Consider the following 72,089-nt stretch of genomic DNA (forward strand, 5'->3'; position numbering starts at 1 on the left):
CATACTGCTTAATTTAAAATTAATCCTTCCATCTTTTTTTATTCTACATTTGCCTGCCCAGACCTTTTATTATAGTGATAAAAGATAAAATGAATCTCCAACTCCCTACACTGGTACATAATATACCCAGGGTAAGTAATAGTTGTTAGTCATTTCATTACTGAGGAAGGTCACTGAATTTGCCTGATTCTTCTTTTATTGTGAATGTGTAATTTGTATTTGATCCTGAAGTGATGTCTTTGGTTCTCTGGTTCATAATCCCAATTGTAGCTATTCATTAGCAGTGGGTAATAAGATGCACTAACAAGATGAACATGAGTGCACAATGTCATTTCTTAGTTATTAAAAACTGCAATACTGGGATTCATGATGAGAAGAAGAATGTGTTGATACCATGAGATAAATCTCCTATTGTACTCAGCATCTCAGCATGGTTAAAACCTTTCATGGGTACCACATTTAGTTTTGGCTCTGCAACTTAAAAGGGAACTTTCAGAGGATTAAAAGAGAGTCCCATAAATGATTAAAGGATTAAAAATAGGACCTCTGAAAGAAGGTTAAAGGGACTGTAATTGTTTAGCCTGGAGAACAGAAAGGCAAGAGATAAGTTAGAATTATAGGCTAAGAATATAACAGACGGCAGACAATTATAAAGAGAATGCTATATTATATTCTCTAAGTCTTTTGACTATGCCTGAAACAACTGAACATAAATTGCAACATAAGGGAGTTTGGTTATACTTCAATGAAATTTCAGAAAATTAGGGTTTTTTTTAAAGATATTTAAAATTATTACCTATAGATGTTATAGCAATTCCATAGGTGCAATAAAAATGTATCTAATTGAATTGACCTACTTGAAATGATACTAGAGATGGAGTGAGTCCTCGCTCATAGAATCCCCTTAGCAAAGAATTGCTCTAAATGAAGTCAATCATATTAAAAACAACAGCAATCAAGGCATTTACATAAATCATAAAAGCAGACGTGCTTTCGTGTAACAGTGGAAAGAATGCTTCCTGGCACTAAATGATGGTACAGAGAGTCAATCTTAAGTAAAATGACGCTCTCCACCTGCCGAGTTTGCTATCTTTCCTCACCTCCTATATGGCGTATTTTCCCTCTTTGTATTTTAGGGGTTCAATGCATTCCTATTCTTCCTGCCTATTCTTCTATCCTCATTAAATCTTTCATTTGTGTATTTATTCTACATATGTTTACTAAGTTTCAAATATGCTACAGGAACGATGTTGGCTGATCATAATACAGTGGAGAATAAATAAAAAGGGACAAATGTTGTCACTATACAGTTACCAGTTTAGTAGAGATACAGAGAAGTAAGCATGCATTGAAGTACAGGATGCTAACTTTGGTAGCGTGGCAATAATGATAGCATAACATTCCGGTAATCAAAGAAATGTAGAACCCACTTTGTGGGATGGCAGAGGAACTTAATTTTGCCTACTAACATTATCTAGCAGTTGCTTCTAATTCGGTAGTTTCTGTTCAGATTACACTAGCGATTTTAAGGTAGCTACTCAGTCTTTCTTAATATTAATCTTTTCATCTTTTCCTTTCTCAGGTGAAAAGCGTTCATTACGTCTTCCTGACAAATGGAATGGAGTCCTGAATAGTCACAGTGAGTTTGTGCTACTCCGTGGGCCCCCGAGTGACTCTCAGGTGAAGGTTTGCGTTGGCTATCTGTGGCTCATGGATCTCTGCCCTTGAAACCCGCAGCTGGCGAACACACAGACTATACTGTTCTATCTTGATCTGAGCCTGCCGTCCTCCTGGATGACTCAATCCCATTTCATTTTTCATGTATTCCCCTGATATCTGCCTGTGATTCCCATTTGATTTCTCATCCGACTGAGGTCACACTAGACGGCACTCATAGTCCCATTTAGTCCATTCCAAGACAAACTTCTCAAACACTGACAAGCCAGCATCATCGGCTACATTTTTATCTTGCCAAGGGTTATTCACAATCTTAACAGCTGGCTCCTAACGCTGGTAAATCAACAGCCAAACAAGTGGATTGTTGTATTTGCTGGTTCCAATGATTTTGATGACCAGGGGAAAATCAGATTGCTACTCCACAGTGGGGGTGAGAAGGAGTATCTCTGAAGTGCAAATGATCCCCTGGGGCATCTCTTACTACTGTTCCTGCCCTATAATTAAAAAGGAAAAATTACAACTCAACAAAGGCAAATCTGCTAGTGACCCACACACTTTAGGAATAAAGCTTTGAATGAACTTACCCCATGAATAAACTAAACAATCCAGGATACCCACTGAAAATAATATAAACTTGAAGAAAGTAGTTATAAATACTAGTTGCAACCATGTGACCACTTGATATACATGGTTCTTCCTGGTTTTGATATAAATACATATGTAACATTTTTTCTTTTTCTTTTAAGTTTCTTTATATTATATTATATATACATAGACATATATATGTGTATATATGTGTATGTATACATACATATGCACACATAAACATGTGTGTGTGTGTGTGTGTGTGTGTATGTATTAATCAGGGTTTTCCAGCGGGACAGAACTAACGGGATATATGTATATATGAAAGGGAGTTTATGAAGGAGAATTGGCTCACATGATCACAATGTAAAGGCCCAGATAGGCCATCTGCAAGCTGAGGAGCAAGGAAGGCAGTAGTGGGTGAGTCGAAGTCCCAAAGCCTCAAAAGTAGAGCAACCAACAGTGCAGCCTCCAGTCTGTGGCCGAAGGCCCAAGAGCCCCTCACAAACCACTCGTGTAAGTCCAAGAGTCTAAAGGCCGCAAAACTTGCCGTCTGATGTTCAAGGGCAGGAAGCATCCAACACAGGAGAAAGATGAAGGCTGGAAAACTGAGCAAGCCAGCTTCGTCCACCTCGTTCACCTGCTTTTTCTAGCTACTCTGGCAGCGTATTGGATGGAGCCCACCCACACTGAGAGTGGTCTTCCTCTCCCAGTCCACTGATCCAAATTTTAATCTCCTTTGGCAACACCCTCACAGACAGACCCAGAAACAATACTTTGCATCCTTCAATTCAAATTAACACTTAATATTAACCATCACAATATAGCATTAAAATTATACTGTATTTAGATGATAATGTAATTTCTTATATATCATAGTTTATATATATAATAAAAGCTTTGTTATAGAAATTTGAACTTATCCAATTATAGGAGCTAATTAAGCAGTCTACATCAGGCTGCTATTGTTCTGCTTGCTGATGATCAAATCCTGACTGATAGGAATATTAATGTGATAATAATAAGTAACGTGTGGATAATAAGAGCAACAAATAGGATAGTTGTTAAAATTACATATGTTAATACCTTACTCATAGAATTAATGTAGCAACTAGCTAATTATGTTAAACAGTCCTTAGAACATTCCTGACCTAGTAAACAGTTTGTAGTATTGATATTATTATTAACAGTCGTATCCCAATTTTAATCAGCATTCTTATTCTTTCTTAAAAGTCTAACTGTATTTGCCCGGGCACGGTGGCTCACGCCTGTAATCTCAGCACTTTGGGAGGCTGAGGTGGGTGGATCACAAGGTCAGGAGATCAAGACCATCCTGGCTAACATGGTGAAACCTCGTCTCTATTAAAAATACAAAATATTAGCCAGGCGCAGTGTCGAGTGCCTGTAGTCCCAGCTACTGGGGAGGCTGAGGCAGGAGAATGGCGTGAACCCGGGAGGTGGAGCTTGCAGTGAGGCGAGATGGCACCACTCACTCCAGCCTGCTCGAGAGTGTGAGACTCTGTTTCAAAAAAAAAAATAGAAGTCTAACCATTTTTGTATTTATCTCTCAATTGTACATTGTTTTAGTTTATCTGCTTTTGAAATTACATAAATTGAATTGTACTATATGTATTTGTTTCTGATTTGCTTACTTTCTGCAATAACATGTGGTCACTGCTACTCTGTCCTCCCTTTCTTAAACACATATTTATTTATGTGAAAAATATTACAATTAGTATGATAAATTAATATATAATATAGTTAATTATATAAACATATTATAACTTTTATGCTTCATAAAAATTATCTAAAATTTAAAAATCTTTATATGTGTATATAAAATCCAAAAGAAATATGTATAGTAGGTGGTCACATGGTTACAACTAATGTTTATAACTACTTCCTTTTACTTGTTCTAGACTATTTTTATGCTCGGCAACCATCTTGGCTTGATTGATGCCTTCTAGGGTGAGCTGACCCAAATTTCACCCCTGAAGTGTGTGGGCAACTCTCAGATCTGCTCATGTTAGCTTGCTGTTATTTTACTTTGTTAATCACAGGGCAGGAGGGCACTAAGAACTGCCCCAGGGTATGTTTGGCATTCTAAAGAAACTCCTCACTCCCATTGTTTAATAACAATCCAACTTTGTCTTGATCATCAATTTTCTACTGAAAATATCAGTTTATTTTTAGTTTTTCTATATTATGGAAAACTTTTAAAAATATTAGTTATCTATTACAGAGTAACAAATTATCCCATAACTTTGTAGTTAAAACAATAATCAATTATTTACTCATGATTCTTTAGGTTAGAAGTTTAGGCTGGTTTTAGCCAGAGCAATTAACCTTTTCTTTGTATAATGTTTGCTAGGAGCAAACAAATGTCTGGGGGCACAGCTAGGATGACCAGGATGGCTGGGCCTTTTCCTCCCTAACGTCTTGCAAGGTGGAAGTTCAGGCTTGTTCATGTGAGGGCAAGAGCAAGAGCTGTAAGGCTTCCCAAGACTGAGCCTTGAAACAGAGAGAATAATGTCCACTGCATTGTTTTAGTCAAGCGAGCACATCCAGCTTAGATTTAAATGCTAGGAAAATAGACTCCACATTTTGATGGGAGGACTTATAAATAATTTTAAATCACAAGGTATTTTCAGTGCTTCTTACATTAAAATAGCCCTACTGTCATGTCAAGATTACCAAAAGTCTCCTCCAGTTATATTTGGTTTAAAATCTATTCTGTCTTCATCTTCGTTTGGTCTAGATGTGGGTAAGACACCTGGGATGCAGTTTCTCCTCTTCAAAAGACCTGCGACTTAAAAAAATAAAGTATTCTCCCTCAGACATAATACACAGTCAGGACACCATGAAAGGCAACAACAATACATCTTGCCAATCAAAAAAGGAAACAATAAAATATATCTAGAAGTCACGAATTCATAGCAATTTTTATATCTCTTTAAGCACAATTGACAACTCCTCCCTGATTCTAGAGGCTTAAAGGAGTTTTTGCCTAGCACCTCTTTCTGCAATCTAAGAGTGCTTTTCTAATAATTTTTTCCTCTACTTGCGAGACCCGTCATCTGGGTTCTTGGATCTAGCTCTGAGGTATCTTATCTTTTACACAAGAAATGGTTTATGTTTTCATCAATGTAGCATTTTTATCTCACTGTTTTTATCTTACTTCTTTTCTACAAAAAGTCAGTGTTCCAGAGGCTGGTTTTTGTGTTTTTACAGTTTTTGTGTTTTTTTAGTTTCTATTCCGTTTTGTGGTTTTACAGCTTCTATTCCCTTTAGGATAGGTGGTACTTTTGTTGGTATAACTCCCTTAAAGTTAGTATGGGTTTCCCCTGCATCTTTAGTCTACAACTTTTTATAAAAATGAAATCAACACTTTAAAAAAAAAACAAACAAGTTTTATTCTGTTTAGATCCATGTGTCAGACTATTCTGGAATGGTGTCCTTAGGATTCTTAGAAGCATTTTCTTGTATCTTTTTTAATAGAATGATTACTTGGGCAAGTGATTCAAAAATTCCAAATATGTATATTTTCTATTAAACATTTTCTAAAAAATTAATTTGATTATCTGTTACAGGTTTAAGGACTGTGTGCTCTATTATTATTGGGTGTAGCATTCTATATTCATTTATTAGGTGATGCATATTAATCATATTATTCAAATATTCTGTATTATCAAGAGGTAAAATTCTGACGATATATTTTGCTATGATTCTCAGCTTCTTTCATTCCTTCATTAGTTCTGTAAATAACGTTTTATATTCTTAGGCTATTTTAAATATTACCTAAATTAAAACTGCTTATTTAGTTATTGGACTCCCTTTGACCTGTGTTTTTCTTAAGTAGATGTGAAACTCCTCTACTAATATTTTTTTAAGCACATAGTCATCCTGCCAAAGACACCTTCAGTCTAGAATGTTAAATCCTGTGACCACACTAGTCTTCAAATAAACCTTGGTTCTCAGTATTCTGTAAACAAGAGGTGGGCTGAGAATGTCATGTGGTTTCCAGGAAAGAAATAATATTACCTAATAATGCGTTTAGCTACAACAAAGGAAAATGAAACTCTTTCCAAGCAGAGGTAAGCAAACTTCTTTTATAAAGAGGCCAGTAGTATTTTAGACATTATGAGCCATACAATCTCCATTGCAGCTACTCATTTCTCACACAAAACAGCTGTAAACAATATTTAAATCAATATTTCTGGATATGCTCCAATAAATTTACAAACACATTTGGCTAAAGTCCAGATTTGACCCTAATACTCTGGTTTGTAACTTCTGCTCTAGAAGTTGAACCAAGCGTCATTGAAAAAAAAAAATGTACTAGGGTTACTTCCTAAACTATATATGTAGAATTTACTAAGAATTCAAGATAGCAGGTTGACATATAATTTAAAAATATGTTCTCTTAGCCTGTTGATAAAGTAATTTCACTGGAATTTTACTTTAATAATTGTTATTGAGAGCATTTTTTGTGAATCTACGATTTTTATCTTGTAAGGTGACTTTTTTATTTCGTGATTCTTTTGAGACCTATAACACGTTTTTTGTTTTCTGTGATATGCCTGTGTGCTGATGTATGTTTATTTATTATTTATTAATTAATTATTATTATTTTTTGGAGACGGAGTCTCATTCTGTCATCCAGGCTGGAGTGCAGTGGCATGATTCTGGCTCACTGCAACCTCTGCCTTCCAGGTTCAAGCGATTCTCCTGCCTTAGCCTCCGAAGTAGCTGGGATTACAGGCATGTGCCAACACAGCCAACTAACTTTGTATTTTTAGTAGAGACGGGGTTTCACCATGTTAGCCAGGCTGATCTCGAACTCCTGGCCTCAGGTGATCCACCTGCCTTGGCCTCCCGAACTGCTGGGATTACAGGCATGAGTCACTGTGCCCGGCTGATGTCTGTTTAATTTAATCTGATTGAGATTTGTTGCTTTTCTTGAATTTCTAGGTTGTCATCCTTTGTAATTCCATAGAATTGTCACAACAATATTTTCCTCTGAACAATTCTCTCATTCCTTTCTTACAATAATCATGAAGACACTGAAGATTTTCTCATACATTACTTCATATCACTTAAACTATCTTTCAGACATAAGTCTTTTTTTTTGCCTCCCTAGGCCATACCCTGGAAAATTACTTCCAATATTTATTAATCTTTAACCTTATCCATATATTTTTAATTTAAATTACTATGAACTCAATGATTACAATATCAATTACCATTTATAAAATATCTAACTGGTCATTTTAAACAAATTCTTTGTAATATAAAAATAGACTATATTTAGAGCAGTTTTAGGTTCACACCAAAATTGAGAAGAGAAGTACAGAGATTTCACATATACCACCAATCCAATCCACAAGCATAACCTCTCCCACTATCAACATTCCCCAACAGAGTGATCCATTTGTTATAATTGATGAACTTATATTGACATGTCTTTGTCACTAAAAGTCCATAATTTACATTAAAGTTCATTCTCAGTGTTGTACATTGTACAGATTTAGACAAATATATGATATATATGTATATATATATACACACACACCTTTAGAGTATTATACAGATTAGTGTAAATGCCTTAAACTTCCTCAACACTCCACCTATTTGTTCTTCCCTCCCTCCTCCCCTGAACAGCCACTTACCTTGTTACTATCTTCACAGTTTTGCCTCTTTCAGAATGTCATATAGTTGAAGCCAAACAGCACATAGCATTTTTAGACTGCCTTTATTCATTTACTAATATGCAATTAAGTTTCATCTATGTTATTTTTTCATGGATTTATAGCTAATTTGTTTCAGTCCTAAATAATTTTTCATTATCTAGTTATATCACAGATTATCAATTTACCTACTATTGCTTCCCACCTTTGATAATTAAGTGTAAAACTGCTATCATCATCTTTGTGTAGAGTTTTTTGTGACCATACGTTTTCATCTTTTAGGGGTAAATACCAAGGAGCACAGTTGCTAGATGAAATAATAATATCATGTTTTGTTTTGGGAAAAAAAAAAAAAAAAACCTGCCCAACTATCTTGCAAAGTGACTGTACCTTTCTATATTCTCATCAATAATGAATGAGAATTTCTGTTACTCCACATCCTCACTAGCATTTGGTGTTATCAATGTTATGGATTGTGGCCATTCTAATATGTGTGTAGTGGTGCCTTGTTTTAATTTGCATTTCCCTGATTATATATGATGTGGCGCATCATCTCATATGCTATTTGACATCTGTATATCTTCTTTGGTGAAGTGTTTCCTAAATTGTTTGGCCCATTTTTAATTGGGGTGTTTGTTTTCTTATTGTTGAATTTTAAGAATTCATTGTATATTTTGGATAACACTTGTTTATAAGATGTCTTTTGCCAATACTTTCTTCCAGTACAAGGCTTGTCTTTGCATTCTCCTGACATTGTCTTTCACACAGCAGACATTTTTAATTTTAATTAAGACAGTTTATTAATTTGTTCTTTTTAAAATTTTGCCTTTGCGATTGTATCTAAAATGTCAGTATCAAACCAAAAATCATGTATATTTTTGATGTAATCTTCTAGGTGTTTTATAGTTTTGCATTTTACATTTAGGTCTGGGATCCATTTTGAATAAGATTTTGCAAAGGATATATATCATCTCTATCTAGATTCTTCTTTTTGATGGCTAATGGATGTCTAGGTGTTCTAGCATAATTTGTTGAAAAGACTGTATTTGTTTCATTGAATTGTCATTGCTCCTTTATCAAGATCAATTGACTGTATTTACGTGCATCTATTTCTGGACTGTGTTTTCTGCTCCATTTATCTATTTGTCTAGTCTTTCACCAATAACATACTTTCCTGAAATTACTCCAGCTTTACACTAGTTCGTGAAGTTGAGTAGTATGAATCCTCCAACTTAGTTATTCTTTAATATTGTGTTGGTTATTTGGGTTTTTTATCTTTCCATATAAATATTAGAATCAGTTTGTTAAAATCATGGTATAACTTTCTGAGAATTTCACTGGGATTGCACTGAATTTATAGATCATGTTGGAAAGAACTCACATCTTGACAATATTGACTCTCCCTATCCATGACCATAGAATATCTCTTTCTTTACATACTACTTCTTCAATTTGTTTAATCAGTTTTGCAGTTTTCTTTATATAAATTTTATACATCTTTTATTTTGTTTACCCAAGTATTTCATTTTTGAAGATGCTAATGTAAAATGGAATTGTGTTTTTAATTTCAAACTCCTCTTAATCATTGCTAGTGTATATGGACATGACTGGCTTTTGTATATTAACCCTTTATTCTGCAACTTTGCTATAACTGGTTATTAGTTCTGGGATTTTTTGTTTATTTATTTTCAAATTATCTACATAAATCATTGTCAGATTCAACTAAAGACAGGTTCACTTCTCCTTTCCCATACTATATGCATTGTGTTTTCTTTTCTTGTCTTATTGCTTTAGTTAGTAGGAATCTGAAAAGCAGTGGTGAAAGGGGACACCTTTGCTTTGTTCCTGATGTTAGTAAAAAAAGCCCACGGTTTCTAAATGGTAAGTTTGTTGTTAGCTGTGGTTTTTTTATGCAGACACCTTTTATCAGTTTAAGAAAGTTCTCATCTATTTCTAGTTTACTGACTTTTAAAATCATGAATGGGTTAACACCCATTGCATCAAGTGGTTTTTCTGCATCTGTTAATATGATCATGTGATTTCTCTTCTCTGTTGATGTGATTGACTACATTAATTGATTTTCTCATGTCAAACCAACCTTGCTTATCTGGGATAAATCTCACAAGCCATGGTGGATAATTGTTTTTATACATTGGTCAACTCAATTTGACAACATTTTCTTGAAAATATTTGCATCTATTAAATGTTGGTAGCTAGTTTTATTTTCTTGTAACGTTTTTGTCAGGTTTTGGTATTAGGGCAATGCTGGCTTCTTAGAATGGGTAAGGAAGTGTTTCTCTGCTTCTATCTTCTGAAAAAGATTATGGAAAATTGATATAATTTCTTTCGTTCTTTCTTTTTTTTTTTTTTTTGAGATGGAGCCTGACTCTGTTGCCCAGGCTGGAGTGCAGTGGCCAGATCTCAGCTCACTGCAAGCTCCATCTCCCGGGTTCCCGCCATTCTCCTGCTTCAGCCTCCCGAGTAGCTGGGACCACAGGTGCCGCCACCTCGCCCGGCTAGTTTTTTGTATTTTTTTTTAGTAGAGACGGGGTTTCACCGTGTTAGCCAGGATGGTCTCGATCTCCTGACCTCATGATCCACCCGTCTCGGCCTCCCAAAGTGCTGGGATTACAGGCGTGAGCCACCGCGCCCAGCCTACAATTTCTTTCTTAAATGTTTGGTAGAATTCACTAGGAATCCATCTGTGTCTGGTGCTTTTAGTTCTTAAAGATTATTACGTATTTATTCAATATATTTAACAAATACAGGTGTATTTAAATAATCTATTTTTTCATGTGTGAGTTTTGGCAGATTGTGTCTTTCAAGAAATTGGACCATTTTACATAGGTTATCAAATTTGTGAGCACAGAGTTGTTCACAGTATCCTTTTATTGCCCTTTTTAAAGTCCGTAAGATCGGTAGTGATGTATCCATTTTATGTAATAAATGGTACTGAGATAACTGACTAGCCATATGCAGAGAATGGAACTGGACCCCTGTCTGTCACCATACACAAGGATTCAAAGAGCTAAAAATAAAACTATCATTTGATCCGGCAATCTTGCTATTCGGTATCTACCCAAAGGAAAATAAATCATTGTATCCAAAAGGCACCTGTGCTCATATGTTTATCACAGCAGCATTCACAAGAGCAGTCATGGAATCAATTCAAGTATGATATCATGTATTCTTTATCCCATCTTTATCCAAGGGTGTATTAAAAACTTTAATATCATACCTCAAACTACAAAAATCCTAGAAGGAAAACCTAGGAAATACCTTCTCAATAACAGTTTTGAGAAACAATTTATGGCTCTGTCCCCCAAAGCAATCACAACCAACACAAAATTGACAAATGGGACTGAATTAAACCAAAGAGCTTCCACAAATCAAATGAAATTACCAACAGAATAAACAGCCTAATAACTTCTTTCTCTGAAGACTCCTCTATTTGAAATTAATGTAAGTACTCTTGCTTTCTTTTGATTAGTATAAGCATGCTATATCTTTCTCCATCAGTTTAGTTGTTAAAAATATTTTACAGATTTATGTGATACAAATACAGTTGTATTACATAGATATATTGCATAGTGGTGAATTCTGGGCCCTCAGTGTAGCCATCACCCAAATAGTGTACATTGTAAACAAAAGGTACTACTGTATTCTTCACCTCCTCTCACCCCTCTATCTTTTGTAATCTCCAATATCTATTATTCTACTTTTTATCAGTATGTATTCATTTCTTAGCTCCCACTTATAATTGAGGACATGTAGTTTATAACTTTCTGTTTCCGAGTCGTTTCACTTAGAATAATGGTTTCCAGATCCATCATGTTGCTGCAAAATACATGATTTTATTTTCTTTTGTGCTTGAGTAATATTCTGTGCGTGTGTGTATATATATATATATGTGTGTGTGTGTGTATATATGTATATATACATGTATATGCATATGCAAATATCTATCAGTGGAAGGGGGATAAGGAAAATATGATATCATATTTGGATTGATTCCATGACTTTGCTCTTGTGAATGCTGCTGTGATAAACATGTGAGTGCAGGTATCTTTTGGATACAGTGATTTCTTTTTCTTTGGGTAGATACCAAATAGTGAGATTCCTGGATCAAATGGTAGTTCTATTTTTAGTTCTTTGAGAAATCTTCATACTGTTTTTACATAGAGGTTATGCTAATTTACATTCCCACCAACAGTGAATGCATAAATGTTCCCTTTTCTCTTCATGTTAGTCAACATCTATTATTGTTTGACTTTTTCGTAACAGTCATTCTGACTGGTGTAAGATGTATCTAATTATGTTTTAATGTGCACTCATCTGATGATTAGCGATGTTGAGCATTTTTTTTCATGTGTTCTTTGTCTGCTTATATGTATTCTTTTGAGACAGGTCTGTTCATGTTTTTTGTCTCCCTTCTAATGTTTTTTTCTTGTTGAGTTCTTTGAGTTTCTTGTGGATTCGGAATATTAGCCCCTTGTTACATGCATAATTTGTGAACATTTTCTCCCATACTGTAGGTTCTCATTTTATTCTATTAATTATTTATTTTGTTGAGAAGAAGTTTTTTAGTTTAATTAAGTTCAATTTGTCTATTTTTGTTTCTGCTGTGTTTACTTGTTAGGACATAGTTTTTTTGTTTTTTTGTTTTTTGTTTTTTTTTTTTTTGCCTAGAACAATGTCCAGAACAGTTTTTCCTAAGTTTTGTTTTATAATTTTATAGTTTTGGGTCTTACATTTCAGTACTGTATTCCTCTCGTGTTAGTTTTTGTATATCATGAGAAAGATGAGTACAGGTTTATTTTTCTGCATATGGCTATCCAATTTTTCCAGCGCCATTTATTGAATAGGGTATCCTCTCCCTGGGGTGTGTGTGTGTGTGTGTTTGTATGTGTATATATATGTGTGTGTGTATATATATACATATATATACATATATACATTTGATTTTTTTTTTTTTTTTGAGATGGAGTCTTTCTCTGTTGCCCAGGCTGGAGTGCAGTGGTGTGATCTCAGCTCACTGCAACCTCTACCTCCCAGGTACATGAGATTCTCCTGACTCAGCCTCCCAAGGAGCTGAGATTTCAGGCGCCCTCCACCATGCCTGGCTAATTTTTTGTATTTTTAGTAGGGATGGGGTTTCCCTGTGTTAGCCAGGATGGTCTCAAACTCCTGGCCTTGTGATCCGCCAGCCTTGGTCTCCCAAAGTGCTGGGATTACAGGTGTAAGCCACGGCTCCCAGCCTCCCTGGTGTATATTTTTGTCAGCTTGGTCAAAGTTTGGTTGCTTTTAGGTGTGTGGATTTATTTTGGGGTTCTCTATTCTATTCCATTGATCTATGTATGCTTTTATATCAGTACCATGCTGTGTGATTATTAGAGCCTTGTTGTATGATTTGTTGTCAGGTAATGTGGTACCTCCAGCTTTATTCTTGTTGCTTAGTATTGCTTTGGCTATTTGGGATCTTTTTTGGTTCCATATGAGTTTAGGGTTGCTTTTTTCTAATTTTGTAAAAATGACCTTGGTACTTTATAGGGATTTCATTCGGGTAGTATGGTCATTTGAATGATACTATTCTTTTGATCCATGAGCATGGGATGTTTTATCTCTGTGTTTGTGTCTTTTACCTTTGCTTTTCTCAGTGTTTTGTAGAGACATTTTATCTCCTTGGTTAAAATATATTCTTAGGTATGTTATGTTTGTTTTTGTAGCTATTGAAATGAGATTGAGTTCTTTATTTGGTTCTCACTTTTATGGTTACTGATGTATAAAAATTCTGCCAATTTTTGTAGCTGGATTTTGTATTCTGAAACTTTACTGAGGTCATTTATCAAACCTAGGAATCTTTCAGAGGAGTCTTTAGAGTTTTCTGGTATAAAATTATATCATTAGTGAACAGATAATGGGATTTTCTCTTTTGCAATTTAGATAGTTTTTATAATCTACATGTGACTTTATATTTGAAGTAGGTTTCTTGTTGACAACATACAGTTGGGTCTTGTTTTTTGATCCACTCTGATATTGTCTTTTAATAGCTGCGTTTAAACTATTGATGTTCATCTTTCACACCTGAAATCTTAGCTAGGTGTGTTGGCATGCACCTGAGTCCTAGCTACTCAGGACACTGAGGCAGACGGCTCACTTAAGCTCAGGAGTTCAAGGCTGCAGTGAGCTATGAGTGTGCCACTGCATTTCAGCCTGGGAAACAGAGTGATATGTTTTTCTTAAAAATAAGAAATAAAAAAATAACCATTGATGTTCAAAGTGAGTACTCATATAGTCAGACTAATATTTACCATAGTCGCTCATATTTTCTATTTATTTCTTTAGGTTTTGTTTCTATTTTTGTTTAATACACTTTTCTTCCTTTTGTGTTATTAACTGAGCATTTTATATGATTTTCTTTTCTTTTTTAGTATATGAGTTTTATATTTTTTTCTTTTTTCAACTTTTTTTTTTTTTTTAGCTCCCACTGATTCATTTTTGCAATTGTGTTTCTATAGTTTGAAAAGGATAAATGCCTAGATATTTGTCTTACTTGAAGTTCTCTGACCTTCCTGGTCCTTTAGTTTTGTACCTGACATTAACTTGTAAAAATTCTTAATTATTGAATTATTGTTTCAAATATTTCTTCAATTTCTTTCTTTCTTTTTTTTTTTTTTTGTTTGTTTGAGAAGGAGTCTCGCTCTGTGGCCCAGGCTGGAGTGCAGTGATGCAATCTCGGCTCACTGCAAGCTCCGCCTCCCGGGTTCCCGCCATTCTCCTGCCTCAGCCTCTTGAGCAGCTGAGACTACAGGTGCCACCACCTCGCCCGGCTAGTTTTTTGTATTTTTCAGTAGAGACGAGGTTTCACCATGTTAGCCAGGATAGTCTCGATCTTCTGACCTCGTGATCCTCCCATCTCGGCCTCCCAAAGTGCTGGGATTACAGGCTTGAGCCAGCGCGCCCGGCCTATTTCTTCAATTTCTTTCTCTTTGTAGTGTTCTCATTACACATACATAATTTAACCTTTTGTAGTTGCCTCAAAGTCCTTGAATATTCTTATTCTATTTTCCTCTTTTTAGTATTTTTTTGTTTGCTTTTTAGTTTTAGAGGTTTCTATTTGATATCCACAAGCTCACAGATTTTTTCCTCTGCTGTGCCATGTCTACTAATAAACCCATTGAAAATATTCCTGTTACAGTGCTTCTGATCCCTAGCATTTATTTTTGGTTCTTAGAATTTTTCTTTCTCTGCTTACATTGCCCATATGTTCTTGAATGCTGTCTATTTTATCTGACAGAATCATTAGCATATTAATCACAATTGTTTTGAATTCCCAATAGAAGTTGAACATCCCTGCCATGTCTGATCCTATTGCTTGGTCTGTGTCTTCAAATTGTGTTTTTATGCCTTTTAGTATGTCTTGTAATTTTTTCTTCAGTTACCAAAAAACAAAACAAAACAAAAACTGGACATGATGTTCCAGGAATAAAAAACTGCTGTCAATAGACCTTGAACAATGTGGCACTTCTAGTCCCACTCCTCGCTCAGGTAGGACAGAATAGCTGACCTGGGCTGGAGTTGGGTATTATCTTTTCCCCATGTCAGTTAGGCTCTGGTACAACTCCAGGAGCTTGGATTCTGGTTAAATAGTTTCTCCTGAAGGAATGCTTAAGAAAGATACATTTCTCTGCTATATTTCAAAATGGTTCTTTTATGCTCCTCCTGCTAGAAGCATTAACATTTTTCTCTGATATTCACTGTGAGAATCAAGTAAAATTCCAGGAGGTAAAACTCAGGAAAGTATGACCCCTAACATGACTGGGTCCTTCTGCAGAGTTTATTTCTCATTCTTGTCCACAGGGAGCCTCCAGCAATTCACCAATTACAGTTCAGATTTCCCTACCCAAACACGGGTTCCCGCAGAAGTTTTAACTCGTGTGCTGTTCCACTGTTCCAGTAGTTGTGACTGTTAGTATTCTTCTGTTCATCTCTCTAATTTGGGGAGCAGTGGTATGTTCCGTTATCCCATTTTTCTTATAGATCTAATACTGGCTATTTTTATTTATTTATTTATTTTTTAGTTTGTTCAGGTTTTCACCTGCTATTAGGATACTTTTGATTCCTAAGCTTCTTAAATGCCAGATCCAAAACTGACTTCTTAGTAATTTTTCATACTTTTATGTTCCCTGCAAATATATTCAAACTTTTCTTTTTTATTTGAATTTATTAAACATATTTGTTTTCTAAAATTATGTCTCATAGTTCCAATATTTAAAATAATTTTTGACGTTTTCCACTGTCTATTATTTACATTGCTTCTCACTTAATAGTGGCTAATTTATTTGTGTCATTTTTGCCCGTGGGCTATTTGATTTTAATATAAATTTATCTGTGGTCAATTTTTTTGGTATTTCTTGATTTAAGTTTCCCCAGACAGGATTTGCATTTGCTTCTATTTCCTGCCTGGAGCCACTAATAGCCAGGATGACTTTAAATTTAATTCCTGCTTTGATGTTTGATGTTTTTCAGAGAGCACAGGTAGCATGTTGGGATAAAAAGAAAAAAAAAAAAAAGCAATGTTAGAGCCTCTTTAGGATTTTAAAGTTGCAAAAGAGATTTTTATTTACTTTGCCAGAGTTGAGGTAGTTGAGATTCATTTCTCTGTCCACCTCAATGCCTCTTATTTCTTGTTGAGTCTTACCCTGAAGGTGTAAGATTCTGTTTGGATTACTAAGTCTCACCAAGGGGTTCTTTAGGTTTTCCACCCTGTCCGGGATGTTCAACTGCCGATTCAGAAGCTTATGATCCCAGAGTACAGAAAATAAATTTGGTAAAGCCATCTTTAAAACTTACTTTTTAAAAAAAAAAAAAAAACAAGATCTAGATTCTTATTCTCAACTAACTTCGGGGTTTCTTTCAATGCACTTCATCAGAGTGTTTAGCAAGTATCTAGGTATGTTTGTGCCTAGCATTTTAGTTGTTTTATTTGAGAGAACTGGTGAGAATTATAATCTGCTATACTGTAAGAAATATGTTTATTTCAACCATTTTCCCAATTTGTAAAGTGTTTTAGCTCTTCGCTTTGTGTTTGCTTCATGCGTGATACATGAGAAAAGGAAGCGTGTCTCTCTCACCAGTACATCTCAGCAGCTAGCAAAGAACCTACCACATAGCAGCTACATGGTAATTACTTATAGAATGGAGGAAGAAACTTCTTTCAGTTTCACCAGATTCTTCCAGACCCAAAAGGCAGCTGTCCCTGCACAAGTCTCTATGCCTATGTCTTCACTTCCCCCACTACTGCTCTCTTGCCATAAAAGTCATAGGCTTTCTTTACAGACTTAATAAATGTGATAACATGTGTGCTACAAATAGAACAGTGCATGGTACATAATTGAATGTATGTTATTCATAATCTCCTCTATCCTAAGCCACATTCCACGCTGTCCCAGTTCTGTCTCACAATATAAGATACACATTTACCTTTTCTTGTGTTTTTTGATTTATTTTTGACTTGTTTTTAATGATTCATTTGCATTATCAACCACAAAACACCTCTCATATATCAGGCAGTAAAATTGTACCTAGGATACGTTATTTTCACCTGTGCTATGTAATTCCTAAAGAAAGATAGATGTAATTGAAAATCATTCCCTAATAAATGTTATTATGATTTATCAATATCTTTTTCAGATCTTTGGTATTATAGGAGTCACTCAAGAACATATGAAGGATGTTAAAATAATATATTATGTTTACCATATATTAACTTTTTAATAAAATATTTTAAAAGCGAGTTTCTATTTTGTTAAACACTAATTTCTATGATCCCTATGTTATTGAAATATGTTTAGTTCTTATTTTGGAAAATGTGCCAATAATTGAGATTTGTAAACTTTTCTGTTCAAAGATTTTCACTTAATAAGCAGTGTTGTGGTAATGTTGACCTTTAGTTCTACTTGTTCTCATTTTAAATACTTTTCGTAATCTCTGTTATCTGGGAACTTTTCAGTCAGTTTCACTGAGCTCGTATATCATTTGCCCTTTTTGGAATATGTCTTCCATTGATTATAAATAAATCAATATCAAGTATAGTTGTTAATTTGCTTGAAAGAATTAATCCACTGGAAAATTAAATTGTATTAATAAATAAAGTTGTAGATGCACTGATGTTACACTGAACCAACAAATGCAATTTCAGATTTTACTTGTTTCTATGATGCTGTTTCCTTGACTTCAAATGTATTCAGAAAAGAAAATATATGTCAAAAGAAAATGACAGAAAAAAGGGTGAGCCACTTCTTCTTAACAGAATATATCACAAAATGTGTAATCCTAGGCCAGTGCATATATGGGGTAAGATCTTAAAGCAATGAATGGAGTTTCTATTCAATGTACCTAGAACTCAGTGTGTGTAGTGGATTAAGTAAGCTTTGTTGGGAGAATAGGATAAAATAAAATCTTTAGAAAACTGGGTTGTAAGAAATCTGTTATAAATAAAAAGCAGGTATAAGCCATACTGCCTTGCAAATGTACACATTGGCCTAGTTCACACCAATTGGATCTGAGCAAGTGGGAAATGCAGAGATGAAGAATAATGCCATTCTGTTGTGCTTTCAAGAATAATGACTGTTTTTTAAAAAGATAGTCTGAGAGAGATATGAAGTTCGGGAGTTATTTTAAAATAAGAGCAAAAATAATATGTAATTAAATGCTGAAAAATATTGACAGGAAGACATTGGATTAAAAATAGCTAATCAAGCATTGGCTCTTTTATTTTAGATACATAGTATCTGTCTGTCTTCTAGGCCAGAGTGCAGTGACAGGATCTGGGTTCACTGCAACCTCCGCTTCCCAGGTTTAGGCGATTCTCCTGGCTCAGCCTCCGGAGTAGCTGGGACTATAGGTATGCACCACCATGCCTGGCTGATTTTTGTATTTTTAGTCGAGATGGGGTTTTGACATGTTGGCCAGGTTAGTCTCAAACTCCTGGGTTAAAGTGATCCTCCGCCTTAGCCTTCCACAGTGCTGAAATGAAAGGAATGAGCCACTGTACTCAGCCCAGCATTAACATTTCTAAGAAAGTGGGAAGTTTGAGATCCAAAGCTCCAAAGCCTAGATGGAAATATTGACCTTTGATAAGAGGCATTTCCTCTATTAAAATAGAAGTGAGAGGAAAATGAATGAATAAAGTTTGGTCCTGTTCAATGGTTTATATTTAACGTGTGATTTAGGTGGTAAACTCATTTACTAAAAACTGGAAATGCAGTGGTATTGAATTAGCTGTGAATGAGAGTTTTTTTTCTAATTGTTGCTAGCAATTTTTCTTTCAAGTTGTAAGAACTTTGTAGAGGAAAACTGTGCATTGCATTGAAAAAGAGTCCAGCAGGATAGACACAGTATATCAAAAGAGCAGATGAAGGATGCTTAATGAAGAGGCTATTTTCATATGTATGGCCACGTGAAAGACAAGCCAATAAGGGATGGTGGCACACCATAGGAATACCCTTAAACCTGAAGAAGCAAATGTAGCTAATATCGTTTGGTTCTGTGTCCCCATCCAAATCTTATGTTGAATTCTAATCTTCAGTGTTAGAGGAAGAGCCCGGAAAGAGGTTATTGAATCCTGGTGGCACACTTCCCCCTTGCTGCTCTGGTGATAGAGTTCTCATGAGATGTGGTTGTTTCAAAGTGTGCAGCCCTTCCCCCTCACTCTCTTCCTCCTGCTTCCGCCACGTGAGACGTGTTCGCTTCCTCTTTGCATTCCACCGTGATTATAAGTTTCCTGAGGCCACCCCAGCTATGCCTTCTGCACAGCCAGACTGTGGAACTGTGAGTTCATTAAAAAGAAATGATCTGAAACTATAACTTATACTTACAAAGAAAGAAGAGCATAAAAGTTTGGAAAATTTGCAGACTGGCCATGTGGTAGAAAAGAAAAACCCATTTTCAGGGGGAGAAATTCAAGTGTACTGCAGAAATCTGCCTAAGTAAAGAGGAGCCAAATGTTAATAGCCAAAACAATTGGGAAAGTACCTCCAAGGCATTTCAGAGACCTTCATAGCAGCCCCTCCCATCACAGGCCCGGAGGCCTGAGAAGTAAGAATGGTTTCCAAGACCAGATCCAGGACTCCACTGCTCTGTGCAGCCTCAGGACACGGTGCTCTGCATCCCAGACATTCCAGCTCCAACCATGGCTAAAAGGGCCCTAAATACATCTCAGGGCACTGCTCCAGAGAGTGCAAGCCCGGAGCCACCAAGACTTCCACATAGTGTTAAGCCTGTGAGTCTGCAGAGGGAGAGAGCTGAGGCTTGGGAGCCTCCATCTAGATTTCAGAAGTTGTATGGAAATACCTAAATGTCTAGGCAGAAGTCTGCTTCAGGGGCAGAGGCCTCATGGAGTTCCTCTACTCAGGCAGTGGAGAGGGGAAATGTGGGGCTGGAACACCCACACAGAGTCCTTACTGGTCTGCAGTCCTCCAGACCCCAGAATGCTAGATTCACAAACAACTTGCACCGTATACCTGGAAAAATACATGGGCACTCAACACCAGCCCACCAAAGCAGCTGTGGGGGCTGTACCCTGTAAAACCACAGGCATGGAACTGCCCAAGGCCTTGGGAGCCTACGCCTTGCATCAGTGTGACCTGGATGTGAGTCATGAAGTCAAAGGAGATTATTTCAGAACTTTAAGATTTAATGACTGCCCTGCTGGGTTTTGGATTTGCATGGGGCCTGTGGCCCCTTTATTTTGACCAACTTCTCCCATTTGGAATGGGAATATTAACTCCATGTCTGTATTCCCACTGTATGTTGGAGGTAACTTGTTTTTCATTTTATGAGTTCACAGATGGCAGGAACTTGCCCTGTTTCAGATGAGACTTTGGACCTGGTATTTTGAGTTAATGCTGGAATAAGTTAAGACTTTGGGGACTGTTGGGAAGGCATGATTGACTTTGAAATGTGAGAAGAAAGTGAGATCTGGGAGGGGCCGGGGTGGAATTATATGGTTTGGCTTTGCATCCTCACCCAAATCTCATGTCAAATTGTAATCTTCAGTGTTAGAGGAGGGAGCTAGTGGGAGCTGATTGAATTATGAGAACAGGCTTCTCCCTTGCTGTTATGTAAGAGTTCTCCTGAGATCTGTTTGTTTCAAAATGTGTAGCACTTCTCCCTTCACTCTGTCTGCACCTGCTCCCGCCATGTAAGATGTGTTTTCTCCCCCTTCACTTTCCACTATAATTGCTTTCTGAGGCCACTGCAGCCATGCCTCCTGTACAGCCTGTGGAACTGTGAGTTAATTAAACTTCTTTTCCTTGTAACTTACCCAGTCTCATAGATGCCTTTATATCAGTGTGAGAACGGACTAATGCAGTAGCTCTCCCTGAGAATGTTTTTTAACGTATTGAGTTTAAGATGCTCATTGTCTCATTCATCCAGATGGAGGTGAAGAAAAATTAGACTGCATCTAAGAAGCCTGCATTATTTCCCCCAAAAACACTTGAGTGAAGAGGTGAAGAACAGTTTTGTGTAGTCTCACCTATTGTTTTGTAACTGTACTAACAACTTTGATTTTCCGACTTGATAAAAATATTCCATTCATTAAGTCTAAAAGCTCAACCTGAAATACTTATGGTCTCTGAACTAGTAAAGTAAAAGATAATTCTTACTCTTTTTTTCATCCATGAGAATTACTAATCTATATCTGAAAGTACAATGCAAATGTTATAGCGTTCTCAGCAGTGAGTTTCACCACTTTTATTTGAGAGAGGCTGATAAAGGGAAGAAATGAGAGAGAGTCAGAGTTTGACACAGTGTGCTGTTTGTCATCGCCTAAACTCATCAAGAATATGAGCTTATGAGAGAGACCTGCTGTAAGAATAAAGATTTTACTGGAACACTTCAGATTTATATTAATGTGAAATTTATATTGATACTTAAGTTGAAAATTAATGCTTACTCTTTAAGCTGCTCTTCAATGAGGAAATGTACTGCGTTGAGACACATTATTTCCAGCCAGAGCAAGTTATGTGAGGTATAAAATGGAATAGGGCAAATATAAGAGGAGGAGCTGGCAAAAGATAGACAAGTGATCTTTTAAGGGAATATAGATAAAAAAGAAGGGAAAAAATAATAGAGAACAGGAAGGAAGCCCCATAACAAAAAGTTTGGAGATAAGAACAATAAACAGAAATCAAAATGGTCCTAATTTTATAGTTTTCAAAGCGCAGAAATAAGAGCTGAAGGAATCATAATAAAATAGATAGTAACATGAAAATTTTCTCATTATTTTCTTCATTTTTATTATTTGTAATTCAAAATGTGTTCTTTGAGAAATAGCATGTGGTATTTACTGTGAAGTTATACTGACTTATTTCTTAACTCCATTTCTCAAAATTTAATAATTTAATTATGCTACTTTCAAACTAAATGTCAGCTTAATTAAACCTTTATTAAGGTTGCTACGAAAGAGGCTATGCAGCATGGGAGATAAAAGCTTGGGCTTTGCCTGGTTTCAAAGTTCTTGGGCTAAATAAGTCACTCTCTATGTGCCTCAGTTATTTCATATGTAAAATGTGGATGGTACAATAGTACCGATTTCATACTGTGACCATGAGTGTTACATAAATTAATTCGTGAAATTAATTGATAATTGCTAAATAGTATGTGCCCAACCATGATAGCATTATTATTACCTTTTACAGGGTACTGATCTGTGCCTGTGCATCAACAGTTCTAATAACTCTTATTAGCTTACACCATTTCAACTTTTTATTCGAAATTAATTTAAGGCATGAAAAAAGTTGCCAAAATTATGAAATGAATTTTCTTATCTCTTTATTATTTTTTTCCTATGTTAGCATTTTATATGTAACCACAACCAGGGTTACATAAAACCAGAAATTAAGATTGATAAGATACTATTAACTATTTTGCAATTCTAGTTTCTAGTAAAATTCCATCAGCTTATCCACACATGTCCTTTTTCCGTTCAGAATTCCATCCAGGCTCCACATTATGTATAGCTGCTATTTATCCTGAGTATCCTCCAGTCTCTAACATTTCCTCAGCCTTTTCTTGTCTTTCATCACCTTGACACTTGTAAATCATTGATCAATTATTCTGTAGAATGCTCCTCAATCTGGGTTTGTCCGATGATGTCTGCTTATAGCAATGGTATAATATATTGTTTAAAAGAATACCATGGAGACAATGTTGTATCCTATTAGGTGTTTCATATCAAGTGGTTCATAATGTAAACATATCTTACTTTAGGTGTTGTTAACCTTGATAACTTAGCTCAGGTAGCTTTTTCCAGGATTTTCCATTCTAAATTTATTATCTTTCTCTTTGTAGTTGATAAATAACTTGGGGGAGATATTTGGAGTTTATAAAACCTCATTCTTAAAGTTTGCCATATAATTTTAACTTCCATCAATGAACATGTCTTAAAGATTTATTATTGCTGTGTTTGCCTAACAGTACTTTTTTCTTACCTTGTACATTTATCAATTAGAATTATACTGTAAAGAAGAATAGACTGTCATCTACATATGTTTATTTAATAAACAATTTTGTTAATATAGACATGAATATTTATATTTTTATGGATTAAAGTCCAGTACTATCATTATTTATCTTGCTATTCAATTTTCTTTTTTCAGCTTTGGCCACTTGCAGATTCTTCAAATTGTTGGCATTTGTATTCTTTCAACAAGATCTTATCTTTTCCCTCTTTTTTGAGTCCTTTTTTATTTTCTGACATTGTAAGATGTTCCAGCTTCCATTATATTTCTTCTGCCCTGAAATAACTCCAATCTATAAAATTTTGTTTTATTGGAAAATGATGTTTAGAAAACAAAATGGTATGCTCATTGTTACTGGCATATTATTGCTTCTAGCATACATACATAGATTTGCACATCAATATGACCATATGTATCTATCTCCTTGTGTGTAAATATACATACATACATATACATGCATGTATATACACATTAAAAATCATATGCTTATATTAAAAATTAAACTCATATTACAAAATCATGAGTTTATACTGCTGTTTTATAGCACCTATCTCAGTATAAATTTAACATTCTGACTAAATTTGGAATATATAGCCACATATATACCCACTGGACACTTGACCATTGTCGCAGTTGGGGAAAACTCTTGGCCACGCACAGGTTGCATAAACACATATGTGATAAGATATTAGCACTCCTGGCGAATTCCTAAATACAATTAACTGCAAATGATCACACCCGGCATAGTGGAATTGTGTTAATGTGTGAAAATAATGAGTCCAACTCACAGGTCCGATGACATAACCCTACAAAGAGTACAGATAACGGAATGATAGATCCTCAAAGTTGTCTGAATCCCAATCCTCGAAACCTGTAAATATGTTAACCAAACTTGCCACAGGAAATTTACATATATGTTATTGTTATCAACCTTGAAATGAGTTTATCTCTGATTATCCAGATGGGCCTTACCTAATTATGCAAGATCTTAAAACTCAGGATGGTTTCTACCTGCCATTGCTGTCTTTGAAGAGGATGAAGATGGTTACAAATCAAGAAATGAGGGGGCTTCTAAAAGCTAGGATTGGCCCATAGATTATAGGTGACCAGAAGATGGAGGCTTTGTTTCTGTAATTACAAATAACAGCAACTGAATCTAGAAGCCCCGGAAAGGAGCCACATGCTTCCAAACTCATGATCTTAGCCTAGCAAGACCCGTATCAGGCTTCTGACCTACAGAACTGTAGCTTCTTGATAACTGTCGGTCAGTAGATAACGGATTTATGTTGTTTTAAGCCGCCAAGCTGGTGGGATTTTGTTACAGCAATAGTAAGGAATTAATACAGTGGAGTTTTCCTGAATTCTCCACACATTCAGAAGCCTGAGAGAATTCAGCTAATTGAAATGATTGAATTGAAAAAAGAGTTATACCAAAATGGTAGAAAGAAAATGAATCTTTGTTGAGCACTGATTATGTATCAAATGTGTTAAGCATCTTAAACATTATCAAATATAATCACCTCAATAACCCATTGAAATAAGTTTCATTTTGATCATTCTACATATGTAAAAACTGACGCTCAGTGAAGAGGGTGAATAATATTATGGATAATATATAGTTATGAAAGAGGGAGATTGCCATTTTTAGCTAATGCAGTTCAGAGTTCAAAACCTGTTTCCAATAAGAGGCCATGCTTTCTAAAACATCTGATCTGTGCCAATCCCTGTTATATGTACTTTACCTGCATTATCTCACTACTAATAACAAACAATTTTGTTGAGACTGACTATAAGCAAGAATTTTAAAGAAGGGAAATAATCATTAGAATGTTATTTTTTAAGGTAAAGTGAAACAAAAACTGAGCCTTGAAGGATGGGAGATGAGTGGCATTTAGGTTGCTGGAGAATAGCGTGAAAAACAGCAAGGATAAAATGTGCATTCATATCTAGTGCATTTTGTTTTTGTACTATCAAAAACACCACACACTAATAATTATGTGTGTATAATATAAATTGTATATATGTGACTATGTATGGTTTTCTATTTGGGGGATAGTTTTTTGATGTTATTTATGTAGGCTATTTTGTCCCTTATGACCAAACTGATAAAATGTAATTGTTCATTAAATGGACAAAAGATGGAATTCAGTTTATTGTTAAGGACAATGTAAGAAAGCTTTTCGGACATGTAGCTAAGGGAGATTTTGGCTCACATTTATAGTCTATAGCAAAATATATTCAAGAAGTACAACCTAGAAGTAACTTTCAAGATACAGTTACAAGAACAAAAGCAACCTTTTGTATTTTAGAGCAAATAACTCACTATGAAATTTACATCTTAGCTAAATTTTGACTGCCACACCTTGAAGCAGTGAGACAATTTTGCTCAATTTTCTCTCATATATTTTTCTGGTTTTGTCACCAGAATGAAGTATTGGCATTTGCATGCTTCATTTATTCTGTGAAGTATAGTAATATACTCTACTATTTTGACCTTTTTGAAAGTCTGAAATTTAATTAGTTGACTATTTTCCACTTGTCATCATCTCAACTTCATTGAGTTGTGAGAAAGGATAGGCTAGCCATAAAATGTGTGAAAAATGATTAAAGATTTAACATTTCATATGTCTTTAATCCTTGTGATCCTCTCAGTTCTCTTTCAGGAATCTCAGATGCCTAAGCAGCATTTGATCATATTGAAGTCATGATAACACAGCATGGTGTTCATTACAACACCCGTATCATGAGGCTTAAAAAATTTAACTCTTGGCCGGGCGCGGTGGCTCAAGCCTGTAATCCCAGCACTTTGGGAGGCCGAGACGGGCGGATCACGAGGTCGGGAGATCGAGACCATCCTGGCTAACAGGGTGAAACCCCGTCTCTACTAAAAATACAAAAAACTAGCCGGGCGAGGTGGCGGCGCCTGTGGTCCCAGCTACTCGGGAGGCTGAGGCAGGAGAATGGCGGGAACCCGGGGGGCGGAGCTTGCAGTGAGCTGAGATCGCGCCACTCACTCCAGCCTGGGCCACAGAGCGAGACTCCATCTCAAAAAAAAAAAAAAAAAAAAAAATTTAACCCTCACATTTCTAGGAAATAATGCCCTTTTAGTGAGTGTATAGTGTATTAGAGTGAGAGAAAGATATTCTGAGTGAAAGAAATTTATCATTTTGATATCTAGGGGTTTTGCTCTCTATTGCTACTGAAATGAAGGGCAGTTACATGGATGAAGAAATGCCAGAAATCACATGAAAGAAATAGTTATCTGCTCTGTGCCTTTATTTTTAAAACAATCTGTCATTAGTATTAAATAAATATGTTTCTCCCACTTTATGTTAATTAATGTAGATGTCTCGGCTCCCACAAAATGATGACTCAAACACTTAAGCACTGGTTTGGATCTTGAGTGAGTGCATGGATAATAGAAATTGGATATTCAGTACTTGAGTTAAATACTACATTTCTAGCTAACAAGTCTCCTATTCTGAAATAACTTTTATACATATGTGATATTAATCCTAGTGACATATATTTTATATTCAAGAGTATATTTTTGTGTAATGCTAAACTATAGACATCATTACAGCATGCCATTTCTTAAGGTTAATGAGATAATCCAGCCTTTTAATTCTTATATGAGAAAGATCTTTAGAAGAGAGGATAGTTTGTCACTTTCGAGTGATCATATATTTCTTTCTTATATACTGTACACAAATTTAGTTAAAAATAAGAGTGATACTTTTACCAAAGATACATTACTGTAACTATGAGCATTTAAAATGACCTGTAATGGCATATCAAACTTACTAAGAGTTTAAAATATAGTATACTATTTTAAACCTGATGTTTACATGTTGCTTGTAGAACTCAGGAAGCAGAGGGATCTCCACTTACTATCACCATGACTTTCTCATAGAAACAAACAAAGCAAATACTAGAGAATGTGGCATTATTCTCTCCACAGTGACTTGGGGAGACGGGCTTAAAGTCAGAAAGTATTTTCTTTTTAAAATCTTAGTTTCACTTTCCCCAATATTCTCATTGGTCTCAGAGCTGTGCTGCCTGTGGCTAAATTGATTTCTCCATGCCACTGAATCAAATAGTAATCGGACTCTTTCCCCTAAAATGACAGATTTAAAAATAATTCTATTTCATTTGTGCACTTTGTAAGGATAGGAATACTTTAATTAAGCCAAGTGTGCAGGCCATGAATTGTTGCAAAGTAATTCACGCCAAGAGAGTAGTTATAAACAGCACAATCATTCAAGTTCATGAGTATATTTTTATTATTACAAAGTGATATTTTAAAAACACTCATTTGTTTGAGAAATCACATGAGGGCACATTACACTTTATAATATCAGTTTCCTAAAATGAAAATGATTCTGTGAAATACAGAAGCTAAGGCCAATGGAGGAATCTCTAGAAGCAAAATTTGTTAATTTTGCCTTAGAGTCAACATGTAGCATAATGATTCTGTTAGCTTCTCTCTTACGATGGCAGAAACTGGGAGAGAAAACTAAAATCTTATTTAAATACATATATTTTGATTTTTTTCTTAAGTACAAAATAACTATGTATTAATTGTAACACATTTGAAAAATTATCTTCCATCTTCACATAATATTTGATTTCATTCGTAATAATGTTAGCAAAGATCTGTCTTCTATAATCTAGACTGTAGACTGTGATATTCATGAGTGGTTGTGGAACATGGAAGGTATTGTACTATTTTTTTGCTTTTTTTTTTTTTTTTGAGACGGAGTCTTGCTCTGTCACCAGGCTGGAGTGCAGTGGCACAATCTCGGCTCACTGCAACCTCCGCCTCCTGAGTTCACACCATTCTCCTGGCTCACTGCAACCTCCGCCTCCTGAGTTCACACCATTCTCCTGCCTCAGCCTCCCGAGTAGCTGGGACTATAGGCGCTCGCCAGTACGCCTGGCTAATATTTTGTATTTTTTAGTAGAGACGGGATTTCACTGTGTTAGCCAGTATGGTCTTGATCTCCTGACCTCGTGATCCACCCGCCTCAGCCTCCCAAAGTGCTGGGATTACAGAGCACTTATTGGGTAACTGATTTTTCTAACATAGAGCATTCAGTAGATAGTTACTTTTTCTTAACATCTTTTTTTTTTTTTTTTTAGGTCTACATTCACATTTGTAGGTAATACTCATTTGTAGGCTATACTCATTGTAGGCAGTACTCATTTATAGGTCATACTCAATTTGTAAGTAGTACTCATGTTATTCTCTTCCACTGAGATTCTACCTAAGAAGTCTGGAATGAAGTGCCAGCAATAGGTAATACATCCTCCATAGCAAATTCTAGGTGTCAACTTTCTGTAACTATCCATTATTAGAGTCTCATTTGTTGTTTGTGGGAGGAATTGGAAACAGCTTTAAGTAAACTTATCTTTTTTTCATTTATATCTAACACCATATCAAAGTGCTACAAATATGCTAGACCCTAAAATAATAATTATCTGATTAGTAAATTTAGAATAGTGTCTCCTGCTACTCACCAATATTTCTGGTTCTTTTTTCTTTTGTTGCATTTTCTCATCTTTTTGAAATTATAGGAGGCATAGTGCATTGCTTTGTAATCGGAACTTATGTTTTACTTTTAAGTGGAAGCATTTAGTGATAGAAACCAGTTTTAGATTCTCCATGCTTGTCGTCCCCAGGTCACAGTAACACTTATAGATATGCAGATGACGCAGAATTAGAGTATTTGGGATTGAAACCATCACCTCACCTGCCTGGACTCACAATGAACAATACTCTGGAATCTTTTGATATTTGTGGATTACTTGTTACTGAAAGCCGATTTACCTAATTCTGAATAATGCCAATGCTTATTTCGAGGGGAGACATTTAACAATTTTATAGATAGAAGGTCTGTGTGTGAGTGTTTATATGTGCATGTGTTCACGTATAAACAAATTGGTTTAAGAACTATGGATGAGAAAATTGATTGATACCATCATGTAAATAGGAAGAGGTAATATAAACAGAGATTACAGATGAACATTTTCATTGAAGATTTCTACACAAAGCCAAAACTACTGATGTGAGAATTTCTCTCGCACGACAAACCTTTCCATGAGCTTCAGGGCTGTTAAATGTAGCTTATTGAAATTACCAGTGGTCTTTACATGCCCTGTGTTTCAAAATCCTAACTCATCACTTCTCTCCCAAAAGATTCTATATTTTGAAATCTTACTTGGTGGTCCATACCTTTCTCAGTCACTTAGTCTACAAACCCAGAAGTATGGAAATTGATTTCTTTTTCTCCTCTTACCTTTTCATCCTGACACAAATCTTACAGATTTCAATTCCTTAACATATTTCACCTGTTCCTCTCTAATTTTACTGCTCCTGTGGTACTTCATTATCTCTTGCCTGGTCTAGCCGATTAACTGGCCTTCCTTCATCCATTTATTTTAACCTTTAACCAAGCCTCCACAAAAATCCCCAGGGAGATATTTCTAACTTGCAAATCCGTTCTTGTTATTTCCACATAGGAGCTCTTCAGTGTTTCCCACTCTTTCAGGATAATTTTTAGTGGAATCTTAGTCCTGTGAGATATTCCTTGTAAAAAATTACCTTGAACAAATGAGTTTAGGGATTATGTTTGGTAATTTACAAAGCACACAGATATATTAAAAACTCAAAGAATGTCTGCTTAATCTTGTTTAATTTGTATTTCTCAAATTGACCTAACAATGAACTCTTTTTATTTCTTTACAAGGTCTATTAACACCCGCAGATCTGCTTTCCCAGACTGGCCCCAGGATAATGTCAAGTCTCTTAACATGTGGTTCTAGCCCCTGTTTGCTTCTCTAGAACCATCAGAGTCTTTAATTTTATGCTCTGGGAATTATAAAATGCCTCTAAGCCTCTGGACCTAGTAAGTTATTTTTCATCTTCCTGTATTTGTTTTTAAATTCTATTTGGAATGTTGTCCTCACCAAAATAAGATCTAGTGCTTTGCCCATAAATCTTTACATTTCAAATCAGATGTAAATGACTCTTGGAAGCCTTTCTGATACTTAACTATCCCTAATATTGTGATTTCTATAGCAAATATTAATTACCTATTCACGTGTCTTTTTTTCTTGAGAATGTCAACCTTTGACAACAAGGACCATCTCTTCATTCCTTGCGTTTTAGTGCCTTGGAGATATTGTGTGCACAATAACTATTTATATAATGAATGAATGAACAAATAAATATACAAAAGAAAACATAATGAATGTACTCAATGGTAATTTTCTAAATGACTGTATATCATATACAAATGTGAGTAGTCATTAAGTGTTTACATGGCAGTTAGTTGAATTTATTTCAAGCCTCCTTTCTTGATTTTGATGTGCTTTTATAAGGACCCAAATTAGGACTATGAAGTTTCCACAGTATATTAAAAGTAGATAAATTTATTCTGGCCAGATAAAACTATCAGCCTCAGCTATTGGCAAAATTGTGGTATATTTTTTTTTCTATGCTTGCTTTTAATTCTTTTCGTAATGTGTATGCTTTTTTCTTGATGAATTTATGTTGAGTATAAAAGTTGCTGTTGCCCTAAATATGCCACAATCTAGAAATTATTGGATTGTGATTTAAAAATAGGTGATAAGAATTTCTCAGCCTGAGGTAGTCTTACTCATAATTATGGACCACTTTGATTTTCTGGTTTTGCCTCTATTTTTCTGGATGGCAAAATGCAGTCATTTATTCTGTGGACCCCGTAAATTGTAGATATTGCTTTGATGCTGCGTTTTCATTTCCAGATTCCTTGCATTCCTTTCCACCATATTTAACCTGCAAGTAATGACACATCTATGTAGAAGTCTTCACAATCTGTATTTCCTGTAGAAACAGTCCTGAGATAATGACCCTCAATTTTAGCAGATCCCACAAGAACCACATACTTGAGAACGGATTTTCTCTGCTTGATTGCATCAACTGTCTACTTTCTTGTTTTACTGTTTGTTTACTGAGTATTTCTTTCAAGGAAATACTATCCAAACAATCACCTAGATGTGAAAACTGACTTTTTGGCTGCTTTTTCTACCTAGAAACTCAATTTTTTGTGGTTTTTATCTTTACATTATAAACAGAATCTTTGCCACCCAATATTTTTAGATTTCTAACTAACTTTTTAATGGGCCATAACAACAGAACCCACACATTTTTCCTTCTACATCTTTTTATTTTGCTTTCCAGCAGCTTGCATGACAGCTTGGCTATATTAAATCTCAAGTAATAATTTTCAGCAGGAGTCCTGTGATATTTATCTGACTCATAATTATAATCTTATATAAAACAACAAAAATAAAAGCAATGGAAAACAACTCTTTCTGTTATCTAGGCATATATTTTTCCCAGAGTAATCTTGAAAGGCTTACTGGAATTTATGTTTCTCACAATTAAACAATGTATGGGTTCTCCTTCAAGTGGAGCATGTGGTTATTATGGCTATAATTTAAATGTTTGGATCTTGATCAAACATATGTCTTTATGCTGAAATAAAAACATACATTCTTAAAATATCTTCTAAAATTATGAATTTTTATTTACCTATTGATCTATTGATGAATATATACATTTTCTTTGTAAGTATTATGGTTTAGTGGAACTCCTAATTCTTAATCTGTATCAGTAAAGTTTAATTTATTTCAGTGCAATACTTATAAAAACCCCATTGTAAGAAAATATATATTTATTGATAATTATTTGGGGGTTATGTGGTCTATTCATTCTTTTTCTGAATCTATTTCTGAATTAAGTACATCCATAGATCCAAAAAATATACCCAGATTATACTATTTTGATTCCCCAAGACTGCCAAACCCCTGCTTCATGGTGCACTGCATCACAGTTGTGCTGCAATGTGGATTCGTCGTTGCTTGAGAGGGCCATGCAGGGCCTGGGTGGCTGGATTTCTTAGGCTGTTCGCTTCTGTTTGTAAGCAGTATCTTCCTTTTAATATGGGACCATACAAAGATACAAAGTTATCATCCTGTCTTTGTAACTCAGTTTGAAACTGGCTGGGAAACATTCCTATTACATTATTTAAATCAAGGGTTTTTTTGGTCATATGCCGTTTATCTACATGGTGGTATTTTATATAAAAGATGGCACTATAATAATACCAAATGTCTTAAACATTTTAGTTTACTACTGTATCAGTCAGAGTTCAACCAGAGAAACAGAATTAAGAGAAGATTTTATAGAGAGAGAGACTTATTACAAGGAATTGGGTTATGCGATTGTGGTGAATACGGTGAGTCTGAAATCAGTAGGGCCATCAAGAAGGGCAGGATGAAACTTTCAGGCATGAATTTAAGCTGCTGTCCATAGGTGAAATTTCTTCTTCGGGGAAGCCTGTTTTGTCCTTAAAGCCTCTGAATGAATTGAATCAGGCTTACTCTGGGACAATCGATCATACTTCAAGCGAACTGATTATAAACGCTAATCACATATACAAATGATTTTCACAGAAATACCTAGATTAGTGTTTGATTAAATAATTGGGAACTATAGCCTCGCCAAGTTGATGCATAATACTGACCGACATAATCACAATAGTTTATATAATGCTGATGAAGCTTTAGAGTAGACTGTTTCACCAATCTTTGGGACCAGGAATGTATGATATGTTTCTGGGGAAGATAGTTTTGTTTGTTTGCTTGAAATGATTCGGTTTATTTTCTCTTATTGGTCCCATGAATAACTGACCATAAGTTCTGTGATAGAATCACCTTCAGGTGACCTCAGTGAGTCCCAGCTGTGTAGTGATTCCCCTCCCCTTGAGTCTTAACGGAATCTGTGACTTGCTTCTAACAAATATAACAAGGCAATCGTGATGGACTATCACTCCCATAATTATAGTACATTATAGAAGACTCTGACTGGTGCAGGAGATTTTCCTTCCAGTCTTGCAGGAGCAAAGAACCATGTGTAAACTTCTTACAGAGTGGGCCAAGAAGCAGGAAGCGCTCATGGCCTCTAAGAACTAATGGTAGTTTCTTGTCAATAGCCACTAAAAAATGGGGACCTATAGTCATATGGCTGGAAGAAAATAAATTCTGCCAACAATATTACTAAGCTAGGAATCAAATTCTTTTCTAGTTAGGCCTCTAGATGAATATGCAGCATGGCGGCTACCTGAGAGCCCTGAGCAGAGAAGCCAGTTAAGAGATGCTTGGTTCCTGACCCACAAAAACTGGGAGATAATGAATGTCTATTGGTTAAGCCTTTCAGTTTCCAGTAATTTGTTATGCAGAAATAGAAAATGATATAATTCGCTTTCTTTATTTCTGCTCAAGGAGACCTAACTTTTGGCTGGTTTTCTAACAAGACTCTTTAACAGTTTCATTAAGCTCCATTCTTTACTCTAGTTTGTATCAACAAGAAAAGTGATAATTTGACTTTTGGGTATTTTGCTACTTGTCTGGGTGTCGGGTTTGTTCATAATTTACAATAAGTAGAGAGACAGTTTTAATAAGGCTATCTAAGAGACTGTACCATCTGGTGCATAATATGGGGAAACTGGGAAGTAAAGGAGGGAATAGAATATTCGGGCCTAAATGATTGATGAAGAGGCTTTTGGTTTAGCTTCTGGGCTCCAAAACCTTTGAACAAAATTATTTGATTTTAGTTAATTTTAAGGCCGAGTTTAAAGGAAATTCTCTTTATAACCTTTACAGGCATTGGTAAATTTAACAATTTTACTCACTCTATTGATTTATCTGTGTGGTCTTGTTCATTAGAAAATTTCAGCCTTGGAACTACAAACATTGACCTGCTTTCCTCTGACTAATTTGAGAAACACTGTTCTTAAAAATAAAAGGCAACAGACCACCTACCATATTGGAGATACAATCAATACTAAAAAAGAGATAGAGAAAGACAAATAACAATGTTAAGGCCAATGTATCTTCATAGAGGACAGTACTTCTTCTGAGATGATTTGATAATTAGTCACCGTGCAAAGGAAGTAGAACAAAAGACAAATAAATTATAGGATACCTGAAATGAATAGAGGATAGTGGCTCAAGAAATAGTGTCAGTACTAGATGGGAACAGGCAGAAAAATAAAAGAGTAATAAAAGAGCAGAGGGGCATACTTCAAATGAGACCTGAAGCTTCAGAAGATAAATCTATTAGATTTATAATCTAATGTAAATTGGTAAAGCAGGGATATATCTAAGATATTTATATATCAAATCTGTTTTTCAAGGTAAGGTTGCAAAAAGGAAGGTTTAACTATTTACCTGGTAAAAAGACATGACTGGAAACCATACAACTCCGATTAAAAAAAAGAGAGAATTGATTTAGTAAGATTGAAATGACTACCTTAGGGAGAGACAGGATCCATCAAGTGATAAGTCACAATTATTAACCATTGTTTTGATATCTGAAATAGGCTAAAATATAAAATACATTTAATAACTTGATCTGAAAGCAAAACATGATCTTTCCCAAATTATTTTGGGAGAAAAGTTCACTTAAACTTATTTATAGTGTTTATGAATCTCATTTTATGTGAATATTCATATATTTGCTACAGTAATGTTAAAATGCTTTATTATAGAGTACTCCCCCAGGTCCCATGAATCTTGATATATATATATATGTGTGTGTGTGTGTGTGTGTGTGTGTGTGTATACATATATGGTAAGTATATATAAATATATACAAAGAGTATACATAATAATAAAGAGTATATATAAATATATATTTATATATACAGATAATATAATATTTCTACAATCTCAAAATGTTGAATTCTAAAATATATTTGACTCCATATGTACAGAATAAGGATTGTGGACTCTTTCAAGAAGCACTCTTTCTAATATTAAAATAGAGAAGCCACTACCAAAAAAAAAAAAAAAAAAAAAAAAACTCAGATAAACACCTGTTAATGTTTGTGAAAGAATATAGAAAACATGGACAGATTATACAGATTATAAGTGGTAGCATGTATATTGTTTGTCTCCTGAGAGAACAAGTTAAGATAGTTTATGGAGGTAGTACTCTAAAGGGAGAACTCTAAAGGATAGAAACCTGATCCATGTTTAAGATGAGAGAAACTGAACAATTGATTATTATGCGTTGTATGCCTATATCAAAATAGCTCATGTACCCTATAAATATATACACTGATGTACTCATGAAAATTAAAATTTATAATAAATTTAAAAAGAATCAATAAGACCTACTATTTCACAGCACAACAGGGTGACTACAGCCAATAATAATTGTGCATTTAAAACTAACTAAAAGAGTGTAATTGGGTTATTTGTAACACAAAGGATAAATGCTTGAGAAGATAAATACCCCATTCTCTATGATGTCATTATTATAGATTGCATATCTGTATCAAAACATCTCATATGTCATATATATATACACACACACAATTACCCACAAAAATTAAAAACAAAAACATTAATAATTAAAAATGTAATTGAATTTAGGCTTAACCAAATATTGGTTCCTTAGGAAAGTAACACTTGAATGGGATTAAACAAGATGAGAATAGTCTCCAAAGAAACAACAAAAGCTACAAGAAATCTTATAGCAAAGGTCTAAAAATTACTGATTCATATTTGGCAAACTTATTTTATACTGGCTTAATCTGATTTATCTCTCCTATATCCATTTATACATAGGGGTGTGTGTGTGTGTATGCATGTATATACACACAAATATATGTATATATACACATATATATGCATATATATACACATATGTGTATATACATATATGTATATATACGTTTATATATAACGTTATATATACTTTTATATATATGTGCTATATATGTGTATATACGTATATATGTTTATACATGCTTATATATGAACATATATGCATGTTTATACATACATATGTGTATATATACGTATATATGCATATATACATGTGTATATATACTATATATGCATATATACACATATACATATATATTTATATATGTATCTATACACAAATATATGTATATATACACACATATGTATAGATATACACACATATATGTATTATATGTATAGTGTATAGATATACACAATTTATATATATGCATATCTTTATCTTGTATGTATTTTACCAAGTCCTATAAAAAGAAAATGTTATGTAAACAAAGAGAAAAAAATCTGTCAATATCATGGCAGACAAAGTACTGTTGCTAAAGAGTGGTGAATACCATCACTTTTCTACCAAGAAACACTTTATTTTATACCCATTGTTCATTCAACATAAAGAGGCTCTACATTTCAACTTTCATATTCCACTACTTTCCATACCCACTCTAAAATTGAATAAATCTTAAGTACTACTTTTAAAAACACATTGTATCATTCTGATAACTTGAATAATGAGCTTTAATTAATTTATTTATTTATTTTAATTGCCAATTGGTGTTGTAAGAAATTACCCTAAAACTCAGTGCTGTGAGCCAACAGATTATTATTCTTAAGATTATGTGAGTGAGGATTTGGGACAGGGCTTCTCCAGGTGTTTAGTCTTTTCCTGTGACATCAGCTGGAAAATTTATTTGGCTGCATTCAGCTGGCAACTGAGTGAGGCTGAAAAGTCCACAAGACTCTATTCACCTGTTTGGCATTCCAGTGTTCCTCCACATGGCCACCTTCTGTAGTTGCAGCGTCTTACTCTCCAGGGCTTCCTCTTGTTTTCTCTCACTCTAGCCTGCTGGATAGTTTGTATCTTCTTACAGCGTTGCTGGTTTTACAAAATAGGATAAATTAAAGGTGCCATATTTTGAAGGCCTGGGTTTGGAAGCTGTAGAATATCGCTTTTGCTGCATCCCATTGCTTCATGCAAGCTCAAATGTGTGTACAGGGAAAGGAGAAATTGTTAGTGGCCTTATTTAGAGACAAGTTTTATTCAAAACTATTTGTTTACAACCTTAATATATTAGACAATGAAATAAACACTGGAGATATTGTCACTTTTATTCAAAATTAATTATTTACATGTATTGACAGACAGACATAATCTTTATTGTACTAAGTGTCTAATAATAAAACATATTAATCAAATAATCTTTAAAAGCATAATTACAGACAAAAAGGGAAGGGGCAAGAGTTAAAAGAAAACTGCCTACTAGGTGCTGTGCTTACTAACTGGATGACAGATTCATTCCATACTCCATACCTCAGCATCATGCAATATACTTTTGTGACAAACCTCCATGGGAAATCCCTGATTTCAAAATAAACTTGAAAAAAAAATCATAAATTGTTTTATAAATAATAAAGAAAAACTCCAGAGAGATATTTGAGGCATGATTTGATTTTGGGGAGTCAGTGAGTAATTTCTGGGCTCATATTTGAGGAATGAATACAAGTAATGACACTCTATGATTTGATATGAAGTACAGATATGAAGTAGCAGAACAGATGTGTTTTGTTTCTCACATTAACTTTAACAAACAAATAATATATTACTAAATATAATGTGATCATATGTCTCAGTTTGGCAGGGATTCTCCTGGTTTACACTTGTCTCTACACACTTATATCTAACCATTGCATTATTCTAAACATCACCCCTGTTTGGATGATAAAAGTATACGGGCACCTTACTTAAACATTGTGAATTTATTTTACATGCTACCATTTGTGTATTTTCCAAAGCCCTTCCTAAAGCTACACATTTTCTTGGATTATGTATTGCAGTGAGAAATTCAAATTCTTTGTTCAGTTTTGTGTAGTGTACTCATTTGTTTTTATTAATTTACAACCTTAAATCTTTTATGTTTGCCTCTTAAATTATTATATTTTAAAATTGTGCCTTACTTCATTTCTGTTTTTCTTGTTTCTATCCCCATCATCGGAGAAACACTAGGTTCAATTGCCTTTATATATCCTTTCACTGTTTACTTTTATCTCTTTGGACCTTCTCCAGTACTCATTCTTAAATGTGATGACCAGAAGTGCTTGCAGTATTCAAGGTACAGGTGCACTAAGATTTTCTACAAGAATAGGATAATACGGGCTCTCTTGGGTTTGCCTTTGCTTTTATGTTTGCTGGCTTCCAAAAGCTCTCTGATGAGGGTGTTAAGTATTCTGTTGTTTCCTTTGTCTCCTGCAGCACATTGGCCTGATCTCCCTAGGGATGAATCTCCAGCTTCTCACATTAATACATATCATATTGTCTTAAGGGTGCCATGAATGTGCTGAGCAGCTGTTAAAAACAGGCAAGGCAAATATCCCTTTTCCCACCACTTGAACTAAGCCCAAGCTGATACCGGGACTGTGAAAGAATGAAGATGGCATGCTTCCTCTGAAAGTCATTATGTTTGCCTAGGACACAAGTATTTCAGAAATTGACATTTTCTACCCTCAGCAATTACAGTCTTCAGAAGAAATGTTAATTTTTAAAAAGGAAGGGAAATATGATTCTGAAAACATTTAGTAACTTACTAGGATTTCATCTATGTAAATCAAATAAAACCCTCAATTATTTTCTACAACAATGTTTTATGTTTTATTCATAGTTGAGATATATTTTGCAAAACATTATGAAGTTAAGACAAAGAGATTATTTAAAAACTGTTTTCAGAAGTGATATTCATTGTTTTACTTCTTAGGCAAAAATTGTTACAGTTTGAAAGAGAATTATCTCTATGAGTTTCTTTTTTTTTGTCTTAATAATGGGAGATTTTGAAATTCTGTTTGAGGAGATTTCATGTCAGTACTTTACAAGCTGAAATTGCTAAGGAGAAAAACAATCTTGAGTCATTTTCTCTTAAAAATAGGGACAAAAATTCCATTCTCTGTGTCTTTAGTTTCTAACTCAGTTTTGCATCCAACTTTAGGGATGTGATTTGTAAAAGTAACTGAGAATAAAGACACTAGCCTTTATCACTCTTTTATAAAATTCTTCATAAGCTAAGCAAATCTCTAAGAATGGCTGCTTTTCATTTTAAGGTTACAGAAGCCATGGAAGCTACTTCTTCTTAGAAAAAATCAGAAAAGAAACATGAATAAATAAATACAGTGTATCCATATTACAGAGGGTACTGTCGGCACATAGAAATATAAAATTATAAATAGAAAAACATTTTAGTAGTGACATTTTTTTTATCTTCCTGAAAAAGATATTGTCCCCCTACCTTTGCATCGTGCATGTGAAGCAAGGTTACAAGGCTTTAAGTAAAAATTCTCAGGACAGCAGAAAGATGGGTCAGCTATACCGATTAGAGCCTTTCAGATGGGACAAATTTTAGGGACGGTATCGCTGGGTTAATGTTATAAATGACTGCAGGTGGTTTGTTTGCATAAGATGCCTTCCTTTGACCTGCACTTAAACATTAGTGATTAAGAATCACTTCGGGAGTTGGTTAAAAATTAAACTGAGCAGGGCCGGGCGTGGTATCTCACACCTGTAATCCCAGCACTTTGGGAGGCCGAGGTGGGTGGATCACGAGGTCAGGAGATCGAGACCATCCTGACTAACATGGTGAAACCCCATTTCTACTAAAAACACAAAAAAATTAGCCAGATGTGGTGGCGGGGCCCTGTAGTTCAAGCTACTCAGGAGGCTGAGGCAGGAGAATCGCTTGAAGCTGGGAGGCAACGGTTGCAGTGAGCTGAGATTGTGCCACTGGACTCCAGCCAGGGCAGCAGAGCGAGACTCCATCTCAAAAGCGAAACAAAAAATTAAACTGAGCCATAAATGAGAAAAAAGATTTGATTAAGTATGTTTAAGTTATAACCCAGAAATCTATTTTTAGTATACTTCTCTCAGTAATTTTTATGCTCACCAGATGCCAAAAACCACCATTCTAGAAAGTAAATGATGCAAACTATTATTGCAGTGGAGGGAAGAAATATTTAATGTCAATACTGTCTAAGTTTGTGCAATGTCCCATGAAAATACTAGTACTCTATAAGTAGTAGTTCATTTAAAACAGCAGTCCCCAACCGTTCTGGATCCAGAGACCAGAGTTCAGTTAAAACAGTGGTCCCCAACCTTTCTGGCATCAGGCACCAGTTTTGTGAAAGACAGTTTTTCCATGGACCACAGTGTGGGGAGGGGGACAATGAAGATGGGTTTTTGGATGAAACTGTTTCAGCTCAGATCATAAGACATTAGATTATCATAAGGGATGTGCAGCTTAGGTCCCTCGCATATGCAATTCACAAGAGGGTTCCTGCTTCTATGACAATCTAATGCCATTGCTGACCTGACAGGAGGCAGGGCTCAGGCAATAATGCTTGCTCACGGAGTTCACCTCTTTCTCTGTGGCCAGGTTTCTAACATGCCACACACTGGTACCTGTCTGTGGCTGGGGATTGGAGACCATTGATTTAAAGCACACACTGTTTTAAGATCGGAACCGATATTATCTTTATTTTATTTTTGAAAAAAACTATGCACGAACTGTTTAAAATGACTTCTCCATGGTCACAACATTTTTAATTGAAATAGTTATTATCAAACCCCAACCATATGATTGCACAGCTGTTTGTATTATTGTTTGCAGAAGCTACCTACACATATTTAAGATAGAAATGTGGGAAGAGGAGCTGGAAATACATTGTGACAATGTCATGGGGAAGGGTTCACTTGGGCAGGAGTCTGAGATAATAAGAAATCTTCACACTTGCCTCATTGCCATCCATAAGTCTTTTGACATGTGTAGCAGAAATGAACACAGCCTAAAATTAAGGCATATTATTGGTATAAATGAATCACAAAATAGCATTTTTGGAGCAAAAACAATACAAGAAACCACAATATTTTTAGAAGTCTGATTTGTTTGAATTACATTTTTGTTTTTACTACTATAAAAATAAGAGAGAGGATATGTGACCTCAAAAACATAAATTGTCTGTTTTATGTTGTCAATTTCGGGTTAGAAAACAGAATATTATTCATTTGTATTTCATACATTTAAAATATTTAGAAATTTATATTTTAGAGCTATTCGTTTCTTTTAAGTTAATGAATATAGTACGTGTGAAAATTTTATTTTTTTCTTGATGCAACATGATGCTGATATTATAAAAGAGTGGAGGGTAATTCTTAGAAAAACGAATTCACTAGTTTGCTATTTTTGGGGGATTCCTTGAAGATATGTGTTTGTGTATGTATATTAATGTGTGTATGTATGTATATATATTCAGCCATCTTTCAAGCAGACATGCCAATGCTGATTCATCTAAACTTCAAAAAAGTTTCATCCATGAACCTTTTAGAGAATATACCATAATAGATATTATAGGAAATAACAGATAAACTTTTTTTATATTAGTTTAAAATTAAAACTGTGTTATTTGATCAGCAACTGGAAAAGAAAACACATGATATGACCCACCACGCAGATGAGCACTTAATGTTGCTGCACATTCCCTGTCAGTAAACTGTGCTTAAGATAGAAATGTGGGAAGAGGAGCTGGAAATACATTGTGACAATGTCATGGGGAAGGGTTCACTTGGGCAGGAGTCTGAGATAATAAGAAATCTTCACACTTGCCTCATTGCCATCCATAAGTCTTTTGACATGTGTAGCAGAAATGAACACAGCCTAAAATTAAAGTAAACTGTGCTTATTGACTGGTCACCTTCGATCAGTGCCAGGGGCTGGGAGCACGTGCAAAGCATTCCTGTGGCTGACCTTTCTGAGGTTCTCCCCACTGCTTCCCACATAAGATCCAGTATTTCATAGGGTCCAGGAGCTCCACTGTGGCCCGGATTGCCAGGCTCCCAGTGGGCACGTGTATCACAGAAACACTTTCTCCTTTTTTCGCATGCACTGGGGGCTCACAATTTTCCACCCTTTGCCCATCAAATTCTTCAATGTATCCAAAGTTTCTTTTGCTTTGAGGTTAAGCTCCTGTGTTCCTGTTTGGATAAAAGTTTACAACGTGAATAATCTGTACATACAATATCTTCTTATTTCCAAGTAGGTAGGGTGCACTAACAAAGCCTCTAATCCACCATCGGAGGGAAAAGATGTAAACCCTTCATTTACATGCCATTTGTTCTGAAGTACAGTTAACCTTTTGTATCTTGGGTTTCATATTTGTGGATTAAGCTAACAATCCTGGAGGTTAGGGAGTTCAGACCAAGGAAACTAGCAGGTTCTGTGTCTGGTGGAGGCCATGCCTTTGCTTCCACGACAGCAGATTTACGCTGCCGCCTCTGGAGGGTCCTCAGGAGGTGGAAGACAGCAAGGGCAAAACCAGAACGACTCATTATTTTTAAGAAAGTGATGTTTGCTGAACTTTGTCATAGCTTTTTACTCCTCTTATTTTCCTATTGGTTTCATAGTTTAATTATATAAACCATTTATACTAATCTTTAGGACAAATGACAATAATTTTTATAGTTGATTTTATATTTAAAATATGCTAGAATTCATTACATATTAAAAATTCTGAAATCACTCATTTTATAATTTTAAAGTCTATTTTAACACACATATTTGTCATTTCTAAATAAAAATAGGTTATCTATTTTCTTCTTATGCAAATATCTATTATTAATTTTGGTACTCTTTGTTCTTTTGTCCCTGACATTTAAACAGAATATTTGTACAAGAAGTATCTCTATTAAGGATAATCATTGCTACAGATTTTTAAAAGTTTTATCTGTGTTAAATAAGGAATTCATCTTTGATTTTTACTTTGCTGAGGCTTTTATAAACCATATTTGAGGCTTAACACCATCAAATATTAATCCTTCTATTGATATAATTCAAATGATTTTCTTTCTCATTAGCCTATTAATTTAAACATAAAGCATTCATTTAATACACCATTGGACTCAGTTAGCTAATATTTTATTGAGGATGTTCACATCTACTTATAACTGAAATGGGCTCTTTAACTGCTGGTCTAGTGGTATAATGAAGATTTGATTTTATTTTAAAATGAAATAGAGAGTTTTCTTATTTATATTTTCTGTAACATTGTGTAAGAGAAGAATAATCTCTTACATAAAAGTTCAAAATACCTCATTTATAAAAATATCTGGGACTTTCTCTTTTCTCCTTTTCTTGTGGAAAGGGAGGTAATTTCTATTTCTTTAATATTAATTAAAATAATAAAATTTTCTATTTTGTAATGGTCCAGTTTCAATAAAGTATACTGTGATTAGAAATTTCAGTTGTCAACTTGGTTGGATTAGGAAATATTTAAAAAGCTGAGAAAGCATAATTGTTGGGTGTGTCTGTACAGGTGTCTGTGTGAGTGTTTCCCAAGGAGGCTGGGGAGCGGGCCTGGGTGGACTAGGTGGGGAGGATCCGCCCTCAGTGTAGACAGGAAACACACAATCTGCTGGACACCCAGAAAAAGCAAAAACAGAAAAAAAGCAAATGTGCCAACCTGTCTGCTAGAGCTGGGTTACACTTTTTCTCTACTGTGATATTTTTGTTTGTTTGTGTTTTTGTGTGTGTGTGTGTGTGTGTTTTTTTTTTTAGATGGAGTTTCTCTTTTGTCGCCCAGGCTGGAGTGCAGTGGCGTGATCTCGGCTCACCGCAACCTCCACCTCCCGGGCTCAAGCGATTCTCCTGCCTCAGCATCCCGAGTACCTGGGATTACAGGCGCACGCCACCACGCCTGGCTAATTTTTTGTGTGTTTTTAGTAGAAATGGGGTTTCACCATGTTGGGCAGGCTGGGCTCAGACTCCTGACCTCAGGTGAGCCGCCGGCCTCGGCCTCCCGGAGTGCTGGGATTACAGGCGTGAGCCCCTTTCCCGGCCTTTCTGCTGTTTGTGAACAGATACATTCTGGGCTCCCTGACCTTTGAACTCCAAAACGTACACCAGTAAGCCCTTGGGTTCTCAACCATGAACTGAAAGTTACACCATCGGCTTTCCTGCTTCTGAAACCATCAAGCTTGCTCTGAGCCGGCCACTGGCCTGTAAGGGTCTCCGGCTTGCAGACAGCCTATTGTGCAACTTCTCAGCCTCACAACTGATGAGCCCGTTCCCTTAATAAATACCCTCACATTTATCTGTCTATCTATCTATCTATCTATCTATCTATATATCTATCTATCTATTCATCTATCTATCTACCATTTTGGTTCTGTCTCTTTAGAGAACCTTGACTAATAGATGCACTTTTATAAGAATTTTGTACTTTACAGCAGCTTTTAATCTTTTATTATTTTAAATATATTTGGTATCAAAAGTAATTTCATTTTTTTACTCAACATTTTGTTAAATTTTATCTCCACTGCTGTATCCACTTATCAATATCTGAGAATAATATTAATAATATTTCAAATAACCCAAAATTTAAGAGTATATTTGCTACTTATTATTGCTTTTCTTTATATCATTAATCTGTCATTACTTTATTTATTTATTTATTGGAGTGTGCCACCTTGCTCTTTAGCTTTGTAGCCTCTGTCTTCAAGTTTAGTATCTAGTCTGTACTTTATTTCTTTCTGTTCTCTAATAGATATACTGGAATTCTCCACATTTTGATAAACACATCACAGTTTTTATTGAATTTGCCTATTTTTGCTTTTGTTGCCTGTGCTTTCAGGAATGTATCTAAAAAATCATTGCCTAGATCAATGCCATAAATATTTTTTTCTTATGTGTTAGTCCATTTTCTGCTTCTAAAACAGAATACCACAGACTGCGTAATCTAGGTGTTTTTTTTGTTTGTTTTTTTTAAAAAATATATTATTTGCCTCATGGTTCTGGAGGCTGTGAAGTCCAATAGCATGGCAGGCTAAGCACTTTGCATATAGCGCCCTACTCTCTCCTGGCCTACAACTTTCTTCTTAAAACTCTTCTAATATCTGTATTGAAACAACTTTCAATGTGATATGTTTCATATTTCTTGCTGCTTTTAGAGTTCTTTCTTTGGCTTTCATATTTGGTAGTTTGATTATAATGTAAACACATTATATGGTGAATCCCATTTTGAGTTGAATTTGATTGGATACCCCTTAGCTTCCTGTACCTGGATACTGTCATATTTCCCCAGATTTGGAAAATGTTTAGCCGTTATTTTCTTAAAAATGCTTTCTGGACCCTTTTCTCTAAATCCTCCCTCTTGAACTTCTTTTAAGTCTAGTCACCATATTATATAATAGGTTTCTTAAACTTATTCCATGTACCTAACTAAAATTTTATATTCTTTGACCAATATCTCCCAACCTCCCACCAACCACCCTACTAGTAACCATTATTTTACTCTCCACTTTTAGCAGATCAACTTTTTTAGATTTCACATATAACTGAGACCGTGTGATATTTGCTTTCCTGTGCCTGGCTTATTTTACTTGGCATAATGTCCTCCAAGTTCAACCATGTTGTCTCAAATGTCAGGAGTTTCTTCTTTTTTATAGCTGAATATTATTTTATTTGGCATATGTACTAGGTTTTCTTATCTGGTTATTCATTGATGAAACACTTAGATTGATTTCCTATCTTGACTATAATGAATAATGCATAAACAAACATGGAAATGTCAATATTCTTTAACATACTGATTCTATTCTCTTTGGATGTGTAGCCAAAAATAGGATTGTGAAATAATTGAGCAGTTCTAGTTTTAAATTTTTCAGAAATGTCCATACACTTTTCCATAATGGCTGTACAAAATTGAACTTATTGATTCTTTCTTTTGCTTGACCTTATCTGCTATTAGAGCTTTCTCTTGATTTTTTTCAGTTTAGTACTTGTATTCCTTATCGCTAAGATTTATATTTTTTATTGTTTAATTTGTTAAACTTTTTATTTTGTTCATGAACTTTTTTCAATTTTTATTTAATTTTCTATTCATATTTTCTTGAAGTTCCCTGAAGTTCTTCAAAATTATTTCTCCAAATTCAATTTTTTGTCAGTCATTTCATAGATCTCCATTTGCTCCACATCCATTATTGATTTATTAATACTTTTCGTGGTTTCATATATCCTAATTCTTTGTAATTCTTGTGTCCTTGAATTGGTGTGTGCACATGAAGAAAAATACACATCTTCTTGCCTTTTAAAGTTTTTTGGTGGTGATAGACCTTTACGATTTAGTCAAGACAAGGATGCTTAATACGCCAGTTCAACCAGGCAGAACTTGTTTTCAGTTTGTTTCTAGCTGGGCTGGGTTGCTGAAAGTTGAATACTTCTTTATGACATAATATTATTTGTCTTACTCTTCCTTACATTTTCTAGAAACTGATATTTAGACCAGTTTCTAAAAAAACTAAATCTAAGAAGTCTAACCTTAAGAAAAAAGTAACTTAGTTAACTTTTTCATTAGGTAAAGCTATTCCACAGATTACTTGTTATTGCATATTTTTATAAGGGCGAAGTATCGAGTTTTCTTATTTTAGAGAGGCAAAGATTTATGTGTTATTTTAGATTATAATACTCCTTTATCTGGAAGAAATTATTTTTTATTCTTATTTCAGTTCTTCCTTGCAGAGTGTTTTTTAAATGACCTTGTGGTGAAAACGCTTCTGAAGTCTTAAATGTCTAAAGACTTGAAACACACATATAGGCCGGGCGCGGTGGCTCAAGCCTGTAATCCCAGCACTTTGGGAGGCCGAGACAGGTGGATCACGAGGTCAGGAGATCGAGACCATCCTGGCTAACACGGTGAAACCCCGTCTCTACTAAAAAATACAAAAAAAAACTAGCCGGACGTGGTGGCGGCGCCTGTGGTCCCAGCTACTCGGGAGGCTGAGGCAGGAGAATGGCGGGAACCCGGGAGGCGGAGCTTGCAGTGAGCTGAGATCCGGCCACTGCACTCCAGCCTGGGCGACACGAGACTCCGTCTCAAAAAAAAAAAAAAAAAAAAAAAAAGAAACACATATAGATAACAATTTTGCAGAATTTGTATTCAAATATTGTTTCTGTTTATACTTTGAAAACATTTTTATTATAGCTTTATGATTGCTGCATAGGGCTCTATTATCATTCTAAATTTGTGTTACTTGTGGTAGTCTTTCTCTGAAAGGTTTTAAAATCATTTCTCTCTCTTAATTTCTAAAAATGTAATATATTATATCTTAGTATAACTTTCATTTTTTTATCTTATTTGGCATTCATTGAGCACTCTATCTTATGTTTTTGTATTATTTTCATTCTAAAAATATTTTCATTAAATTTGCAAACATTTTCAATGCACATATTTTTTCTGTAGAAACTTCGATTATTTATATGATTATATTTCTCCTATTTTTATTATTCTTAACTATTTAATTTAATTTTCTTTTTTTTAAGCTCTAACTTGTCATCTCCTGGAAGAGTTATTCAGTATATTCTTTTAGACTATAATTTTAATTTTTCCATTGACTCTAATCTTCTTGTTCTCCTTTTAATATCTTCTATGTTCTCCTTCTCACAATTTTGGACTTTATTTTATTTAGTTTACAAAATAAATGTATTCCCTTTTTTATATATACATATATAATTTATATATGTTAAATGTATGTCACATAGAACATATGTGAAATATATATGTCCTCCTTGGTATCTATGTTCCACTGCTTCATTGTTTCTATATTGCTGTGTTTGCTGCTTATTTTTATAGTGGTCTTATGTCATTACAGATGTCTAATTATTTTTTATCTACGAGTCCATGTTTCCTGGAGGTTTTGGCAACCTTGTCTTTGCTTGGATACTATAGCAAAAACTGGACTTCAGGCTCCAGTTTTGTCCCTCTTGGTGCTATAAGATGTTAGGATTGTGGGTGGATTCTAGGTATTACAGATGGACTGATGTGCACCTCAGTTTACTACCACTGCCTCAAACAATTTCTCTAATTAGAAAATCTCATTTAAACTTTTGGAAACAGATACTGCTAGGAAAAGATATACTCCTTAGCCATCATCATCAAAATTTGAATATTCAAAAGAGGATAGAGTACTGGGTAATTGATTGCCTAAACCAGTTTTCATCAGTTATTTTCCCCAGTTGGGACTTAGCACTCCTTTTGTATTATACAACCTACTTCCCATGGGATGGACTATTGCTGCTTATTTTCAACTCATAATGGAAGTGGGGAATACAATGTGCTTTTCAAGAGCATTAATTTAATCTATTTTCCAATATATCATTCCTCTGATAAACCTACCACCAACATCCCTAGCTGCTGAAATGTACCCTACTTTTACCTCAGTTCAAAAAATACTGAGTCTCTACAAGTAATGTTTTTGTTTGTTTGTTTGTTTTTTATTTTTTTATTTTTTTTAAATTGAGATGAGGTTTCTCTATGTTGTCCAGGCTGGTCTCAAACTCCTGGACTCAAGTGGTCTGCCCACCTCAGGCTCCCAAAGTGCAGAGATTGCAGATGGGAGCCACCATGCCTGGCCTAATTTTTGAAATTTGAAATAAGATAGGGTCTAGCTGTGTTTTCCCAGGTTGGTCTCAAACTCCTGTGCTCAAGTAATTTCTGTTTCTGCCTCCCAAAACGCTGAGATTACAGGCATGAGCCACTGTGCCCACCCTCTACAAGTACTTCTAACAGTTATTTGTAATTCCTTGGCTTGATGCTTAGCTATTTTTTTCATAGTTTCTACAGAGTAAATTTTAATGGAAGGAGCTATCAGTCTATACAAGTTTGTCATTTCTCTAGGAAGTTAAAAAAAAAAAACAAGTTTAATTTCATGGTGCTCTCTTTTATTAACATCTTTTATAAATTCACATTTTTTGTTTATATGGGAAAGATATTTTCTTTAGATATATAAAATGTGTGTATTTTTATAAGTTTTAGTAGACTTTAATTTAAATGTTTTCAACTCTAGTAAATTAATTATGGACACAATAATTTTGAAATCATTAATGAATATTATAATTAAATGCATATATATGTAAATGTTCATGAAACTTGCAATAACTCATGAATAAAAACATAACATCAACTGAATTATGTAATAATAATTGAGGTATCAGATTTTTATTAAAAAATTTGCTTTGTTGAATTAATATGGTAGAGGATGACCCAATAACTCAAAATAGATTCTTGTAAATATTTGATGCAGTTGGAAGGAAAACAGAAATATCCCTTCAAATACACATATAATCAATTTTATTTTTAATCCTATCCATAAAGCAAGTTATTTTTTTCCTTATATCACTATTCACCTTTCTTTTATAAACCACAATACTGATTGAAGTGACAGAGATAATGAAAGGCAAAAACAATAGGCTCCTATATATTTGCAAGTTATGACCGTGATATTTAAAAAATTTTATTTGGTGTAATGAATAACTCTGATTCTAAAATATTTTATTTGCTGTTATTCATAGGTTAAATATGAAAATATAAGCTTTGTTAATGCACTACAATTCATGAATACATTCCAATTCCAAATCATTTCCTCACATTTCTTTACTATGTATATCCTTCATCTTGTCTAATTAAAATTTCAAAGCAGCATCAATTTTCACAATATTTTCATTGAATTTTATTCAAGAGACACAAATTTGTATATAAAGTTGGCAAGGCTGCAATTAAATATTGAACCAATGTGGTTAATTTAATTTTTATTTTTCCATGAACTGTCCCAATATGATACTTGGGGATACATACCTATAACCAAAGAGTAATTTATACAATTAATGCAAAATAAGTGTTTTTATATTTATTATTTTTATCAAATGTTTTAATAATGTAAAGGTGTTTTACAAGGAGCACTACTATAGTGTTGCATTTGTGGTCATACAAGTATGATCATCTACATAACTGTTAATTCAAAGTGAAATATCTATAAGAACCTGTATATATGCATCTGAGAATAGTCAAAATGTGAATCAATACTAAAATAATATGAAAAAAGTTGTGACTATTAATATATGACATCTCATTTTAATTTTACTCATTGCTTGATGCCATCTCAGTTTCAAGAGACAAATTTGCAATTGTAAAGAAAGCCAACAGCAAATATACTGTCATTCATATCAAATGACAAACTGAAGATGAAGGAGTAGCAGTAAAACGCATTATATTCTGGGTGCTTTATATGTATTAACTCATTAAAAGACCTACATCTTCATCCATGTTTTATAAGTAGCCCAACTTCAAAGATTATGCTCTTAACCACCAGAGTATGCTGAAGACACTTCATCTATCTGTAAGAACTGAGCTTCATAATTAGCATAGCTACTGATTTGTTTTTAAATTTTGTTTTGCCTTTAAAATGTGTTTATCACTCACTTCCTAGTTTCTAACTCTCGCTTACTCTTTGTTGATCATATCCAGTCATTTCTACATGCATGTTTGTGTTTGTGTATGTGTGGTCTGTGGTATGGAGATAAAATGTGTTTACTTCCTACTGTCCCATTTTTAGATACCAGAAGCTTCTAATTAAGGGCCATTGCCATTTTCTAGTTATCACTATACAAGGCGACCACTATTTCAACTTTCTCAGTATTAAAGAGATTTCCTGAATATGGAACTTTTAGGTTTAAAACCAGGGAAGTCCCAGGAAAAGTGGAATGAGTTGGTCACTCCATTTTTATAATTTGCTGTAGATAGCTAAAAGCAGTGGACTTCCCTAACTCAGTTTTGACCAAAATGTTTTGTTTTTTTCCTTTGTTTAAGTTGTGGAATAACCTAACTTAATGTCTAGTTTATATAGAGAGGATTTATACTAACATCTGAAATCCTTGAAATGAATAAAGTGTTTTATTCACACTTTGACCAAAAAAAAAAAAAAATGCATGGTTTAGATGTGTTCACAAGTTTTCACACACAGGCTTCTATAATAAAGGTTTTGTGCTGAAGAGACTTGTAAGGAAACACCTGAATCTTGTCAGGCTACTAATGTTAACCTTCTTCCCATAAAGGCAACTCTTTCCGTAAACTTTTGTATATCATCCTTAATTTCCACTTAAGAGTCATAAATTGTAGGTGACAGTCCTCTCCAGAGCTGGCAAATTCTACTGGCTCATAGCTTTCTGGTGTTCAGCTGGAGAGACATATATCATGCACTTTGATGGCTGCATGCTGAATGGCCACCGGGTAATAATAATAATAACGTAAAATGTATAGGTGTACATTTTCAATGATACATAGGGTGAAATATAGATAAATTTTCTTCCTCCCACTAACAGCATTTGTGCTTGAAGTAATATCTCCTTCAGATACAGAAAATGAACCTTTGTTATGTTCTAAATTATTAGACAATAGGCTCTCAATCTTGACAGAGCCCACAGTACGCAGAGAGAAATCATTTATTTTGGTAAGACCATCATATGCACACCACAGAGCTGAAGAACATTTGAAACCCTCTAATGACAGAAATTGGAATTATAATCTGTGATTTATATCTATGTGTATATGCATCTATGGAACTTTGGTCTCAGAAATAGAATGTTATTTAGGCACATGTTTGGTCATAGAACTTGCATTCCAATTTCCTCAAGGACATATTCCAAAAAAAATAAAAAAGAAAAGAAAAGAAATCAGTGCTATGAAACAGTATTGTAATCACATGTGTATTCTGCTCTCAGCACATAAACATATATTATATAACGTTTCCAGACAAGGCTCCCCTACAGACTCTTAGGAGGCCTCCTATGCAAGTATATAATAAATGGGAGGTAAATTTCAAACAAATAGCTTATTTTTATTTCCAATTCAGTCATCTATTATGTCGGTACATTATGTTTTGGCTCCCGTGGAGCTCAGCACTGCAGGAACAATGAGTTGAGCAGTGCTCACTACCATACTGATTAGACCAGAAGCTGAGACAGGGTAATTTAAATAGAATAGGCTGGCCAATGACTGGATGGAGGGGGTTGAATGAAGTGAGAAAGTCATTTACAGAATTGGGCAGCATCACAAAGGCAAGATTATCCAGGCTCAATCCTTCATCCATAGCTCATGTGGTCCTCCTTGGAATACTGTGACCATCACCTGCTGCTAAAACTTACTTTGTTCTCTTGTAGGTTAGCAAATAACGTCTATTTGGAACTATTACCATTTTCTATGATTTCACTAAAGAAAAATCCCACAGAGCTTTAAATAAGAAACCACACCTGTACTTATCTAATTCTATCTCCCTATAATATACACTCTGGTAATTGAAGATCAAAGAACAAATGTAAGCGTGAAGGTTATTTAGGCCCAAGAGTTTAGAACAGATAATAATAAAAGCTGTGATTCACATTGCTGATGGAAGCAGAGACAATTATCGCAGATATTGGACAATATTTCTTGTCTTTGGAAACACTAGGCAGTGAGATAGAACTTGAGGACAAAGTTAAAGGTGAACCTCGGATAACAAGTTTAAACATTTGTAGATGTATTGATCTAGATGATTCATTACAAATAATAGTAGTTGCTGTTGCTGAGGCCTGAATTTGAAACAAAATAAATGTCAGTATTCAAAGGGGAGCTATGTAGTTCAAGCCATTCAAGGGTTCAGTCTTGAATGGCTACCCTCTCTAAGAGCGACCTTGTTGGTCTTATTTAATACAATATTTTATTGAACTCTAACAATAGTAAGGTAAAATTGGTATTACTATCCCTATTATACATAAAAAACATGAGGAAACGAAGTGCTATTTTACATTTTATGTGTTTAAACAATAACTGATGTCTTTGAAAATATCTTTTGTCAATGGCATCAAAAAGCATGTCACAAATGACAAGTTTTACCTTCATCTTGGCGGTCTGGTTCAGGTATTTTAGGAACAATTTATCACCATGGATTTAATATTTTACTTTTCTTTATGTATTTTGTGCACAATTCTGTTTGCGGGTCTTATTATAGATCTTCAGTGTTAAGATACATTGAACTCCAAAAATGCATTGTATATTTTGACAATGATTGGAATAATTTTACAACTTTTCTTTCCTTTATCATTGTCAATTAATGACAAATACTTGTTTTCTTAGAAAATGCTGTGAAGCAAATGCTTTTCTACTCCTGGCTTCTGGTTTTTAGAATATAAAGAGGTTTTTAAAGAAATTTTCTTTCTGAAATTAAAGCTTCTTTCGCATGGAAAGTAGATCCAAAGTTCAAACATGGCATGTGCAGCTAGAATTTGGCACTTAACACAGAGTTTTCCTAAATCCCACTTTCAAAAAGCTGAAGGCAAAATGATCTTGTGCAAAATATTTTTAGTTGGCCATTTCCTCATCTAGTGCAGAGTATTACTCTATACCTTAGGGTAAAACTGGCAGAGCATCATCAATCCTATTTTTGTCTCCCAATGCAAATTGAAAACATAAAATTTGGTGTGTATGAATTAAATTAATGGTAGGAAAAACACAGAGACCTATTTTATCCTGTGAGATGCAAATATAAAGTTGACAATTATTGCCACAGTCTGCTCTAGGGCCCTTTTACCATGGCTTGATTTATTTTAGCTACTTTTTCTAGTATCAAAGACATCGCCAACCTACAAGGCAGCAGACACTTGGCAATAGCCCTAGCCAAAATATACACAGTTGGAAGGAGAGAAAGCCTGTCTGAGAGCTTGCTGTACCTTCTAATTCTGTTATTGGGATTGAGGAGGAGAAAGATGTTTTCCGAAGAGCAGGTGCACACAATAAACCAGACCAAAGTAGAAATATCTTCTGAAATAATGTATTACTTTAGCGAGGACTTTACCTCTCTAAATCTCTAAGCGGAAAACTCCAACTTCCCCGTCTACCACATAATACAAAGTATGCTTCCTAAATTACTATTACAATATTTGTGACTCATCTTATTATGCATGTTTCCAAATAGCGAGTCCCAAAGTCCACTTCTCTTCTCTTACATCTAACTAGAGCTGAACATTTATACAAGAAACAAAATTCCTCCTTTCCCTAGGCAGTATATATATTTCTTTGTAATGGACGCACTAAATTAAAATTAACCTTCACATCTGTTCTACTTTCTAATTAAATATAGAAAAAAAAGCACAATTCACAACTGTACCATAAAACATAAGTTGTATGTGATTTAAATTTATGTGCTGAATATACTTTATTCCAGGCAGTATACATCTGTTATGTTATTCTCCTATTGCAGACATAAATCAACAAGGAATGTTTTTCTCTGGGGAAGAATTTTCTGCTGCTTTTCCTCTATGTAAAAAACAAAACAACAACAACAACAACAACAACAACAAACTCCACACACAAAAAACATGGTTTTATTCCACAAACAGGATTTGCATTTCATTCATTTTTAGAACAAAGTTTAAATGACTATATTGGTACTGTAAGTTTGATTCCAAGGACTACCCCCAAACTTAAAAACCAACAAAACGAAACAAAACAAACACTCAAAGGAAGGAGTCACTTCATGAGAATTTTGCATACACACACTCCAGAGCCTTCTGGAAATTTTTTATTTAGTAATCTTTATAAATATGTTTTGTATTTGAAGAAAGTTAACAGTTGAGTTAGCCTGGTTGTGAAAACATAATAGACTATGGTCCTCATTAAATAAGCCGAACTTCTGATTCCATTGCCTCAAAACATGCTAATTAATTGTATCTTCAGTGTAGTAAATCTGTAGTTTCTCATACTGCAGAGTCAGTTGCTTGGCTGAAGAAAGTTTAGCCATAATATTTAATTTGACTTGAAAATTAACTGTTTCAAATACATGACATACTTTATGATATAATTATTTTTTGGCAAGTAGAAAATATCAGATAGTTATATTCTTGTTATAGTAGGTTTTACAAATGTGAGCTAAATGACTACATTCAACCAGAATAATATGTGTCTGCCATTCATTTCATCCCTCTTGCCCCCATTTTCACTCCCATTGCCTTGCACGCTGAGTTCTTTCATATAAGATGGCCATTTTAGTAGTCTTCTTGTTTCAAGATCATTCCTTCAATATATTTTTATAGTACTCTGAGATTGATCATTCTCAATTTTAATTTTTTCTGTTATTAACTTTATTTTTGTTTACTGTGTAATGCTTGTAAAATTACATCCAAATCCTGTGATTTAGATGAAGGCATATCATAGATCTTTACCCTCCTTATGTTATCTTCCAAATTCTGGAAGTTGTTTTTTAGTCATTATTAAGTGACACTATCTATATTCTATTTGGTGTTATCCCAACCTCCTTCTGATTTCTCAATGTGAAACCTCATCTCTGCTAGTCGTACTCTCTATAACTGACATTTCTTACTATGTTTTCAGACTGAGGATATTTGAAAAAAAAAAACACTCAATTTTCTAATGTCAATATACCTGTTTCTTTACTCCTCCCCCACACCCTGAGTTCAGATGAATATCTATTAGTCTCGCTCACCAAAGCTAACATTCGCACTGAGGTTCTGATTCATCTTATCATGTATGACTTTTGTCTATATATTTATATATATTTTACTTTTCCCTTTCAATCTACTAAAAATGTGTTCAAGGGAGCCTTATTCTAAAAACTGATAACAAAAAATATACTTAGGCACAAATGGTCAACTCATTGAAGGTGATAGATATACCGCTCTCCCACTTCAGTTAGATAAGTAGTGTCCACTCACCATAGCACATAGTAGGGTACATAACTACACCCAAATTCAACTCTCTTGCAAACTGGACAGATTTTCACCATTCTTCACAGTTACTCTTACAAATATAATCATGTCATTTTTAAACTAATACTTATTGAAGACTTCTTATGCCAGATAACACCTAAAGCCTTCACATAGATTATTTAATTTTACCGACATACAGGTAAGAATTTAGAAGTGTAGAAATCTTAGAAACTATCACCCAAGGGCACAACAGAGCTAGCAAGTGGCAGAACATGGGATTGAATCCAGGTTATCTAATTGCAGAGCTTGCATAGTAACTGACCCTTTCTTATTAGAAATCAAAATTCAAAATAAATAAGATATACAGTTACTTTATCTCAAATTCTCTGTATCATTCATCACGATTGATGGCTACATTACGAATTCAATTTTCTGATTCCATTAAAGTGCAATTTTTCTATTCTTTACTCATTTTTTTTTCCTAGTGTCTCTACCGCTGAACTGTATTTCTCCTTTACTCCACTAATTCAGGTGTTATCCAAGATGTCGCTCTATGACCCTTTGCTGTCTACACTTTATTTGCTCTGTTACATCTTTTTAACTACCATCTTTATGGGAATGACTCCAAATTTTATAAACTCTATTCTGACCTTTCTCCCAAGATCTGAACCTGCATTATCAATTGACGCTAGAGCACTTATTTCTTCTGGCTGAGGCTGAGTATAATAACTTCCCACAAAATGAAATGATAAGGGACATATTGTCACCATAATGACGTCACACACATGGTTTTCTGGCTCCACAGCTACTCATGCTGATAGCCCAGTAAGGACTGAGAAGCTCACTCAGAGGATGTGATATACTGATCAGGATTACAGGAAAAAGAGAAATCAAAAATAGGGCCAAGAAACTATTTTATTAAGTAGTAAAATATGCAGAATGTGTTTGTCACTCAAGGAGTATTTTAATCTTTTCAGATAACACAGCCTATTAGGGCACATTTCTTAGGTTATATGCTTCCTATAACTATCAATCCCTTGAAACCAAATCCTGGATTTGACCCTAGTCCTAATTGTCATCTTCTCCAATTAATTATCTTACAATGTACAAACTTCTTCCTATTACAAGCTATCCATGATGTTTACAATATTGTGCAAACATGCCTTATCTCATTAGAGTAGGGAAAGGAGAAAGAGGAAATCCACGCACAGGGGGTTGGAAATTTAGACAGCTGGATGACCTGTAATGATAATTGATATCAGATTCTATGTTCAGTTTTCAGACAAGTGGCAGATGCATGCGATTCACAGAGATGGTGGACATATATTTTTTTCTTTCTTGTTTTGAGACAGAGTCTCGCTCTGTCACCCAGGCTGAAGTACGGTGGCATGATCTCAGCTCACTGCAACTTCTGTCTCCTAAATTCAAATTATTCTCCTGCCTCAGCCTCCGGAGTCGGTGAGATTACAGGCACACACCACCACGCCTGGCTAAGTTTTGTATTTTTAGTAGAAACGGGGTTTCGCCATGTTGTCCAGGCTGGTCTCAAACTCCTGATCTCAGGTGATCTGCCCTCCTCGACCTCCCAAAGTTCTAGGATTACAGGTGTGAGCCACTGCGCCCAGCCAAATGTACATTTTTTATTTGATTTTCCTTGTGCTCACAACTATTTCATATGATGTATGCCTTACACTATTTTAGCCAATTCATGAAGGTCTTTTGTCCATAATCTTAAATAATCTATTGCCCTTCATGTGTTTTGTGGATTTGGTAGTACTGAGAAGTACAAGGAAATCACAAGATACAAATGTTATGTTCTTTCTTACATTTATATGGGTAATTAAGACCAGAACAATGTTCCAGATAGAGTTACCATTGCCTGTGGTTTTTCATTATTGGGTATATATGAGAACCACATTTTTTTTGTTTGTTTGTTTTTGGAGTCTTGCTGTGTCACCCAGGTTGTGTGATTCTCCTGCCTCAGCCTCCTGAGCAGCTGGGACTGCAGGTGCATGCCACCATGCCTGGCTAATTTTTTTGTATTTTTAGTAGAGATGGGGTTTCATCATGTTAGCCAAGATGGTCTCAATCTCCTGATCTCGTGATCTGTCTGCCTCGGCCTCCCAAAGTGCTGGTAATACAGGCATAAGCTACCTCACCCAGCCTGGAAACTGCGTCTTAACAAATATCAGGTCTTGTTTGGTGGAAAAAAAAGTCAGAAGGAGGTTGACAGTTCAAGGGGATTGGATGATTAACACGTGTGAGCAGTGAGCTGACGTCAATATGAGTAGTAGATGAGACCACGTATTCAAATGCAGAGAAAGCCAGTGTGTTTAAACTGAGTAACTTGCAGGCTGATGTATAGATACAACTATGCATATTTATGTTATTGTTGTTTCTCTAGCATGGGTGTGCCAGATTATTTAATGGAGTTAAAACATTTTAGATTTCTTTATAACTTTCAGTCTGAAGATGAAGAATACTGAATACAGACAAGGAGGATTTTGAGCAATGGTCTGTTAAAGTAAGAGTAAAGTTTATACTAGAAGCCATAATCGAATTTTTCTGTTGTAAGGGAAACTTTCATTATTGAATAGTGTATTAGTTGCTGAGGGGAAAAGGTGACTGGTGCACTGGGGGACTGTTTCTTTTATTATTGAAATGGTGGGAAAGGTATGAGAGGGGATTAATCTGAAATTAAGTTCACTATGGCAGAAATTCAAGGGTTCTTAGAAGTTGGAGATTTTCAGCAATCGCTCATATTTTCAAAATCTGTTTTTGTTGTAGGCCCAGATGTCATCCAGTATTTCAGGCACCTCCACAGAGGTGAAGCAATATATGAATTTTAACGAGTGATTTATATGCACATTAAACATTGAGGAGTATTGCTATGAGACTCTGCCAGACACTGTCCCAGAGAGAAGACATTTGGAAGAAAGCTGCCAGCCAACAACTATAAACATGTAGCATGAGTGAAAATAAACTTTAATTGTTTTAAGTCACATAAACATGGAGCCTTTTTTTCTGACTGAAGACTAACAGAGCTTATTATGATTGAGACAGGCATCAAAAGTTCCACTGCCACATAGGAAAATGATCCCACACACATACCAAACACACCATACCTAAACATGAAATATGAAAAATTCAAATAATTTGGTGCTGCCTGAATATAGTGTCCTACATAAAAAGATTTTTTTAAAATGCTTCAAATTGTATTTCCCATTTACACAAAAATGAAGACATTTACTTTACAATGAATCTAATTTATATAAGAAGACATGACTTCACCAATTTATTGCAACTATTCTAGTGTTTGGAACTACTCAGGGAGCCCATTTTTAAAATAATTATTGTTTTCTCTTAAATTTAAAGAGAATTTTTCCAGCACTTTTTTTGCTATATAAATAACAACCTTCAATCATTTTTTAAGACAATGGCTTGGCAATTTTCAAAGGGCAGTCAGATTACTAACAAAAATAATTCTATTAGGAAGTCATATGCTAATGACCTATGTCATTATTTGTCATATTTTTAAGGAGCACTCATAAAAATGAACGTTTTACTCTCAGTTCTACACTTTAAAAAAAAGAAGACTTTCATAGAAGTTAAAGAAGATAAAGTGAGAGCTTACAGAATATGGCTATCACAATTAAATTGAGTCCATGAATGATAGGCATACGCTTCTGAAAAATCACTAAGAAAATATCTTCAGTAAACAAAAAAAAAGCTTACATCATAGGTTTGAATAACATCACTTAAAAGTTGAAGGTGGGGGTCTGAGAGGAGACTAATGTAATCAGGAACTATCATTCCAATAGAAAAAAATTTTTGGAACACTGGATAATTAAAAAGAGAGAAGTTGAGTCTGAGAACAGCAGAAAGATTTATTCATGCATGAAATTCATCACATAGGGAAGTCAGGCAATGCCCTAGTCTAAACATATAAGATTGGGACATAGTCACAAATTACTGTTCTTTCTCTCATTCTTGTATGCTAATGAACCATCCTTTAACAGGGGAAGCCACAACGGAAACCTCCACCTAAATATTTTTTACCTTCTATACAAGTTATTCTATGATGTGTAACGCAACTCCAAATTGAAAAGTTTTAAGTTAAAAGGTCAACTTGATCATGTAAAAGAAATTTTACTTACCTGGGGGAATATATTCTTAGAAATCTATAAAAAGGTAATCAACAAGAAACCCATTTGAAATCAATTAGGTAGAATGGGAAGAAGCATAATATTAAAATACTTATTTACATAAATGTTGCACCACACAAATCTATTCTATCATGTGTCTTTAAAATCAGATTTCTGTACAGGACTCAAGACAAGATTCAAATATGCCTGTCCGCCAAATGAATATCAATTTGATCTTATTTATCTTTGCTTCTAATTGATATCAGGCCTATATAATATCAGGCCTTTGCAACGTTAACCAGCTTACATATTCTAGCACATAAAATCAAGGCATTGCCCTGGAAAACAAGATATCATCTGAACAGGAAATTTATAAAGAAAACAGATAGTTTGTACTATAGAAATTAGAGCTAAACCTATGAGTAAAATGAAGAACGGTGTCATAGAAGCCTTTGATGTGAGATTTCTTAGAATAGTTTCTGAACTTAAACCTCGACTGACATTCTGGCAATAAAATTACGTTGGTGCAAAAGTAATTGTGGTTATTGCAGTCCCTTACACCAATCTAATATTTATGTGACCTTAAGCAAGTCTCTTATTCTCTTCAAATTTCAGCTTCCTCATCTATAAAATTGAGAAGGCCTAAAAAGCACTTTATTCTGAGGGTTAAAGTGATAAGAGGAACTGTAAGACAGTAGATATTAAGTGCTAGTACCTCTCTTCCTAAGATATCCCTAGTAACTTGAATTCACCAGCATTATGTGGAAAAACTGACCATCAAACACACACGTGTGTTTGTAAACACAAACTATTGTTTTTTCACCTATCAAGAAAAGAAAATGTTGTCTGAAATTTATCAAATAATTTTCGCTCCAACATATTTATTTGACATTTACAGTTAGGTCCGACACTTTTCCGATATAAATTATTTCAGTTTGATTGATAATCTATACAGATTCTGGACTATAACACAATACATACCTAGTGGATTAAGCAATATTTGATAAAAAAATGTGTGAAATTATTTTTAATAATTTATCATGACTTATCAACCAATATAGACAGCAAGTTTTAGAAAACATTATTTTCTTTGAACAATTAGACAAAATTATTCTTGGTAGATGAGAATATTTTAAACAATGTGCAAAGAGGTTTAATGTTTTAAATGGCCCTTGAATATCTTCACTATCACAGTGTTCAAAAGGAGCTGGAAATAAATTATTTTGTGATTCTCTTGGAAAATAAAACTAGTTTACTTTAGCTCATGTGCAATTAATTTTTTAAATAATGATTCTTTAAAATATTACTATTTCCTCCTCTTAATGATATCTGAGATCTGATACCAGTCCTTCCCTTTGAAAGAGAATCTTGCCCATGCCTTTCCCTACTGACAGGCAGTTCTGCAATACCACTGATGTAAGAAAGGGTAAGTCAAAATGCCATCTGGCATCCTGGAAGAATTGACATCGAGCAACACAAATTTTATCTAGGAACCAGTTCAACAATGTGTGTCTGCAATGTACTCTTGTTCTTCCAAGCAACTTTAAGTCAGTGAAGTTCTACTTGATATTAAAGATGAGAGAATATTGTTGGCAAATCTTCTTAAAAGAGTAAAAAGCACACAGAAAACTACATACAGAAGACATATTAAATAAATTGAAAAGGTGAGGTTGACTATACTATGTATCCACAATGAAAAGTAACTTGTTTATCAAGTACCAAGTCTTAAAACAGTGTTTATAATAATATGGACTTCTTTATCCATACATCAAACAATGTCCAAACTGTCATATCCTTACTGTATTTTTGCTATAAAATACAGAAGATGAGAAAAAACTTTTTGCTTACTTGATTTGTCTCTTTTTCTCTGCAAATCCGTATTTTGCACAAAAGAAACACATTAGATTGAATCATTAAAGTGATAATGCATTTGTTAAAATGGACAAATTTATAGAGTGGTCTTAGGCAACATTCTTTTCTAAGTAAAGGAAAATCTAATAACCACTTTCAGGTTAACTACACCCCAAACATTTACGGTTTAAGTCTAGCACAAAACAAGTAAATGAATACACTAAAGAAAGCCTCTCAAATCCCAAAGAGAACACAGATAAAATGCTAGTTACAAAACAGAATTTGCAAACATGCAAAATTACCCAAAAGTAAAAAGTAGCACAAAAAGCCACGTTGGCTTTTTATGTGCCCTTCTTATGATATTTCCTAACATGGAAGGAGAGTCTGAGGCTGCTCTAATCACTGTCTTTCCAAAGGAAAGTGTGGATTGTTTCATCGTTCATTTTATTTGGATGTTAAGAATTTCTGGATCTGAGGCTTTTTTTTTTTTTTTTTCTCTTGGAAAGCTTTACTATTTCCTGCCTTCACCTGTTCACTAACTTCACCTGTGTGGCGTGGTTTATTCTCCTTCATAACTATTGATTCTTCTTCTTAACAAACCTGGCACCACCTTGGATCTCTGTGCTGCCACTGTTATTGTTGATAGTGCAGTTGGTAGGATTTTAATAACTTGGAAAAACTCCAGCCCTTTTATTCCCACATCGATCGTGTACAGACTGTTCTGTCTCTGAGATCTGGTTTAGAGCGTGTGTGGAGTTGTTTCTGCTTTCAGAGGTGCTGTCCTTAAATGGAATGACTATGTATGAAGCCTTTTGTGGGTGAGTATCTGTGTATGATACTTAATGTAAAAGAGAAGCTGCCCATTCTCTCCCAGGAAGCTCATCATCAATTGATATGACACAGAGAATATTATATGATTCAATCGGAGGAAGGGACAAAGGAATGGCCACAAACCGGTATTCGTGAAATTCAGCTCAGCTCCTAACCTGTGTCTGAGTTGAATTTTAAAGGATAAGTTCTCCACTGGCAAAAGAGGAGTGAGATGTTCATATATGTGTGTTTTGGTGGGGGTACTAGTTGAACTGGTTGTGTTTCCAGGCAGCAAGAAAACTGTGCAAATGTGCATATGTGTAAGGTGACATGACATTTTTTTGAATACTGTAAATAGTTCAGCCAGGCTGGAGTATAACAGACAAAGTTGAAATGAAGGAGCATATGTAGAGAGCAGGAAAGTAAGCAGATGGTGTAGAAAAAATTTGCCTGAAAAAAAAAAGTGAGCTGGGAAACAGATTATGATATATTCTGCTCTTAGTGTCTCTCTCAATCAAGGGGGTCTGAAACAGTAATAACTGTCTCTACTATTACCCTCATCAGTACCATCAATGAAGACTAAACATGTGCCAGGTTTTGTCATAAGTGCTTCACACATGCTAAGTCCTTCAATAAATCAGGTATATGAGATTTGTTATTATTGTAAAGTTTTACGTTGAAAATTTTAAACTTAGAGGTTATATAAGGTGTCTAAATTGTGCAGCCAGTGCCTGGTGGAGACTGGTTACAAACGTTCTCTTCTGGCCCAGTCTACTATGCTGTATCTGATATCCATGTTTTATTTTGGAACGATTAAACCCATTATATAAATTTGTACTCTCACGAGCCATAACTTGAACCTCCCCTACAAAAGATAGCTTTAATGCTGACGATTTCTTGAAAAATGGCTAGGGAGACTTCAGTCCTGTCTGACTCCTCCTTCGTATTCCCTGAAGACTTGGCCATTATACATTTTTCTTTTTGTTCTCAAACATCTTAGGCCTTTCTAACTCCCACAACACACATGTTCACCTGATGATATTGCCACGGAATTCATCGTAAAAAATAGAAACTATCAGATGGGAACTCCTTCATCTCCCCACCGGCAGCTCTAGAAACCTACAGCCATATGCCCCGGTCTTTATTTTTTTCTTTCTGTCTTTTAAGAAGTAGAAAGTGTCTTTCTCTGTACTGGAGGCGAATTTTTTCACATGTGCTTTGTACTGCATCCTGTCTTGTCTTCTTAAAGAATTAACACTCCATTTTCTCCACTTTCTCCTACACCTTTAAGATATTTATTTTGTAGGTCCTGTGATCTTTCAGCCTATTTATTTGAATATACTCCCACATATCCCATTTATAAATCTTTCTTAGTTATTCTAAAATATCTACTTTTTGTGTAGAGGAGAGAGGATATTAGGGAAACACTAATTTATTATGCCTGGCAAGTGAAAAATTAAGTTTGGAATGAAATAATATACGGATCCTCAACATCGCACTTGGAAAAGGTAAAATGCCCCACTTCATACCATCCCCTCACTCCACTGTTGTACTCACTACTCTCATGACCAGGCCATTATGTGAGGAAAGGATGGGCAGTTGTCAGGTTTTGGAAGCATTAGTAGGTCAACAGATTCCTTGGTTTCAGAGTCATCATATCCTCATGGCCTTATGGTTTTTGTAGTTTTTGAATTTATATAGAAAATTCAATGAGAAGTGATCCCACTCAAAGCTAATTTACTGACTTTCAGCTTAGCAAATGTATCCCACTCATCAATCTGGTTGAACCATGAAACAACATAGTTCCCATATTGTTAATGCTCAAAGGCATGTGTGGTTCTTACATGGCCCTGGATCTGTGGCTCAGCTATGCCCATCAACTATCTGATTCCCTGTACAGCTTCATCTACTTTGCTCTCAGATGTCCCTTTATACGTTCCAGTATAGCATTTCCATGTTCAGTAATGAGTGTGGCCGTTGTGGGTGACCATCCACTAACAATGGAAGTTAAAGAGCTTAATTACACATTTAGCCCTGAATTTGCGTCCTGTGTTCTTTCTCCTAGCAGAATGTCATACAGTGGACCTACCTTTCTTGGAAAGATTGGACACAAGAAAGTTTCAAGCATCCATATTCTGTCATATAGTTTAAGTATTGTTTAGATGGCCAGCACGTTTTGCATAGTCTGGTTGCCTTTACTTCCACTTCACATGTTACATCTTTTGTCCTGCTCTGTACTTCAGTCCTTCTGGTCTCACATCAATTGCCTATGTGTTATGCTTTTTCCCAGGAAGAATATCACACATGATGCTTTCTGTATCTGAAGTTATTGTCCCATTATCATTTCACCAATCTATAAATGGCTAACTCTTACTTATTCATTAAGTCTTAGGTCAAGTAATACTTATGCAGAAAAATTATTTTTTTAGCTCAAAATCTCAATCTGAATATCTTTGTTATTCTCTCAATATATGTGGCCCTTTCCTATAAAGATGTTATCACTTTTTCAAGTCTGATTTGTTTTTTGTTTAATTATCAACAGCTAGCATATTATCTTCACACAATAATCCCTTAATTAATATTTTAATACACTGATAAGTGAATAAACATATATTTAAATAAAGAGTTCTTTATTTTTCCCACATTTGACATAAACTGGCAGGACACAGCAATGTGCAGCACCGTGTTTTTTATTCAAAACACCAGTTAGGCTTCCCTACCATTCATTTTTCTACTATAATCCTGACAAAACACTAAGAAATAATTAGGATAATTCCATCAATTCTTTATATCAAGGCAATATTCTCAAATAGGTTCAAAAATGTACTTATAAGTAGCTGTTTACTTATTTTCAATTTAAGTAAGTCTAATTGATTTCAAATAAAATGTTATAAAACAGAACATATCCACATTTACATTAAAAATAATTCTGATGCTGAAATTATGATCCATTAAAAAATTTACTAAATATTATTCATCAAAATTAAACACTAAAGTGACATCATCAAGATGGTAGAATAGAAGATAGCCCACCCATATCTCCCCACAACAACAAAAATTCTATAACCATCCACAGTCAAAAGCCTCTCTATAGGAGCCTCAGGATTCAAATAGGAGGTTATGAAACTCTTGTGGAGCCCAGGACCTAGGACTATTGTTTTGAGAGTAGACAACACCGAGGTCGTTGTTCCTGGGTTTAGTCTGCACTCCCAGAGCAATCCACTGGGCTTGCTTCCAAGTTTAAGCCCAGAAATGGCCCAGTTCCCCAAGCAGCTTGGCTATAGCCTCATTTGGCCTTGAGTTGGCAAGCAAAACTATCTGCTAAGGTGTCCAAAACTAATTGTGCACACTAGTGTCTTGGTGGAAAGGCTCCTCTGCCTGCCGACATTGGCCTCAGCAACGAGGCTGAAACTTGCCCTGTGGTTCTACTCCAGCCCTCCTCAGCTAAGGTTTCAACTCAGAGCTGCTATTTGTACAAGGACCCACAGGGAGACGATCACGTCTCCCAGCCTCAAAGTCTAGGCATCGCAGGTCGATTTGTCAACCTCCATTTCACAGCAGATCTCAAGGGAGCCCAGTCTCGGCTCTCTCACTTCTTGCTGCAGTCAGGGAACTATCTTATCTATGCTGGAAACTGACAGGAGACACATACCGGTCCAGGCCAATGAGATGAGCTTTTCAGCCTCAGCCCCACAGCAGATCCTGCAGATCCTGCAGGGGCTAGACTCAGCTCCATCCTCTACCACCGCAGTTGGGGAACTATCCCATTTGTGCAGAGACCTATTGGGAGATGTCGGTCTGTCTGTCTGAGCCAATGAGATGAACTATCCAGCCTCCAACCCATAGCCCACAATAGATCCTGGGAAGGCTCTGTCTCAGCTCCAGCCCCTCCTGCTTCAGCAGTCAGGGAACTATCTCATCTGTGCAGCAATCTCTGGGGAGACAGGTGCCACTCTGAACCAAAAAGATCAAGCTCTTCAGCCACCATCCCACAGCAAATTCTGAGGAGGCTCCATCTCAAAACCTGCCCCTTTCACTGCAGTCAGGGAACTCTCCTACCTCTGCAGGAACGTGCTGTGTGATGTACAGCCCTCTGAGTAAACACAAGGCTCTTCAGCCTTTTTCCCACAGCAGATCCTGAGGAGACTCAGTCTCAGATCCGGTCTCCCTGCTGTAGTTGAGAAACTATCCCGTCTGTGCAGAGACCTGCTGGGAAACACATGCCCGTCGGAGTAAATGCAACAGACACACCAGCCTCCATCCCATAGCATATACTAATAGGAGCCAGTCTTATCTATGAACTATCCTACTGAAGTCAGGAAACTACCCTGCTTGTCCAGGGCCCTGCTAGATGATGCATATCCATCTGAGCCAATAAGACACGCGAAGCAGCCTTCTTCCCATGAGCAGGTGCCAGTTGATATAAAGGAAGAGGTAGATTTCAATACAATAATCATGTGTGACTTCAACACTGTACTTTCAGCAATGGATAGCTAATGCAGGCAGAAAATTGACAATCACTGGAGTTAAACTATACCCTAGAACAAATAGACCTAACAGATATTTATCTAATATTTTATTAACATTAGCACATGGAACATACTCTAGGATAGAGCAGCTGTCCCCAAACGTTTTGACACCAGGGACTGGTTGTGTGGAAGACAATTTTTCCACAGACCCAGGAGTTGGGGGTGAGATGGTTTCAGGATGATTCAAGTGCATTACATTTATTGTGCACTTTATTTATATTATTATTATATTTTAATATGTAATTAAATGATTATACGACTCACCACAATGTAGAATCAATTGGAGCTCTAAGCTTGTTTTTCTTCAACTAGATGGTCTCATGTGGGGTTGGTGGAAGACAGTGATAGATCATCAGACATTAGATTCTCACAAGGAGCACTCAAGATAGATTCTTTGCATGCACATTTCACAATAGGGCTTGTGCTCCTATGAGAATCTAATACTGCCTCTGATCCGACAGGAGACACAGCTTAGGCAGTAATGTGAGCAATGGGGAGCAGCTGTAAATACAGATAAAGATTCACTCACTCACCAATCGCTCACCTCCTGTTGTGTGACCCAGTTCCTAACAGACCACGGACTAGCACCAGTCTCAGGTACCAGTACCAAATGGGGGTGGGAAACCCTGGGATAGACCGTATGTCAGACACAAAATAAGTCTCAACAAATTAAAAAAATCAAAAGTATATCAAATATTTTTTTCTGAATATATTAGAATAAAACTAGAAATTAATAACAAAAGGAACATGAAACTGTAGAAATGCATGAAAATTAAACAGTATGCTTATGAACAACCAATGGATCAATGACTAAATTAAGAAGGAAATTTAAAAAATTATTGAAACATGAAAATGAAAACACAACATAGTAGAATTTATGGGATATAGAAAAAGAAGTACTAAAAAAGTTATAGGATTATATGCTACATCAAAAGAGAAAAAGAAAGCCTCCAAAGAAACAGCCTAACATTGCACCTCAAGAAACTAGAAATGCAAGAACAAACCAAACCCCAAATCAATATATGGAAATAAATTATGAATATTAGAGCATAAGTAAATACAATTAAGATTAAATAAATGATAAGAATGATAAAACAAAAAGAGGGTTGATGAAAAAATTAAAAATTGGCATATCTTTAGCTAGACTAAGAAGAAAAGACTCATAAAAAATCGGAGATGAAAAAGCACACGTTATAATTAACACACAAATACAAAAGATTGTTACATTTTATTATGATCAATTGTATGTCAACCATTTTAAAAACCTAGAAGATATGAATACATTCCTGAACACAAACAACCTATAAAGATTGAACAATAAAGAAATAGAAGACCTGAAAATACCAATAACAAGTAACAGGACTGAAAAACGAAGAAAAATTTTATATCAAAGAAAAGTTTAGGATCTGATTGATTCACTAATGAATTTTAACAAACATTTAAAGAAGACCTAATGTCAGTTATATTCAAACTATTTCAAAAAATTGAAGGGGTGGAAATACTTCCAAATTCATTCTGTGAATCAATCATTACCCTGATACCAAATCAGGATAAAGGCACAACAACAATAAACAAACACAGTTGTGAAAGAACTCAACAAAATAAACATAGTTGTGAAAGTACTCAACAAAATACTAGCAAACCAATTTCAACAATGCATTCAAAAGATCATTCACTGTGATCAAGTGGGATCCATCTAAGGGATGCAAGGATACTTCAACATATGCAAATCAATGAACATAATATATCACATTCACAGAGTTAAAAACAAAAAATATAGAATTACTTTAATAGATGCTAAAACAGCATTTGATAAAAATCAACATTTCTTTAAAATAAAAACTCCCAACAAACTTGGTATAGAAATGGTGCACTTCAACATGATAAAGGCCATATACAACAATCTCACAGCTAATATTCTACTGAATGGAAAATATTGAAAACTTTTCCACTAAGATCTGGAGTGAGACATACATGTCCAATTTCACAACTTTCTTTCAACATAGTGTTGAAATTTCTGTCCAGACAAATTAGGCAAAAGAAAAAATTTAAGAAAATCCAAAATCAAAGGGAAGAATTCAAATTATCTTTACAGATAACTTCATCTTATATTTAAAAATACCTAAGGACTCCACCAGAAACTTATAATAAATGAACTTCCTAACATTGCAAAGTACAAAATTAACATACGAAATTCAGTAGCATTTTTATACATTAACAGTGATCTATCCAAAGAAGAAATTAAAAAATCAATTTAATTTATAATAGCTACAAAAATACATAGAAATAAATTTAACCAAAGAAATAAATGATCTGTATATTAAAAAATTATAAAACACTGATGAAAAAAATCTAAGAGATAAAATGAAAAACTACTGCATTCTCATTAATTGGAAAAATTAATATTGTTTAAACATTGGTACTACCCAAAGCTCTCTACAGATTCAATGCACTATCTATTAAAATCCAATGAAACTCTTCACAGAAATAGAAAAAAAAATCCTAAAATGTATCTAAAATCAGAAAACACCCTAAGAGCTAAGCAATCCTAAGTAAAACCAGCAAACGTAGGGGCATCACACTATTCTGATTTCAAATTATACTACAAAGTTATAGTATCTAAAACTGCATGGTACTGGCTTGAAAACAGACAATAGACTAATAAAACAGGGTAGAGAACCCCAAAAAAGATCCATGTACTTCCAGTCAACTCATTTTCAACAAAGTCACCAAGAACATATGGTGGAGAAAAAGCAGTATCTTTAATAAACGGTACTGTTAACACTGGATACCTATATGCAAATGAATGAAATCAGATCTCCCTACTTTTCATCATACACAAAAATCAACTCAAAATAGAGTAAAGACTTAAATGTAGGACCTAATATTATGAAACTACTAGAAAATAAAAACATTGGAAAATACTATAGGACATTGGTCTATGCAAAGTGATTTTTGTTTGTTTGCTTTGTTTTTGTTTTTGTTTTTGATAAAACCTCAGAACCACAGGCAACAAAAGAAAAAATAGATGGGATAATATTAATCTAAAAGCTTCTGTACAGCAAAGAAAATAATCAACAAACTGAAGAGACGACTCACAGACGAGGAAAAAATATTTGCAAACTATTCATCTAGCAAGGGATTCATAACCGAAAATTCAAAAGCAAAGCAACCAATAATTTTGACTCTGAAAACAAAAATGAGAATTTTTCAATGTCATGGATTATGATGGTCCACTTTCTTCCCTGCTAGTTAGGAGATTCTTCCAAATCACAATACTGTCATTTTGAAGATGATGTAGTGATAAATCAAGATGATACTTTTCCAGAGGTAATTGTACCTTTTGCTAATACCAACATGAAAGTTAAGAAATCATGAATGGTAACACAGAACAGCCCTATTATTAACATATTTCATTATTCCATGGTTTGGAAATACTGTGAGTGAAATTATATACTGTTTCACAGTGACTTTAAGTGACTTAGTAGCACAATGCCAGGTGGTTACCTCGAGGAAGATATATAAGAGTGATTTGCAGGGAGTGCCACAGTGTTTAGTGATATCTGCAAAACCGATGGGCATTTTTCTCATTGAACCCAATCATGGAAAAAAAAAATTGTTTTCTTTTTTTCTTCTAAAAAACAGAGACAGATACAACCTTTCTATCTATGTAGCACAGAAAACATGAGACAAAGATGAAGCTGTACACTGACATGGCAAATTCATCTTTGGGACAAAAATGTGGCTATTTCCATAAGTAGAAAGCTGAAACTCAATCCTTTCCTTACTCCTTATATGAAAATTAATTCAAGATGGATTAGAGACTTAAATGTTAGACCTAATACCATAAAAACCCTAGAAGAAAACCTAGGTAATACCATTCAGGGCATAGGCATGGGCAAGGACTTCATGTCTAAAACACCAAAAGCAACGGCAACCAAAACAAAATTGACAAATGGGATCTAATTAAACTAAAGAGCTTCTGCACAGCAAAAGAAACTACCATCAGAGTGAACAGGCAACCTACAGAATGGGAGAAAATTTTTGCAATCTACTCGTCTGACAAAGGGCTAATATCCAGAACCTACAAAGAACTCAAACAAATTTACAAGAAAAAAACAAACAACCCCATCAAAAAGTGGGCAAAGGATATGAACAGACATTTAAAGAAGACGTTCATACAGCCAACAGACACATGAAAAAATGTTCGTCATCACTGGCCATCAGAGAAATGCAAATCAAAACCACAATGAAATACCATCTCACACCAGTTAGAACGGCAATCATTAAAAAATCAGGAAACAACAGGTGCTGGAGAAGATGTGGAAAAATAGGAACACTTTTACACTGTTGGTGGGATTGTAAACTAGTTCAACCATTATGGAAAACAGTATGGTGATTCCTCAAGGATCTAGAACTAGAAGTACCATATGACCCCGCCATCCCATTACTGGGTATATACCCAAAGGATTATAAATCATGCTGCTATAAAGACATATGCACACGTATGTTCATTGCGGCACTATTCACAATAGCAAAGACTTGGAATCAACCCAAATGTCCATCAGTGACAGATTGGATTAAGAAAATGTGGCACATATACACCATGGAATACTATGCAGCCATCAAAAAGGATGAGTTTGTGTCCTTTGTAGGGACATGGATGCAGCTGGAAACCATCATTCTCAGCAAACTATGGCAAGAATAGAAAACCAAACACCACATGTTCTCACTCCTAGGTGGGAACTGAGCAACGAGATCACTTGGACTCGGGAAGGGGGACATCACACACCAGGGCCTATCATGGGGAGGGGGTAAGGGGGAGGGTTTGCGTTGGGAGTTA

Source organism: Macaca mulatta, chromosome 2 (assembly GCF_049350105.2).
Source record: "Macaca mulatta isolate MMU2019108-1 chromosome 2, T2T-MMU8v2.0, whole genome shotgun sequence".
Taxonomy (NCBI): Eukaryota; Metazoa; Chordata; class Mammalia; order Primates; family Cercopithecidae; genus Macaca; species Macaca mulatta.